The sequence below is a fragment of the Silurus meridionalis genome, chromosome 18, assembly GCF_014805685.1.
Source record: "Silurus meridionalis isolate SWU-2019-XX chromosome 18, ASM1480568v1, whole genome shotgun sequence".
Lineage (NCBI taxonomy): Eukaryota > Metazoa > Chordata > Actinopteri > Siluriformes > Siluridae > Silurus > Silurus meridionalis.
Window position 1 is genome coordinate 11,542,890 of NC_060901.1, and position 72,089 is coordinate 11,614,978.

General features: G+C 38.1%; 2 protein-coding genes and 1 long non-coding RNA gene across 3 annotated transcripts; all 3 read left to right on the forward strand.

The window, feature by feature from the left end:
• Positions 1-27,208: 27,208 nt before the first annotated feature.
• On the forward strand, positions 27,209-33,340 carry LOC124400788 (shaker-related potassium channel tsha2-like). The gene has a single exon (XM_046872550.1). The coding sequence runs from the start codon at positions 31,070-31,072 to the stop codon at positions 32,522-32,524; it is 1,455 nt and encodes a 484-aa protein (XP_046728506.1). The 5' UTR covers positions 27,209-31,069; the 3' UTR covers positions 32,525-33,340.
• A 704-nt stretch (positions 33,341-34,044) lies between these two features.
• Positions 34,045-48,490, forward strand: LOC124400791. The gene is made up of 2 exons (XR_006928437.1): positions 34,045-34,976; positions 43,386-48,490. It is a non-coding gene; the product is annotated as an uncharacterized LOC124400791 (long non-coding RNA).
• Positions 48,491-65,347: 16,857 nt separating this feature from the next.
• On the forward strand, positions 65,348-69,875 carry kcna1b (potassium voltage-gated channel, shaker-related subfamily, member 1b). Its single transcript, XM_046872549.1, has 2 exons — positions 65,348-65,935; positions 66,421-69,875. The coding sequence occupies exon 2, from the start codon at positions 66,619-66,621 to the stop codon at positions 68,107-68,109; it is 1,491 nt and encodes a 496-aa protein (XP_046728505.1). The 5' UTR covers positions 65,348-65,935; positions 66,421-66,618; the 3' UTR covers positions 68,110-69,875.
• The last annotated feature ends 2,214 nt before the right edge of the window (positions 69,876-72,089 follow it).

Below are 72,089 nucleotides of genomic sequence, written 5' to 3' on the forward strand. Positions count from 1 at the left end.
AGTTAAGATACAGGTCATATGTTATATAAATTGATATATAAAGATTTTTGATTGTATATTTGTGTAGAAAAGCTTTTTTTCTATATTGAGTTTTGCCTATCTATTTAGGCAGCAGGATCAGAGGAAATGCAAGGCAATAAACTTGTTTCCTTCTTTGCTCTGAGCACCCAGTGTGCAAAAGTAGGCTACTAAATGCAAACTACAAAATGAGCTAGTAAATTTGTTATCAAATGGGCATTATGTACACAAGGCAGATGTTATACAGCCACAGACTCAAAACGGAGATGTCTGTTTTGAATATGGCAAAAGGAGAGGAAACACACATATTCCTCTGGGCATTTGATATTCTGTCTTTGCTATTGCCTTTTTTAATAAGCCATGGTTTTGTTTTCTAATCAGACCAGTACGTAAATAAAATGAACAAAAGTGTCATTTTCTAAGAATGTGTTTCTCCTTGTAGCTATCCTGTAGTATAATTAGCTTGTCTTAATCTACAAGATTTACATAAGTGCATGTCTTAATGCATGGATACGGCAAGGAACATACTCTGCAATAAAAGAACTGCTATAGAAGTTAATAAGACAAAAATACACACACAAACACACACACACACACACACACACACACACACACACACACACACACATACACACACACACGTTACATGTAAAACAGATAAAAACAGTACATACAGATTGTCTGAATGGCTTTGCCAAAGTGGAAAACTTAGTAACCTGAACAATAATTTGACGACTTCCATAAATATTTACTTACTGAAAGCTTCACAATATCAACGATTACCGATTTTTACCCCATTTCCAATTAGACTTAGATTAACTGAAGGGTCTGCCATACAACTGTCACTGTGACTAGGTTGTTACTATAGAATCAATAATGTATTAAAATAAGTGCTGCAATATAAACTTGTGATTTGAATTACAGCCAAAACGGCTGTCAGAGCTGCTACTAATCAACCCTTTCTCCCAATCAGAAATAAAGTGGTTAAAAAAAAAATAAAAAAAATGAATATGTCTATTCTTCAAGTTATTTAGTGAGTCAGCTTTGTTGTATGTCCACAACAGTCACAGACATTACATCTTTTTCACATTACTACAAAATCTTCCACATATTTGATTTGGCACATGTTTTACGCTGGATGCCCTTTCTAACGCAACCCTCCATATTGAATAATATTCACATATTATTTCTGTTTCTCTTGAATAGCATAGTAAGCTACCCCAAAATTTTGGGGTAGCTTACTATGCTATTCAAGAGAAACAGAAATAATATGTGAATACAGTATATTGCCGTCCTGCTACTTTGCCTGCCAACTGTTATAGTTTAGTTAGTTATAGATTGCATTGATTGTCTTTTCTGTTAAAAATTGAACATGAAAAAAAAAAAAAAAACAATTTGGTACAAGCTGGTGTATATCTTATGAATTCAAATCAAAGGGGGCCTGTATATTTTATGGCAATTAACATCCATCAGCATAATTAAAACAGTAAAATCCATGAATCTGAGAAATGTAAATGGTGCCCAGTTTGCTAAAGCAAACAGTAGAGTTGCTGGGATTTGAACTCATGACCTTTTATCAGAAGTCGAACGTCTTAACCACTGAGTTACCTCTTCCCAGTTGCAGTAAGCAGTTGTTACAGCGTCATACAAAAAAACTATTTACATTAATGCCCTGCGCATATGATGTTTAGGATGAAAATGAGGAAATGTTTTAATAACAGACATCTAGACACCCATATAGACATTTCTGTTATTAAATAATTTAAAGCATTTATTTCAGACATCAAATGATACATAGAAATTGCAATTTCTCGTACACACCAAATAAACAAAATCAAAAGAAATAAAATGCAAAATAAAGCAAAAACTTGAAAAATGTAGTCCTTATGGCATTTTCTGGGAGAACTAAAATGATCATATTAGATATTTTACCCTCCTACAATGCAGTTGTCATCATATAAAGGGTGTAAAGGGTGGTCCAGCAAAGCTTACCAACTTATGTATATTAATAATCTAATATGCCAGATATTTATGAATGATGAGTCACAGTCCCATTAGGTCAGAACTCAGTAATCTTATCTTTTATCTCAAACAATAAATATTTCCGTTGCACTTGCCAGCATCTTAAATGGAAAATGTAAGTTTATTAACAAAACTAAACTTTTTTCAGTCTATATTGCATGTAATATTACACTGACTATCAGAGTCATGGCGAAAGTACAAGCTCGAAATCCTCTCATGCCACTGGCCATGTTTACTTTAGAGTATTTGTACAGTGTTAAGAAAACTGGTAGGTCAAGATTCGGAGGCATCAGCATTATTCCTTGAAAACATGAACATTCATTTTACCTATCAAAAAGAAGTTGTGTTGTGTGTTTGATGAAAGCAGCCTTGTTCGAGGCCGATGACAAAGGAACTGTACGGCTTGGCAATACACAGAAAGTGTCCCAGGCGTCAGCAAATCAGATGTTTTGTATTGTTATCCTAACAGAGGGAGATGCATGGAGAATGCTTGCACTGTACATAGCTATACTTAGAAAAGTGACTCTGTGTGCACCTGTTGCTGAGCTCTCCATGCATGCATTTCACTGCTTGTACTGTGACTGTAATCCTCACAAAGCAGCAGGCAGCTTTAGATTCTGCCACAGGGGATCAGATCATGTTCATGAAAGAATAAATGTTAGGTGTATACTGTGGTTTTTGACAATAATGAAATGAAACACTTTTTGGACAAAATGGAAATGAATGGAAAATCAATGCTGATTATAGGAAAAGAAATACCTCAAATATAGATCTATTGCTTCAAATGTAACAAATGACATTAATATAATTCATACAAAAGAGCAATTAAGGGTCCAGGGCCCTGCCCAAGGGCCCAGCAGTGTCATCACTGGCATCTGAACTAACATCCTTCTAATAAGAAAGCCATGTCTAAACTACTGAGCTGCCACTGCCCTACAACATAATTCTAAAAGTTTATTGTCTGTATTACAGAACAGTCTACATATATCCAAATTGTTAATTTTATATATTTAAAAATAAAAATAGCATACAATTTGTTAATAAAGTTTATGGATTTTATTGTACAAAAATGTGTTATCATATTTGGTTTTTTAGATGGGTGTCAAAAACGAATATAAGCGACCTCTGAGGAGCAAAACATATAATAACAATTTCACTGAAAAATACAAAACAAACTTCCTCTTGCCTTCTAGGAATAGTGACACTGTTCAGTCATAATAAACTAACAATAATAAAATTAATATAGGAAGAAATTATTGTAATTAGTTAAATCACAATTAGTTAATCCTGCTGTAATTAAGTAACAACCTTGTGATTAAAATGCTTTCTTAGAACAAGTTTTTCCCGCAGGATTTTTCCTTGTTGGAGTGAAATCTAAAATAAGAAGCTGTTTAAATGTGTTTTGTGGATTACACAAGAAAAATTTTTCTTTCTGAATTACCTGTCCATGAGAAGATAACCATTTAAGAATTACATTTTCGACTCTTTGCAAAGTCAAGACAGCCTATTAAAGCAATCCAGACAAGCCCATTTAACTGAATGACAGCAAGAGACAACACACTTCCGAAGCAGATTTAATTTCTCCCCAGTAATGAAAAAGAGACTCATGGTTAATTTGTCTTCTTCAGGACACAATTTTAGAGAACACTTTTGTTTTCTTTTTCTCACCAAGACAGGCTGTAGCTGACTCCAACAGTCACAGGTGGATAATCTAATATCTGCAAATGCTTGCTGGCAGCATTAGACAGTTCAAAAGAGAAGCTCATAGATTGTAGTTGCTGACTGTGTTGTTGATGTGAACACATGTTGGAAAATCACACTGACCCCCAATGCCGCCCCCCCCTCAGGTATTGCTTGGAAGGAAGCATACAGTATCTGTAGCAAGATTCCAATGGTGTTGCAATGGTGGAGCTATGTGAGAAGGGTGATTCCCATCTATCTTTAGATGGGAGACCGGGGGGAAATCTTATGAACGCATTTGACGTGACAAAATTCAGAGGGAAGCACATAGAGGTGAAAACACAATAATTCATTAACAAATTAATTTAATATAATCCACACAGTCTTTCCATTCTGTATTTAGGTACTTGTATTTACCAACACGTATACCAACAATATACCAACACTTATCCTACTATTTTATCCTACTCCTGAATCCTCCTTCTTAACAAAAGTGCTCACTTTACTCTATTTCTCACTTTCATTCTTGTGTTCCCATTCAGCTGATACTTTCATTGTGTCACTTTCCTCTGTGAAAGTAGGAGATCTTGAAATAGCGTGGGCAGACATCTGATAGGTGATTTTCACCCCGTAATAATTCATAGTTGAAACTGATTTAAGAAACGATAAATATAATAGAATAAGGCGGGGCATATTGTTGTAGTAGAATATTAACAAACAGGGTGATGTGATTTGTTTTTGTTTTTTTATTATTATTATTATTATTATTATTATTATTATTATATTTAATCATTATTATTCCATTTATATGACACCCTTTTACCAGCATTTGACATTTATTTTTTTGCCCATTTACAGTTATATTTATATGTTGTGGAATGCCAGAGAAGAAAAGCTCCTGTCATTGCTTACGTTATAGCAGCCATAAATGATTGTGATTGTTCAGTCAAACAGCACTCCCTCCCTTTTTTATTTAATTAAACAAAAAATACCAAAACTGTTTCCTATTGTTTGAACTATCAGTCACTTTACCATCTAAGCATTACAAAGACACTAAAGTTGAATTGTTTAACATGTTTAGGTATGTCTGCCATACAATCGAAAAACTGGCCTATGATACAATCGTCTTTGTCACATTAACTCCAAAACTTTAAGCCAGCATAACCAGATCAACCATAACAAAAGAAACAGCAGGTCACACTAGTAAGATTTGTTTTTTTAGGCAATTAAATCACATTTTTCTAGGCAACCAGACCAGTTAAACCAGCAGATGTCCAGAAAAACCTGCTTCTAATTCATATTTTTATTTTAGTATTTTAGTCAGCAGGATTTAAACTGCTTCTTGTAATATTTTGGATATTTGTCTTGTATATAAGAGATTAAACATGTTTCTTGTGCCTAGTTGAAAAAAGAATACAAGCTAAATTACTCTCATTTTGACACAATTGTAATAAAATACAATTTATGTTATGCAAGTACTCAAAACTAGCACTGGCAAGAATGTAGATAATAATTGCTGAATTTCTAAAACATCTTTATTTAAATCGTAACTGCGGTAGCACCAGGGTCTCCAGATTTTATCCCAAGCTCAAACTAGTGACCTTGAGAAGTATTCTTACCATGCGTGGCAGTGTTTCTTTTAGGTTAACTGGTTTCCTCCTATCTCTCGAATTCCTCTCAACTCACAAAGGTAAACTGACTATGCTACATTTCTTAAAGGTGCATGGCACATCCAGAACTGTGGAACAATCAGCATGATGCAGGATTGTTCCACAGTTCTGGATGTGCCATGATCCTGGTAAAAGATGAATTAACAAAATGGCCACAATCAGAGGAAGCTGTGCTGTGCTTCCTATGCAGTCCTGAAGCTGCTTATGCTCTAACCACATTCAGCACTTGATATAAACATCATTAAAAAAATTTAATTGAGACTTGATTTCAGAACTCTAAGAAGAACTCTAGCATGACTTGGCAACAAGTTTACTTAAACATCCTAAACGTTTCATAGACATTCACCAAAATGTCAATCTATTTGTATTTGTTAACACAACACTACTGTAACATTGAGCCAAAGCACAAATTACAAGGTCAAAACACAGATAACAGAACTTTATGCTCACACATCTGAATTTGATCCAGGTCATGCTGTAGGATTTAATCTAAAGATAGTGATCTTACAGTGCAAAAAAAAAAAAAAAAGCCCTCAACAAGAGCAAAGCGACTGCATCCAGCAATTAATGCAGTACAACACCCTAAACCTTTACCTTTACACACACTCAGCATCTCCAGCAGTCACATGCTGAGACCCATTTACACATATAGCCCAAGTTACTGCTTCATCTTCCACCTGAATGGATAAGTCATATTCTCCTACACAGTGGGCTATAATGTGCATAGTGCCATAAACCCGTCCTCTCATATAACTGCAGTTCTTCCAAGGCTAATAAACTCTTAAGGTTTATAGAACACTTCCAAAAGCACACCAAAGTTTGTTTTAGATTTGAGGTCTAAAAGCTTGAGGTACTGTAGACCAGGCTAGCAAACTGGATCCATCTCGCTCTCTCTCTCACCAAACTATTAGGATGTGCATTATGATGTGGACCGGTGTGATTTGATTTATGTACTTTTACACAAAAAAAAGTCTTCAGTGTAATAAAATTTATATCTAATTTAGTTGTTAGCTCTGATAAAATCCTATATGTATCCTATCCAGGACTTAGGTCTCTTAATGAGTTTGAGGTAACAGCTTTGACTTGCAAATGGCAGCTTTTGCATGAAGGTGAACGGGAAAAGATAGAGATGAAAAGGATAATAAAGAAGAGAAGAGAGAAAATAGCCTCTTCATAACATAGGCAGCAGAACACCTGTATGAGACTCTGGGTACAGCAGAGACTATTCATTATGTTATCTAGGGGGCCTTAGCCGGACGGTCGATATCCTGTAATCAAGATGGATATTTATAGATTTGTCAGCAAAAGTATCTGCCCAAAGGGACTCGTTCCTGAAGTCCTTGGTCTCTTCTTTTTATGGACACAAACAGGCAATGCGTATTCAAGTACACTTCCTCTTTTATCATATCACTGTAACAACTAATTTATATCCAGTCAATGTCCTTTTGTGTACTTGGGCAAGCATACAAACCAAGACTGTAAAGCAATGCAAAGCCCCTGACTATTTCAGGTTAATTATTGTTAATGATCAAGAATTTATGTCCTTCAGGAACAAAAAAACCTTTGTGAGGTAAGAAACAGGAAGGGAAACAAGGACTGCATTGCCCCAAGTCCCTTATTGATCATTCTTATCAGTCTCCATTGTAAAGGCAGAATTGAAATTGAAGCCTCTGTCTAAATCAAATAGAGCACTTAGAGATACTAAAAAAACTTTGCTTTTAACCATTAGCAATCATTCAACAACTAAACCTGATGAGGTAATGAACCAGGTTGCATATGTATCAAAATGGACGCGATTGAAACCACTCTGGCATGAAAAATATCGCCCCTAAAACTGCTTATTCGAGAAAATTTTGCATACTTTGTTGGTGAAAATAATGGGTAAATTCAGAAAAAACAATACAGAGTCTTATCTATCAGGAGGGAAACTGGCTTTCCATCTCATCAGTCATGTGATTCTGCATGCTCTGACAGTAGATTGCACTTCTGGTGAGCTGAATAGAGGCTAGGTGAATAATTTGTCATCCCTGCTGAAAAATCATGCTTTGTCTGGTGAGCTTTGTAATGGATGTCCTATCCAGGGTGTGTTCCCTACCTCACACTAGTGCATCTGGGATAGGCTGCAAATCCACCACCCTGAACAGGAGGAAGTGGTTAGTAGATAAATATATTGATTATTTAAATATTGCTTGTGCTCTCCATTTGACAGCTTGACTAGTTCTGCACTTCCAAATAATCCATACCTGCTAACCCAAAAATGAAGAGGATTAAACCAAAGGTTATGAATAGTGTACAAAATGAGTACTGCAACAACTTACCAATAAAATCTAAATATCCCATAATCTCCCACAGCTTTTCTGAATCAGGATTGATTCTTTTGAAGAAAAGGGTTCATGACTTTAGACAGAAGCATCAGCTGCTGCTTATGAGGTCAGTAGAAATTAGTACTTTGTCAGCAACATTGTGTCATGATAGTGATATCTGAAACCAAGCGCATGTAGCAGCTGGGAGTTCCTACTTGCTGAGATATATGACAGCACGGAGTTGCTGAAACAGTCCTTAATAAAGGCTAAAGACTTATTGCAATCATATTTATCTTCCTGTCTATATCACAGTGTCTGAGAGCCACATTTAAACATGATTCGATCTTCACTAAATCAAGCACAACAGTTTCGAGCCACACTTATACAGCAGAATTAGCTACTTCTGGCACTGCAGTAATGAAAATGACTTTTTGATCTTTCATTTGATTTAAACTCCTAGTGGTGCTGCTTTCTGTCTGCAGGTGCCTGGAGGTGCACATGACTGCAACAGGATAGTAATTTTAAGAAATGTTAAATCAATGAAAACAACAGATCATAAAAGCAACAATTAAATCATAACAACAACAACAACAACGACAGTAGATAATGGGCTATTAAATTCACAGCAAGACTTCACGCCAGCGCTCATATTTCTTATTGCTTTCATTTATGAGCTCAGCCAAGAATATCGCTTTTTGGCATGGTAATAACAAATGAAGTATTCTATTAGAAATAATTTCTTGAAAATTTTCTAAATTGGGCTGCATCAGCCTGTAACACAATTTCAGGAAAATCAGGGAATCACAAGGAATCAGTGGCAATCGTCAAAAATGCAATTATTCATCGCAACCACATAGACTAAAAACCTCCATGTCTATAATTCAGTGTAAGTATTAAATATGCTGCACTATATTTGAACTAAAATAACTATATCCCTTATAGCACCTATAGTGGAATGAGAAGAAAATTCTAACATTATCAACATGTCAGACAAGGACATTGGGACATTGCCATATAAAGAACTCCAAAATTGTTTGCCCTTACATGCCACCATACCCGGCACCTAAAGGCACACTCATATTTCAAATGTGTCCCTGCCCATAGCAAGAGAATACTTCAACATGGTATAAAATTGGTTTGCAAAGAAAGCTGTGTCTTATTTTGGCCTCAGCTTCTTGGGCGAGGCAGCTCCTGCTCCTCCAGAGTTCTAAAGTATCCAGTGTTTATTTTCTCAATGAGGGTTCTTTGGTGTGACTAAGTACATTCTGTTTGCCAATAATGTGTCATAAATAGGGAACCTGGAAGATGTCTTACAGGAAGACTGAACTCCTAGTTTGCACTTCTGTTTGCCACACTGGTTGATACAGTACAAAGTACTGAGCTGTTATAATTCGAGCTGTATAAAACTATAGAGTGAAAATACATGCATGATTAAAGTGTGACTGTAAATATACTTAAAGGCAACAATTTCTGATTGATGTGCATATTAATTTCACAATGAACACTGCTATTTTTTGTTTATTTTTGTTGTCTACAACTTTGACATATTGACATATTTGTTTATTTTCACTGTGGCTAATGGTTTCCCACATTGCATCCACAAGGCTATAGGACTCACGGCTACTTTGCTTCATCTCTACCTTCATCTTCAACAGAGTTTTTAGTCTGTCACGCTCACTCATCTGAAATAGGTAAGGTTCCCATAATCCAACTTTATTCAATTCTATATTTAATTCATCAACTCTATATTGCTTATCATCACTTATATGAAATAATTCAGCACAACTGCATCACATAATTTCATTCTATTCTTATATTATATAATGTTTCATAATATAATAACAAATGTTCCTGGAAACTGGTAAGAAAAGAAGCTCTTGCTTTTTGGGCTATAGGAGATAACCATGAAACTTTTTGCCAATTAAATGTCATTGTAACCATCCAAACTGAAATGCAACAAACAACAGATTGCTGACTTGAAAGTACTTATAGGAAGAATAAAGAATTACAGAAAATTACAGAAGCAGGCAAAAAGTTTGTACAAGAAATTCAAAGCATATCAGAAATATTTCCCTATAAGCATATAAGGCATTTTTTCTTTCAAATCACATTAAAATAAAACTGCATACCATTCAACTGAGTGCAAAAACACAAATTGGCTGGTGATTTGCACTTACTGTAAAGCGTTTTAAGCTTTACTGGCCTAATGTCAATTATAGTAGCTGCTGATGTTTTCCAGAAGTGTGCTGAGTTACAAGGCTAATTAAGTCTATAATTAAACAGATGTCGCAGATGTCTCAAGTTGGCAATGCTGAAGGCCAATGTAGAACTGGCAATTCAATTTCAAGCTCAAGGTTAATTCATCCCAAATGTTTGTATTTTCTGAACTTTTTCAATATAAATGATAACAGACGAGTGTTGGATAATGTACTATGTACTATGTAATGTACTATGAATAATGTACTATGTGTTTCTTTTTAAATGTAGCTAAATTATGAAAATCAATTAAAAATCCATTTTTAAACCTTTAACTTTTTCCATTGAGAACAACAACAAACACCTTCAAAGAACTTAAGGTTTCAATTTTCCAGAGCAAAGTCCAAAGCTTTGTTGATAAGATATTGCTTATAAGATTAGATAAGTGTTTTGTGTGTTTGTTTAATCGAATTATCATTATCATAATTACTATGAGTCAGTATGCCAACAGTATGTTTTTATACCAGGATGTAAAATGGCCTAGAGGCCTGAGGTGCAGTCAGTGTTCCATTCAACCCAAAGGTGTTAATTAGTGTTGATGTCAAAGCTCTGAAGAAGGCCACTCAAGAAGGCCTCACATACGGCTTGAAAAGTCAGGTGCCCCAATACTTTTGACCATACAGTGTACTTTTTACTTCTTACATTTTAATTTTGACCTTTAATGTATTCATTACAAATATTAAATTTTGTTTTTTCTGATTCATACAGAATTAAAATTGCCCACCACAAAAAAAACTGAAACATCAAGCTTCATATATTGCCATCAAAGCTAAATTGCATTTGGTGAAAAAACTAGTTTGATTTTATAATTTATAAATTAGCTATTTAAATATTTCAGATGTTTTATAACCCTAATGCCTCCTACTATTCATTCGAAAAGTATTGTTTAACATTAGCTAACCAGCATGCCAAATTCTAGCTTTGTCTTGGCAGAATTAGCAGAATATTTTCCTTATGATTGACTGCATAGCAAGCTAACTTACATACAGGCTCGGGCATGAGGAAATCATCAGCTCTTTGAATCATTTGAAAATATTTTCTTTTTGATTTTTGATACTTGTTAATAGTTTTACATAGTGTGTTCACTTGATATTTTAGACGTTTAACTTAGCTAAATATTGACCCTGCTCCATACTTTAACTTAATTACAGATTCTCTGTAGTTTTCCTTGTAAATGCTGTTATGAAAACTGACACAGGACACAATGAAAGAGCACTGAGCTGCCCTAGAGGGCCAGGTACTGTTTCCTACCGGCGCTGGCATGTAAACTCACTATCTGATCAGTTTTCAGAATTGTGTTTGCTACAGCTTAGCTGCCTACCTATACAGATTGTGCTTAAAAAATATTCATTCTGATTGGTAGGAAATTACTGTATAGAAATAAGTATTTGATTTACTGGTGGTTCAGTTGAATAATAGAGTGTCTTTCTATATAGACTTGAAAAGTATTTAATCACCTAATGCAGGTGTTCATTTTTCAAATTGTATGGGTAGAACTTATTACTCATAACAATAAGAATGTATTACTCTGTAATAAGATGTGGTGGTAGGAAATATGTCTTGTTTTGTGTGTATTTAATATATTATCCATACTGCTAAATAAAAAAAAAAAAACACCAAGAAACAATTATAAGTTTGGTTAAGCCAACATTTGTTTTTTCCGATCCATTAGTTCAGGTATCTGGCAAATTATTTAGCAATTTGAACTCATTGTTTTTTTTTTTTAAAGGTTTTCACTCAGTTATAGTTATGCAGAAAAGTGTTAGTTCTCCATGCCCCACCAAGTGAAGTGTTGTTTTATCCTTATACTGTATAACCATCTTACTGACATTCTGTTGAAGAGTGTCAAGAGTATTCAGAAGTAACAGGTACCATTGTATGTCTCAAAATACAATGAGAAACCAAGAATAACATGGATGCAGTTTTATTAAGCTCTAAGTTGAAAATGTATCTAAGGCAAATTAGACATTGATTCAATTATTTTATATGGCTCAAACAGATGCCAGATGCCAGCACACAAACATCTGATAGGCCGTCTGCTAATGAAAATGTAAATGATAATCTGAATCTTTTTTGTCTAATGCCAATCTACATAATATTCCATCAGGGAGGAATTCAGACAGTAGGTAAAAAAACGAAGCACTTGTCTATTTCAGCTTTATATCCTGAGCTCTGCTTTAACCCCGTGGTGATACCACAAACTAATGAGTGTGTTTTTATCTTGATTAGCCATCATGGTTTAAGTAGGCTGCAGAAAGTTATAAGTTCAGATAAAGGCTGGAAGGTCGGCCGTTTCTGAATTCAGAAGAAGGAAATAGAAGCAACAGCAGAGTTACCAAGGTTACAGGCAGCAGCCGATATGGTAGGTAAGCAAAGCTCAGGGGGAAAAACTGAATTAATTTCACTTTGGACTTCCATTTCAGCAAAGACAGAGGCGATGTGAGAGGGCCAGCCCTGTCATGCCTCATTGAATGCCATTTGGCTGATGGGCATGTCAGAGGAGTGCAAGGAGAAAATTGCACTCTTCTGATGGGCTGATCTTCTGAATGATCATATGCAATGGCACGACTGGAGCCCCTGAAACATCACAGTTTATTATATACAATAGATTCTCATTAGTGTTGCTTGAAAAGCATCACTATTATTTGGATATTTATTATTGCTTGTAGATTATTGCTTCAAGCTAAATGTCTTGACAGCCAGGTTACTGGAATAACAATCCGATCTCTGTGATGGGCCTGTCCTGTGCTTCTGCTCTGACAGATCAATCTGTGTCCTCACCTAATGATTTTGGAGAGGCAAAATGAATAAACACTATATTCCAGTTTTGTTTTGAGTAGTAAAGAAGAAAGCGCTGTGACTGTAAACTTCATTTTAATGGCAAATGTGATAACGGAAGATAGAGTATAAGAGAAGCATAAAGAAGACGTGGTTAACAGAATTCTCTCACACAAGATATCCAGATCACTAACTTAAAGACAATTATGTTCTTTTAAAAATAGTTAGAGAGGCTAATTTGTACAAAATCCAAAGTTGAGATTATGTTACACAGCATCTACAAGAATATTAAATGATTGTACTGCATCACTTCATCCGGTAAGTGATATTTTTATCTCAGACTTTTCAGCTGAATAAAAATCTGTAGTGTTCTGACTCACACACACAAAGACACTTACAATTTCCTTTGGTACGATCACATGGACAGTCATTGGCATGCTGTCTTACACACACACGCACACACAACGTGTGCTTTGTGAGCCGAGCAATAATGACTGCCTGCCTTGGCCAACCGGTGGATCTGTCTACACAGCACCTCCAGACGACAAGATGGAAATTGTAACCAAACATCATATGTGTCCATACTGTTGTGTAATTATCAACCCTGTGTTTTTTCTCTCGTTTTCTTGCTCATATCCTACACAACATTGCAGTCACATCAATAATAGGTACTTTCATTAATATTGCTAATGGAGACATATAAATAGCACAATGTTTCACTGCTATTGATTTTGTATTTAGAAAGAAACTAAATTAAATTCGCACTCACCAGCCATCATTTTGATCATAATCATTTAATAGCATGTTGTCTTTAGTATCTCAATGCAATTACACACATAATTACCAATTATCATGCCTCTTTTATTGCTGCCTCACAGCTTGAGGGTTCTAGGGTTGATTGTTTCACATTAACCCACTGCTCATGTGGCTTTTTCCAGGTTCTCTGGTTTCCTCCAAACTGCCAAACTATTTCGTTAGGTGGCTTGGCTATGTTAAATCATTCCTTAGTGAATGAGTGTGTGTGTTTCACTACATACCATACAGGGTAAATTTCTGCTTTGCACCCAGGGAAAGGCTCTGTATCCCTCATGACCCTGACTCAGAGCAGTTGCTATTGAAGAAGAAGTGATGGATTGTCAATACCTTTGAAACAAGATCTCAGTGCTGTACTTCCTCTTCTCTTTTCTTTATTACAACCAAGACTATATGCTTCAAAAGGTTTTAAGTAACACTGGATATAAGTAGTCTACATTTGCAAACACACAACATTATGATGTGATTGTAAATAACCGTCCTCTTTTTTTCCCAGCTCTCCCAGGATGGTTGTTTATGGTTGAGCTGTGATCAATGGACTATAATTAGACTTATGTAAAAGCAGTCACATGCTAAAAATATGAGAATCCCTTTCAGGACACTGTTTGCTTTAGCACTGACCAGTTCAGCCCAGAGGTCACCGTTCCCCATTGCTCACTCCTGCTGCTAGGCCGAGTTCACACAAATGTTCACACAGTGCTGTTCTGAAAATGACAGAAAACCTCCAGAGACAGTGTTGGCCACAGTGACTATTTTGAAGAAAGGAAAACGTGGATAGTACTATAAGAATGTGCATCTCTGAGTGTATTTATTTTACGTTCCAAGTACAGTACAATGCTGAGATCAAGTCAAGTCAAGTCAAGATTATTTCTATAGCGCTTTTCACAACAGACATTGTCTCAAAGCAGCTTTACAGAATTTAAAAGTTAAGGTGAAAGATGTGTATTTATCCCTGATGAGCAGCCATGGTGACTGTGGCAAGAAAAAACTTGCTTAGATGTTATGAGGAAGAAACATTGAGAGGAACCAGTCTCAAAAAGGGAACCCATCCTCATTTGGGTGATATCAAGAGTGATTATAAGTGATTATAAATCTTTCAACAATACAAAACACTGAAGAGTGAGAACTAACATGAGCCTACGAATGTGTGTTTATGTGTTTAAATGACCTTTCTACAGTCTTGTACAGTCATTTTTCAGACAGGGATTTGAGATCACTGATCTTACAGTATTTTACTTATTCATTAATATCCAGTACTGATTTTTGGCCTTATGTTGGAACTGGAATTTTTCCAGGAAACACTGAGAATCATTTGGGAATACCCACTGGATGGGATGCCAGTTTGTTTTACTCATATAAATACACGAACACAAAGAACACGAGCTGTCAGAGTGTGAACCACTTTATGAAGTTAGAATCAAGTGGTAACTCAGTTGTTATGGCATTGGGCTGCTGAGCAAAATATTTAAAAGTATAAAATCCAGAACAAACTTATTCTTGGATCTTAAACTGTTAACTTGAATACTTTCACAATGCATGTCACTTAAAATTGTCAGCCAAGTGAGTATATGTCAATGTCAACAATCCATAATATCTTTGAGGAACTGTCTTATACCTTATACTATACTTATACTTATAACCTACATCATTCATCTTAAGTAACTACTGTACTCTGACCAGAGGTTGTTGAGGATCCGAAGGCAGAACCAGCAATACTGTTTTCAAGGCAAAAGTATTTACCCTGGATGGCACAAGCCTCCTCACATTGGCGCAATTTAGCCAATCCTTTCTTCTACCTGCATGTTTTGCAAAACCCACACACCTGTGATGCCCTGTGTGAGAATAATAAATACACTATAATGTTTGTGGGCTCCTGACCATCACACCCACACATGTAGGTCAATGCAATGTCTAGGCAAACCTGGAAAAGCATGTCTTCATGCCAGAACAGATTTAAAGATTTAAGTTAAGGGGAAATGTGTGTTTCCCTCATTTGTTGTATCAAATGTTTGGGCATAGCCCTCATATACAGCAACCAGGCATAGCATTATGACATTATAATATTATGACTGGTGAAGTGAATAACACTGATTATCTTTTCATCATGGCTCCTGTTAGTGGGTGGTATATATTAGGTAGCTTGTGAACATTTTGTCCTCAAAGTTGATAAGAATTGTTAGAAGCAGAGAAAAGGGGCAAGTTTGACAATAGCTAAATTGTGGTGGGTAGATGACGGTGTCAGAGCATGTAGCTCTTGTGGGATGTTCCCGGTCTGCAGTGGTCATTATCTATAAAAAGTGGTTCGAGGAAGGAACAGTGGTAAACCGGCGACAGGGTCATGGGCAGCCAAGGCTCATTGATGCACATGAAGAGCTGGACCGAACGGGCCTGGTCGGTGTAATTACTCCACAAACCTTTGGAGATATACTCTACTGAAATTATAAAATACAAAACATAATGTGTTACTATTGTTGGCAAATGTATGCATTGCTTATGAATGCTAGCAGTCACTCTCTAAATTCTACCTAACACCTAGTACATTTAAAGCTTTTAAAGCTGCAATCATGCCTGGTTGTGAGCTGGCAAATTATTTCCTGGTGATTACTGTTGCAAACTTGGAATCTTGATCCTACAGCTAAAAGAAGAGCCATCAAAATTGAGTCTGGGTGCTTCATCACTGACTGAAAATTCCATATAGATAGATATGAGGTCATTTACCGGGAAGGTTGTTTTGGTCATGTGGAAAGGAAGACTTTGAAGTGTCTTGGCAGAAACACTAGCCTTAAGGTCTCAACATTTAAGACATATCTTGGAATCAAGATGGTTTCCAGTGACGATAAAACCACTGACTCCTAGTGGACAGTGCATGCTGTTCTCTATCTATCATGACAGCTCTATATTGTTATTATTAGTGTTTAAACTAACACACATACAGTGCAGCTGATTATATGTGTCAGACAACACTGTTTTGTAGTTAAAGTGATACAGTAGAATCATGTAATATTCTTGTAGATGCTGTGTTACATAATCTCGGCTTTGGCTTGTGTACAAATTAACCTTTCTAAATATTTTTAAATGAACACAAGAAAATTTTGTTTTGTTTTTCAGTAATTGATTTATAATCATGCTCATAATAAATCAATAAAGACATCATTATGATTCCTTTATGTCTGAAATGTAATAAACGAGTATATTTGTTTGTAGAATGTTGGATGTGGTTGTTCAGTGGTTACTGTTACTGATAAGGGTTCAAGCCCTGGAATCGCCAAGCTGCCACTTTTGAGCCCTTGAGGCCCTTAACCTTCTTTGCTCCAGGGACACTGTATCATGGCTGACCCCAGCTTCCTAACATTGCTGGGATGTGTGAAGAAAATTTACTGTGCTGTAATGTACATGTGACAAAACACACTTAAATCACATTCAGATGGTGTTGTGAGAAACATTACCAACAAATCAATGCCATGCATTTTTCCTGTTTCTGTTTGAAAGCTGTGAGCCTGCGAGTTACATTAGAAATGGAAAATCTGCTACTTACAGTGAACGTAAAACTAAAAGGTCATAAACATTCAATTTATCATTTCCAAAATCATTTCTTTTCATTTCACACAATTCTCAAATGCTGAGAGTAATTATGCTGTTTCTAAATCTGCATTGTGTTTCAAAGAACCTGAAACTAAAATGGGATGTGTGCAGATGTTGTGCATGCAGAAAGAAACAGACATGACTAGATACATTTACCTCTATATACTTTTCCAGTAAGTAAAAGTAAGATAAGTGTCAGTATCACTGCCAATAATAAGTCCATATAACTGGTTAACTTGTTTTTTTAAGAATAAATAGACATATCTTGGATATAAGCATCACGTTTCATCACTCCTACCAACATATTCCAAAAAAACGAGTGTATACTTAATGTAAAATCCATAAAAAAATGTTATTGTATGTGTTGTGACAGCTTTTCCTTTACTGTGTGACAATAAATGTTATATTTAACAACAAAAGGGTAAACTTTTCTCCAAGTTATGCCATCAGAACCTACTCAATTACTGTATGTTGTATTGAATCTGGTGATTGTTTTAAAATGAAGAATCTGACAAAGAGTGAAACAAATCAGCATTCATCCAGCATTTAAAGTGCACATTAGATGTGACAAATTAAAATTTTACAAGATTAAACTTTCACCTATTATTTACTCATCTGTAGCAAACCCCTCCACCTCTTCACTACATTTTATTTTCTCTTTCTTTCCACTATTTAAAGGAATCACAGTAAAGAAAATCCCATCTAACACCCCATTGCTTCAGATGCATTCCATTGTACCTACGTATAAATGTGTGCAACTTTAAACAGTCAAGTATGCGGGTTATGTACATAATACATCCTTTAACTGACAAGGAATGACTCCTCACTGCAAACAGATGATTCTTTAAAAGCTGACAGTCTGTACCTGTGTCCCACTTCAGTGTGCTTGGTAAGAACTACACCCACTGTTCACACAAAGATTTACAGTGTGTGTAGTGGAATAAAATTTGCATATAAATGTGCAAATCTTTCCCCAAACAACATTTATTGAATTAACTCCAAGACTTAACACTAACACTAGAGTATAATACTCTGGTGGCTCATATGGTACTGTATGTGTTTTATGAGCTGCACTAATAATAATGAATGTACATTGTTTGATTATTCCTGTTTCTGCATGAAGCAAGGAGTACATGTAATTAACGTGAGTGTGTGTGTGTGTGTGTGTGTGTGTGTGTGTGTGTGTGTGTGCGTGTGTGTGAAAGAGAGAGGGATCAAATTAGTAGTAGTTGTAGTAGTAGGAGAAGTAGTTGTAGTAGGAAAAGTAGTAGTAGTTGTAGTAGTAGTAGGAAAAGTGGTAGTAATACTAGTAGTAGTAGTTGCAGTAGGAGAAATAGTTGTTGTAGTAGTAGTAGTAGTATTAATTGTAGTAGGAGAAGTAGTAGTAGTAGTAGTAGTATTAGTAGCTGTAGTAGTAGTAGTAGCAGTAGTAGTGGTAGTAGTAGTGGTAGTAGTAGTAGTAGTAGTATTAGTAGTGGGGTTGTAGTAGTAATAGTAGTAATAATAGTAGTAGTAGTAGTAGTAGTGGTTGTTGTGGTGGAGTATTGGTTGTAGTAGTGGGAGTAGTGGTTGTGGTAGTGGGAGTAGTGGTTGTGGTAGTGGGAGTAGTGGTTGTGGTAGTGGGAGTAGTGGTTGTGGTAGTGGGAGTAGTGGTTGTGGTAGTGGGAGTAGTAGTAGTAGTAGTGGTGGTGGTAGTAGTGGTAGTAGTGGTGGTAGTGGTAGTAGTGGTAGTAGTAGTGGGAGGATGGTGGTAGTAGTGGTGGTAGTAGTGGTGGTAGTAGTGGCTGTAGTGGGAGGTGGTACTAGTAGTAGTAGTAGTAGTAGCTGTAGTAGGAGGTAGTTTTAGTAGTAGTAGTAGTAGTAGTAGTATTAGTAGTAGTAGCAGTAGCAGCAGTAGTAGTAGGAGGTGGTAGTAGTAGTAGCAGTAGTGGTAGCAGTAGTAGTGGTAGTAGCAGTAGTAGTGGTAGCAGTAGTAGCAGTAGTAGTGGTAGTGGTAGTAGTAGTAGTGGCTGTAGTAGGAGAAGTAGTAGTAGTAGTAGTAGTTGTTGTAGTAGTAGGAGAAGTAGTTGTTGTAGTAGTAGTAGTGGCTGTAGTAGGAGAGGTGGTAGTAATAGTAGTAGTAGTAGCAGTAGCAGCAGTAGTAGTAGTAGTAGTAGTAGTGGCTGTAGTAGGAGAAGTAGTTTGAGTAGTAGAAGAGTAGTAGTAGTAGTAGTGGTAGCAGTAGTGGTAGCAGTAGTAGTAGTGGGAGAGGTGGTAGTAGTAGCAGCAGTAGTAGTAGCAGTGGTAGCAGTAGTGGCTGTAGTGGAAGAGTCGTTTCAGTGGTGGAAGAGTAGTAGTAGTAGTAGTAGGAGGTGGTAGTAATAGTAGTAGTAGTGGGAGAGGTGGTAGTAATAGTAGTAGTAGTAGCAGTAGTAGTAGGAGAAGTAGTAGCAGTAGTGGTAGTAGCAGCAGCAGCAGTGGTAGCAGTAGCAGTAGTGGTAGTAGCAGCAGTAGTAGTAGGAGAGGTAGTTTTAGTAGTAGTAGTGGGAGGTGGTACTAGTAGTAGTAGTAGTGGGAGGTGGTACTAGTAGTAGTGGAGAGGTGGTAGTAGTAGTGGTAGTAGTGGTAGCAGTAGTAGTGGTAGTGGCTGTGGTGGAAGAGTCGTTTCAGTGGTGGAAGAGTAGTAGTAGTAGTAGTAGTGGTGGTAGTAGTGGTAGTAGTGGTAGTGGTAGTGGTAGTAGTAGTGGCTGTAGTGGGAGGTGGTACTAGTAGTAGTAGTGGTAGTGGTAGTAGTAGTAGTGGTTGTTGTGGTGGAGTATTGGTTGTAGTAGTAGTAGTAGTAGTAGTAGTATTAGTAGTAGTAGTGGTAGTAGTAGTAGTAGTAGCAGCAGTAGTAGTAGTAGTAGCAGTAGTAGTAGTGGTGGTGGTAGTAGTGGTAGTAGTAGCAGCAGTAGTAGTAGTGGTAGTAGCAGTAGCAGTAGCAGCAGTGGTAGTAGTAGTGGTGGTAGTGGTAGTAGTAGCAGTAGTAGCAGCAGTGGTAGTAGCAGTGGTAGTAGCAGTAGCAGTAGTGGTAGCAGTAGCAGTAGCAGTAGCAGTAGCAGCAGTGGTAGCAGCAGCAGCAGCAGCAGTGGTAGTAGTGGCTGTAGTAGGAGGTAGTTTTAGTAGTAGTAGTGGTAGCAGTAGCAGCAGCAGTAGTAGTGGTAGTAGCAGCAGCAGTAGCAGCAGTGCAGCAGCAGCAGTAGTAGCAGCAGCAGTAGTAGTGGTAGCAGTAGTAGCAGCAGTAGTAGTAGTGGTGGTAGTGGTAGTAGCAGCAGTAGTAGCAGTAGTAGTGGTAGTGGTAGTAGTGGTAGTAGTGGTAGCAGTAGTGGTAGTAGTAGCAGCAGTAGTAGTAGTATTAGTAGTAGTAGTGGTAGCAGTAGTAGCAGTAGCAGTAGTAGTGGTAGTAGCAGCAGTGGTAGTAGCAGTAGCAGTAGTGGTAGTAGCAGCAGTAGCAGTAGTGGCTGTAGTAGGAGAAGTAGTTTGAGTAGCAGAAGAAGTAGTAGTAGTAGTAGCAGGAGGTGGTACTAGTAGTAGTAGGAGAGGTGGTAGTAGTAGTGGTAGTAGTAGTAGTAGTAGTAGCTGTAGTGGAAGAGTCGTTTCAGTGGTGGAAGAGTAGTAGTAGTAGGAGGTGGTAGTAATAGTAGTAGTAGTAGGAGAGGTGGTAGTAGTGGCTGTAGTAGGAGGTAGTTTTAGTAGTACTAGTAGTAGTAGGAGAGGTGGTAGTAATAGTAGTAGTAGTAGTAGTAGTAGTAGTAGTAGTAGCTGTAGTAGGAGAGGTGGTAGTAGTAGTAGTAGTAGTAGTAGTAGTAGTAGTAGCTGTAGTAGGAGAAGTAGTTTGAGTAGTAGAAGAAGTAGTAGTAGTAGTAGTAGTGGGAGGTGGTACTAGTAGTAGTGGAGAGGTGGTAGTAGTGGTAGTAGTGGTGGTAGTGGTGGTGGTAGTAGTGGTAGTAGTAGTAGTAGTAGTAACCCAGCCATTAGGGGCACAAGCCAGTGCACTCTTAGTGCGGTCCCAAGCCGGGTAAATGGGGAGGGTTGCGTTAGGAAGGGCATCCAGCGTAAAACATGTGCCAAATCAAATATGCGGATCACAAAGGAGAATTTCATACCGGATCGGTCGAGGCCCGGGTTACCAACGACCGCCACAGGTATCGTTAGCCAACAGGGTACCGGTGGAAATTGGGCTACTGTTGGCCGAAGGAGGAGAAGGAGAGGAGGAAGGCGTCTACAGAGGCGGCAGGAAAAGGAGCAGTGCAGGAGAGTGGAGGTTCGGGTTGGTACTTTAAATGTTGGTACTATGATGGGTAAAGGGAGAGATAGCTGATATGATGGAGGAGAAAGGTAGATATGCTGTGTGTTCAGGAGACCAAGTGGAAAGGGAGTAAGGCCAGGAACACTGGAGGTGGATTTAAACTGTTTTATCATGGTGTGGATGGGAAGAGAAATGGTGTAGGGGTGATTCTGAAGGAAGAGTACAGTAAGAGTGTAGTGGAGGTGAAGAGAGTTTCTGATAGGGTGATGATCGTGAAGGTGGAAGTTGAAGGGATGATGATAAATGTCATCAGTGCCTATGCTCCACAAGTTGGCTGTGAGATGGAGGAAAAGGAAAGATTCTGGAGTGAATTAGATGAAGTGGTAAATGGTGTACCTAGGAAAGAACGATTGGTGATTGGGGCAGACTTTAATGGGCATGTAGGTGAAGGGAACAGAGGTGATGAGGAGGTGATGGGTAGGTATGGTTTTAAGGAGAGGAATGTGGAAGGGCAGATGGTGGTAGATTTTGCTAAAAGGATGGAAATGGCAGTGGTGAACACGTATTTTAAGAAGAAGGAGGATCATAGGGTGACGATAAGAGTGGAGGAAGGTGCACACAGGTGGACTATGTGCTATGCAGGAGATGCAACCTGAAGGAGATTGGAGACTGTAAGGTGTTGGCGGGGACAGTGTAGCTAGACAGCATCGGATGGTGGTCTGTAGGATGGTTTTGGAGGCGAAGAAGAAGAGGAGGAATGTAAGGATTGAAAGAAGAATAAGATGGTGGAAACTGAAGGAGGAAGAGTGTAGTGTGAGGTTCAGGGAAGAGGTCAGACAGAGGCTCGGTGGTGGTGAAGAGGTGCCGGATGATTGGGGAACTACTGCAGGAGTGATGAGGGAGGCAGCTAGAAAAGTACTTGGTGTGACATCTGGAAATAGAAAGCAAGACAAGGAGACATGGTGGTGGAATGAGGAAGTGCATTAGGGGAAAGAGGTTGGCAAAACAGAAGTGGGATCGACAGAGTGATGAGAAAAGTAGGCAGGAGTACAAGGAGATGCTGCAGCAGGTAAAAAGGGATGTGGCGAAAGCCAAGGAAAAGGCATATGAGGAGCTGTATAAGAGGTTGGACACTAAGGAAGGAGAAAAGGAGTTATACCGATTGGCCAGGCAGAGGGACCGAGCTGGGAAGGATGTACTGCAAGTTAGAGCAATAAAGGATGGAGAGGAAATGTGTTGACTAGTGAGGAGAGTGTGTTGAGAAGGTGGAGGGAGTATTTTGAGCAGCTGATGAATGAGGAAAATCACAGAGAGAGAAGGTTGGAGGATGTGGAGTTGGTGAAGCAGGATGTAGATAGGATTAGTAAGGAGGAAGTGAGAGCAGCGATTAAGAGGATGAAGAATGGAAAGTCGGTTGGACCAGATGACATACCGGTAGAGGCGTGAGATGTTTAGGAGAGATGGCAGTGGAGTTTTTAACCAGATTGTTTAACAGGATTCTGGAAGGGGAGAGGATGCCTGAGGAATGGAGAAGGAGTGTGCTGGTACCGATCTTTAAGCATAAGGGAGATGTGCAGACCTGCAGTAACTACAGGGGAATTAAGTTGATCAGTCACACCATGAAGTTATGGGAAAGAGTAGTGGAAGCCAGGCTGAGAGAAGAGGTGACCATCTGTGAGCAACAGTATGGTTTCATGCCGAGGAAGAGCACCACAGATGCCTTATTTGCTTTGAGGATGTTGATGGAGAAGTATAGAGAAGGACAGAAGGAATTGCATTGTGTATTTGTGGATTTAGAGAAAGCGACGACAGAGTGCCAAGAGAGGAGTTGTGGTATTGTATGAGGAAGTCAGGTGTGTCAGAGAAGCATGTAAGGGTGGTGCAGGACATGTATGAGGACAGTGTGACGGCAGTGAAGTGTGCAGTAGGTACGACAGACTGGTTCAGAGTGAAGGTTGGACTGCATCAAGGATCGGCCCTGAGCCCTTTCCTGTTTGCAGTGGTGATGGACAGGTTGACGGACGAGGTCAGACAGGAGTCTCCTGGACTATGATGTTTGCAGATGATATTGTGATTTGTGGTGAGAGTAGAGAGCAGGTTGAGAAGAGCCTGGAGAGGTGGAGATATGCGCTGGAGAGAAGGGGAATGAAAGTCAGTAGGAGTAAGACAGAGTACATGTGTGTGAATGAGAGGGAGGGCAGTGGAGTGATGCGGTTGCAGGGAGAAGAGGTGGAGAAGGTGGAGGAGTTCAGGTACCTGGGGTCAACAGTGCAAAGTAATGGAGAGTGTGTTAGAGAAGTAAAGAAAAGAGTGCAGGCAGGGTGGAGTGGGTGGAGAAGAGTGACAGGAGTGATTTGTGATAGTAGGGTATCTGCAAGAATGAAAGGGAAAGTTTATAGGACTGTGGTGAGACCTGCGATGTTGTATGGATTAGAGACAGTGGCATTGAGTAAAAGGCAGGAGGCAGAGCTGGAGGTAGCAGAGCTGAAGATGTTAAGGTTTTCGTTGGGAGTGACGAGGATGGACAAGATTAGAAATGAGTTTATTAGAGGGACAGCACATGTAGGATGTTTTGGTGACAAGGTGAGGGAGGCGAGATTGAGATGGTTTGGACATGTGCAGAGAAGGGACATGAATTATATTGGTAGAAGAATGCTGAAGATGGAGCCACCAGGTAGGAGGAAAAGAGGAAGGCCAAGGAGGAGGTTTATGGTTGTGGTGAGGGAAGACATGCAGGTAGTTGGTGTGAAAGAGGCAGATGTAGAGGACAGGGTGGTATGGAGACGGATGATCCGCTGTGGCGACCCCTAATGGGATCAGCCGAAAGAAGAAGAAGAAGAAGTAGTAGTAGTAGTAGTAGGAGAGGTAGTTTTAGTAGTAGAAGAAGTAGTAGTAGTAGTAGTAGTAGGAGGTAGTACTAGTAGTAGTAGGAGAGGTGGTAGTAGTAGTATTAGTAGTAGTAGCTGTAGTAGGAGAGGTAGTAGTAGTAGCAGGAGAGGTAGTAGTAGTAGTAGTTGTAATAGTAGTAGAAGATAAGAAACATGAAATAAACCTGTCATCAAAACTTGGTGTTGTTTCTTTATAATACTCCAAACATTTATCAGAGCTCAATAGAGCCAATAAATATGGGCTGTGGAGCCACCACAGTGATAACATAAAGTTTTAATTGCAGTTAAAGATAACAGTACCTCCTATTTCAGCTTGCATTATGCTCTATAATATGAATAACATTATGTTGTAGAGACGAATGAAGGGAATTTAGATTAGGTCAGAGATGGTAGACAACAAAATAGTAGAAAAAGACATCAGACATGAGTAATGCAGACATTGTAGTAATGTGGTTGGAGTGAGTGGTTTGTAAATTTTACTCAGCTAAGGTAGGCAAATATAGTGTGTAACTGCAGTTACATATTTCCAATAACAAACACTCATTAATTCACAGCCAAGTGGAATGACTAGCAGGAACACAATGCATAAAGTCAGGCAGATGCAGGTCAAGAGGTTTGGTTAAATTAACTTCAGAACGTGATCTCAATGACTTTGTCTATGCCGTGGTTGTGGGTACCAGACTGGTTGTTTTGAGTTTTAGAACCTGCAGATCCCTAAAACAATTGGTAATTTTAAATGCAACAAAAAGAAGTTTAGAAAATATTTTTGTGCCTTAATAAAGACTTTGTCTGGACTGGATCAACACTGACCTGCAAGGATTTTGTCATTATTCAATATTTAATGAGTGTTTCCAATGCACAAACTGGGATTAATTGTTATTAATTTATTCCCAACAGTTTATTCTCTTTATTTCTTTATATCTCTTTATTTATTTTGTTTCTCTTGGCTGCACTGCTTCCAGTACATGTAAAGATGTTAGAATTTTTTTTGTCCAATCAGATTTCAGCCTCTATGTGCTGCTATGTCAATCTAATCTGCCCAGGGCCTGCAAAGTCTGTTCTGCTGTTCCTTCTTTTCCATTGTCTCCTTAAGAATTAGCTCTGTTTTTTTAACCAATCAGATTTCGTATTTGCTAGCTAGCTAGCCCAGAATAGCGTCAGCATTTTTCCGTCCTCTGATTGGTTGGACAGGGGAAAACTGTTACAGCCAAGTTCGACAAGCAAACACATGCGTAGCACTCTGCACACATTAATACATCTGAGTTAGACTTTTTTAACCCTATGGAGTAAGAAAAATTTATTTGGTCGCAGACATACTTAAAAATCCATTTTGAAGAAAAGCTAGACATCGTGAGGAGGTCGGTCAACCCCGAAGCTAGCTAGATTGTCTCAGGCCAGGAAAGGGTTTGTTCACCACTTCCAGACCAGTGATTACGAGCGGTACCACTGGCTTACAGCCTCTGAGGAGCGGTGCAAATTATTAGTGTGAATCTCTGGTGAGTAGGTTGTATTTTATTTACATTTGTAATGTTTTTGTCATGTTACTAGACAAATATTGATTCTGAACTGCTCCATATGATGTAGGTGCACAGTTGCGGTTGTAGTGTAGAGGTTGGGAGTTGTCTTAACTGGGTTTCTTGCTTTAGTAAAATGCCACTCTCTCTGAAATGCCACTTGTTGTTATATTACGTGTTTGTATTGTATTGATGGTTTCTATAATTGCGACATGATAGTGGTGGTATTAGGAGGTGTATTAAGTCGGGAAAAGTTCCCACTGAAGGCCCAGGTACCAAATGCACCGCCCGCCACTGGTTTATGGTAGGGTTTTCCAGAAAGATTCTAACACTTATTTAAAACGTTTATAAAGCACAATTGTTGTGTTGCTTTTATAATTCAATAGAAATGAATCAACGATGGTTAATGAGGAAAAGCACTCTCTCCAGAAATGGTTTTATTATAAAGTGAGTAGGTGAACAACCTACAGTCAGTTGCATATTTGAGCAAGAAAAAGAATATCTTTAGCTTGTCTGTCCTAGATTGTGCCAATAAAAGTTAGAATTAGTGATACGGTCATTTTCAGGTTCTTGATTAAGCTGATTTTGCTTATTTGACATATATTCGATATATAATGTGCCCTTAATTCTTACATTCTTATCATATTTTGAGTTAAAGTTCATTTCCACAAGAGAGTGATGATGTACATGCATTTTCTCTCTCTTCCAAAAAAAAAATTCCGTCTGTGTTAGAAATATTTATATTTAATTTCTTTTCATTTTTTTTTCAGCTGCTGCTTGAGGTATTCCATGGGAAAAAGAAAGCTTTCTCGTCAAGCATGAGAAAAAAAAGCTATTTTTGGTGTTTACGTCATTCTTTTCTACTTGGCCTACAACTCTCTGGAAGAATCTCAAATTACTCTCTATTTAGTGCGCTTCATAAGGTATGAACAGTTTCTATACTGAATGTAATGGACTTCCACATGACATTTGGGACATGAACAGAGAACCAAGCAACATTCTAAATATGTTACAATATTTTTTCCTTATTTCCATTACTGAAAACTATCGGTTAAAAGTGTTAACTATTCTGTACATAATAGTACAACATAGACATAATAGTGTCAGCTTGCACATTATTTAGTGTGACATCTATCTACTGTAATACTTTGAGCTTACATTGATAGCTTGTTGAAGCTGTTGGCGTCTGCAAAACTTTAGTATTACATCCTTGTGGCATATTATTACCCTGAGTACGCCCCTAAATGTTAAATTTAACAATAAATACAAACACTGTTTACATTGATAGCTGTTGATTTAACACTGTCGTCACAATTTATTGACAATAGGTAAATACATTTAGTATCTACGTCAATTTTAAACAACAATAAACTAAAGCAAGTATTTAATATTATACATTATACATAAAAGTGTTCATTTCAACCAAGCAGAAGTCACACTGGCTCCATCTATTGAGGCTGAAATAGATCACTTGCCAATGTTTTAGAGCATGGCTACAAATTCAAAATGTGAATTAAAACCAAGATTTCGAAACAGGCATGGTGATCAGTAAACAGAGATTACTAGAAAAGTTCATTACTACTGAACAGAAACAAAAGGCTTGTCAAGACAGCTCGTTTTGGGGCTACAATACCTACACTGAAATCTGGTAGTGGGTCTGTGACAAGTTTCCCGGGGTCAGGTGGTGGGACACTGCTGTCCTTGCTTAGTTCAGGTGTCAACAATGCCCTAGTTTTTGCCAAAGTAAACATGAAAAGCTGCACCAATGGCCTCAGGTATGAGCAGGGTGTGTGAAGCTGCATCATAAGCCTTAGCCATGAGCAGGGTGTGGAAAGGTGTGCCATTGGCATCTGGCATTCAAAGGGTGTGGGAGGCCATGCCACCAGCCTCGAGCAAGAGCAGGGTGTGAGAGAGCACTGGGAAAAGCTTTAGTGGGTAGGCAGTCTTGTGAGCTTTTGGATAACAATCTGCTGGAGAGCTTGTCGGCCTCTGTAGGATGACTGGAAGGGCCTTGGCTGAGGGTTACCCCATCCTCTCCAGCTCTCCTCACCTTCAATTAGTAGTTCTTTCCACAAAAAACTTCCTAGGGGTCTAAAACCTGAGCCACTGTAAGATCCATTTCAAAAGGCTTATAAATCCACCTGTGGCTTAGGTGTGCTGATGCATATGCAGTTAAATGTTATATTAAAAAGCGGAAAAACAAATCCAAAATATGAATCAAATCCTGAAGCAGGGAATAGGTCAGGCAATCAGCAAACAGAGTTGACTATGCAGGGTTAGGACATGAAAAACAGAACACAAGTCAGGGTTGAAACCAGAGTATTGAACAGAAACAAAAGGTAGGTAAACAGGTAGGCAAATGCTGAACAATACTTTGCACTGAACAAAGAAACACAAGGGTTTAAATACACAAACTGTTTTAAAGGGGTACTTTGAAAACTGAGTGTAATCAGGAAACATGAGGAGGCCAACCAAGGACAAGACATGGGAGCAGGCAAGACATGAATCAACCTTACGTAGCAATGTAAAAACAAACCTGTGTCATTGAAGACAAACATTCCAAAGCACTGCAACCTGCAATGTGCACTGAACACCTCTGGATGCAACACTGCACAAGGGGCAATTATGTGCTGGCACAACATACTGTATATTGGAAAAAATTGGTATGTAATGTACTATATTTAATTTTACATTTGGGAATCAGAGATCATTTCCAATGCCAGTACCATAGGTATTATTTTGAGTTCAAATTCTTTATCAATGGAACCATTTATTGTACTGTGATCTATTTAATGGAATAAACTTTTAGCTGTACAAGCACAAAAAAAAAGGTCTGGCCTGGTTTGTAGACCAAGATGCACATTATTTAATATCCATCCATTTTCCTTCTTTACATGTCATAAAGGCAAATTATTTTGACCACTTTCTGGAACTATTACCCTGAATACATTTTTCTGAATCAGAAACAAAATGTCTATAGTTCCTGTACTTTCTTGTTGATTGTGATATGTATTAAATTGTGTAAACAGTAAAGATTTTTCCAAGTACACTTTGCTAACTTGTCATTAAGAACACTGTTTTCTTCTGACTGTTGTGAATAACATGTTTGTGCAATTACATGCCTATAAGCAACTGGAAACTGATATTCAAATACAGTTTTCTTTAAGACAATCAAACATTCAAAGTGAATAAATATTGACCCTGTCGGAGTTAATGGTTGCACCACAATGTGCATAAAATCACAGGTAAACAATTTAGGCCCACAAAAACTTAAACAAAATTAAAGGCTAAAATATAGCCACACACAAAACAAATCAGAAATCTAACAAATTCATGACATGAGATAAGCCATGTTTAGGCAAAAACTGTTATCAAATGTATACTTGCATGTCTATATGTATGCATTAATTTATTTGTGATACTGTGTAGGGACAACATTGAATGCTGTTCCATTTTTTAAGAATGTATCAGCTTCAAATAAGTGTCTGGGCAAAGCCTGAGTGAGCAGGGGCACTGGTAATGACAGTTGCACTGCCGGCTACTTTGTTAATAACGCTAACCACTTTCTACATGTAAATGTTCAAACCATCAGTGGTTCTTTAGATTTTCATTGAATTCTTCAGGCTGTGCCACGTGTGGAGGAAGGACCTTGGGGGAGTGGGTAGGTGGGCAGCAGGTTCCCAACATTAAATTCTTATCTGTTTAAAATTAACAATAACGTCTTATCTCCAAAAGATAATCTTTAAATTCAAATAGGTTCTGCTCCTGAAACCTTATTACTCTTAAAGCTTTATTTTGACTCAGGAATCCCAGGTTGGATGGGAGTGGAAACAATTGTTATTGCACTGCATTATATGCAGTAAAAGAAATGGTTATCTAAGAATAGCTACATGAACTAGTTAAGTAACATTAACTATGTATCCTGTTGTTACACAACAGAATAGAATTTCTTTATTTTCATTGTACACAGTATAATGACATTATGATCCACCAATCTCCTCATGATTAATGATTTTAAAAAACGATAAAAAGGAGACAAATGCATTAGAATAAGTACCATAAAAATGACACTGGTTCATATGTACAGTAATATTGAGCTCATGTTAACGAAATGGTGCCATGTATATTGTGTTGTTATTATTGATGTATTTTTGGCTAGAGAAATACTTTAAGAATGTTGAAATCTATGTTTGTAATGTATTAGAAAAGGTTGAACAATAGAAGGGACACTGACAGTTTGTGTTGGTTTGTGTTTGTGACATATTAAGCAAAACCAAGAACACCACCTTGCCAACCATAGATGGAAATTAGGGACCATCTATTTGGGTTTACTCTTTACTTTGTGGCACTACTGCTCTATGAAACCCGGGTACTATAAAATCAGTTACCTAGTATTTAATAAATATTGAGTATCGCAGAGCATGACACTTCAGACGCAACTGTACTTCTGATTTCTGCCATGAATTGCGCCCGACTTTTGGTCCATTTGGCGTTCCATAGTGCACACAGACACATGGACACGACATGGATTCTGAAGTGAGCGTGAAAAGTAACCAATACTTTCCCTCTTAAGCAGCTTGAGCAGAGTGTATAGGGTTCTTTATCCACAAACAAAAATGTCGACCCCAATTCGAAGCCTGACTAGAAAATCTCTGATGCGAATATAAACTTAGAGTAAGAGCTGATCAACAGGTAAAATGAACTCTCAGTGACAGGATTATTTGGAGGTCTGCAAAATGTCGTGCATTTCAAGAAGCGCGCACGTGCTGTATTTTCAGGCGGAAAAGTGGATTCTTTATGTAAAAAAAATCGTGTCATGTTTTTAATGTATGAAGGTCGAGCGCATTTCTTGAATTGGCTTTGTGCTCGCCCCTCTGGTTCGGCGCGAGCGTCTGCGCACGTCAGTCTGGGGAGGGCAATGAGATGCTGCTTATTAATGCTGCGCGCGCGACAAGCAGGCTGCCAGGAGCAGAGCCGAGCAGACCGCCAGCGCGCGGAGGCAACGGCGGACAAAAGACCGCGCGCGCGCGTCTAACGGCGCGCGGGTGGGGAGGGTCAGATAAAATGCGCGAGAAAAAAACAGTGACGGCGTGAAAAAGGAAGTCGGAGATTTAAAAACAAAAAAACAAAAACCAAAATACACACACACACACACACAGAAACACATCAAGGACTCGTTGGGGTTCTACTGAGGCGACACGACGCGGATCTAAAGCGCGCGGACACGGCGAGGCCGTAGAAGAAGGCACCCTTGTTTGGGCTCTGGGGGGGGCGAAAGATGACTGTGGTGCCCGGGGAGAACCTGGACGAGACGGTGGCCTTGGCCGCTCTCTGTCACGATGCTTACGAGCCGGAGAGGTCGGACCAGGAGTGCTGCGAGCGAGTGGTCATCAACATATCAGGCCTGCGCTTCGAGACGCAGCTCAAGACTCTTGCCCAGTTCCCAAGCACTCTGCTCGGAGACCCGAGAAAGCGGATGCGCTTCTTCGACCCACTCAGGAATGAATACTTCTTCGACCGCAACCGGCCGAGCTTTGATGCCATCCTGTATTACTACCAGTCAGGCGGGAGACTTCGGAGACCCGTCAACGTGCCCGTGGACATCTTCATGGAGGAGATCAAGTTTTACGAGCTCGGCGAAGACGTGATCGAGAATTTCAAAGAGGATGAGGGCTTCATCAAAGAGGAGGAGCGCCCGTTACCGGAGAACGAGTTCCAGCGTCAAGTCTGGCTCTTGTTCGAGTATCCGGAGAGCTCCGGTCCCGCCAGAGGGATCGCGATCGTCTCCGTGCTCGTGATCTTGATCTCCATCGTCATCTTTTGCCTGGAGACGTTGCCCGAGTTCAGGGAGGACAACAGATCGTACGACGAGCAAATTCCGATTAACGGTACAGTGAGCGAGAACAAAGCGAATCCGTTCACCGACCCGTTTTTTATCGTGGAGACGCTGTGCATCATCTGGTTCTCCTTCGAACTGGTCGTGCGTTTTTTGGCGTGTCCGAGCAAGGCGGCTTTCTTCAAAAACATCATGAACACTATCGACGTGGTGGCGATCATGCCGTACTTCATCACGCTCGGTCTCGAGCTCGCTGAGCACCAGGGCAACGGGCAGCAGGCCATGTCGCTGGCTATCCTGCGCGTCATCCGGCTCGTGCGCGTTTTCCGCATCTTCAAGCTCTCGCGCCACTCCAAGGGCCTTCAGATCTTGGGCAAGACGCTACAGGCGAGCATGCGCGAGCTCGGCCTTTTGATCTTTTTCCTCTTCATTGGGGTCATCCTCTTCTCAAGCGCAGTCTACTTTGCTGAGACGGACGACCCCGAGTCGGGCTTTAGCAGCATCCCGGACGCTTTCTGGTGGGCCGTGGTCTCCATGACCACTGTAGGTTATGGAGACATGTGCCCCGTGACCATTGGAGGCAAGATCGTGGGCTCGCTGTGCGCCATCGCCGGTGTGCTCACCATCGCGCTTCCTGTTCCTGTGATCGTGTCCAACTTTAACTACTTCTACCACCGGGAGACCGAGCACGAGGAGCAGCTTCAGTACACGCACGTCACTTGTGGTCAACAGCAGCAGCAGCAGCAGCAGCAGCCCGGATACGGAGAGTTCGGCAGGAGCGAGAGCAAACCTTCCCTCTCCAAATCGGACTTTATGGACTCGGAAGACGCGGAGTCAATCAAGTACACAAACTGCAGTCCCCATAAAGCCTACACGGGGAAACTCACAGATGTATGAGTGCAAAACGCAAAAAAAACTAAAAAGTGACCCGCAAAAACACAGGCGCATTTCTGTGAGCACAATTTCCTCATCCTGCGCTCCGGCTTGGTGAAGATCTGGGTATCGAGCTTGTTGATTATCAGGCGTCCACATGCGCACTATGTGGAGTCATTTTTCATTTTAAGACTCGTTTGCAGCGGATTAATAAGAGGAAGACGCGAAAATGGGATACTTTCATACAGTACTTTTGCTTTCTTTCTTTTTCAATATTGTCTTCCATGTTTGCGATCATCGATATTGATAAAAAAACAACAACAACAACAACATAAGGAAGGTACTGCATCTCTAGCCTCAAAATAGAATGATATAGGCAAAGAAAACAACTCTAGGCAAAATAACCAAGCCCGACCTCTCGGAATAGCACTTTAACTCATGTACTCTTAGTAATAAATAATTTATTAGGCTATCAGCTTCGGTGGATGTGGGGTTTTAAAGTTTACATATGATTTTTACCAATTCCGAAGCGCAAAGGACCAATATATCTAAATCATATTATATTTTTTATTATAGATTTATTCTAAGCCTGGTGACTGCGACTGCAAGGTCACTCGGTGTTGCTCCCTCATGTTTTGGTAATGCTCCTCATTTTTTCCATGGCTGTAAAGGTCGGCTGTCATGATCAGTAGGCACTTTTCGACGAGCACTTTCTCTATATTCAATGGTCATCCTAATCACAATTTGTACCCCATTTTTAAACCGGTTTCATACCCGTTTACACTTTATTTATCCTGGAGTTAAATTTAATGGCATCTTATTGCTTATCATCCAAATATATATATATATATATATATATATATATATATATATATATATATATATATATATATATATATAGGTGTAGCTATATATATATATATATATATATATATATATATATATATATATATATATATATATAGGTGTGTAGCTAAGCCAAAAAATAGTATTTATTGAACATATAGTTCCAACAACAACAACAACAACAAAAACAATATATATATATTAGTATCAGGATCAGTAGAATCCAGGTGTTTGGTAGAGAAGGTGGTAAAATGTGCAGCTTTTTTTTTTTCATCAAAACCTCGAGTTTATGTGAGCACGTTTTTAAACCTAGACTGCCATCTATTGGACAAAACAGAGAACGGCAGGGTCTTAGACGCTCCTGAGACGGAAGTTTCTATAGCAACCTTCCAGACTGAACATCTCCTGACATCAGTAAATGGCTACGTCCAAAACGGTGTACTACTGTACTTAATAGTAGGCTCCATATAGCAGCAGTCCCCGACCACATTAGACAGTTTTCCCACGTGGTCAATGGGGGTCCTGGGTAGGGTCCTTATATTGTCACGCGCAATAACGTGCACATTATATTACTGTTATACATATTATATTAAATAATTATTAATTTATATATATATATATATATATATATATATATATATATATATATATATATATATATATAAATAGATAGATATAGATAGATAGATATAGATAGATATAGATATAGATAGATATAGATATAGATATAGATAGATATAATGTAGCTCACCATAATGCAGAACCGTTGGAGATTAATTTATTAAAAAAAAAGAACTGCGACTCAAACAAGTGCAGGAAATTGGCACAGGAGGAAATGGTCTTTATTATTATTATTATTATTCTTATTCTTCTTCTTCTTATTATTATTAATAGTAGTAGTAGTAGTAGCATATTTTAATAACACCCTGCACCATGCATTTATATGCAGAGAAAAAAATGTAAAATAAAAAAAAGTATTATTTTTGTGCGGCCCGATGGTTGGGGACCTCTGCTATATGGTGTCCAGGTTAGTGCTCTGTTTTTATTTTTTATTTATTTATTTTTTTTAGACAGATAGATTTGTAAAGAAACTGAGACAATATTATTATTTTTTGTTATTTATTTAAAAAAAATGCTGCTTTACATAACGCCGGCCAAGTAACGTAGCCTAAATGTACACTGAGATGAGATTGACTAGGCCTCTTCGGCAGCTTTATACGCCCAAAATAACTTTGCAAAATATGTCTAAAGTGAATCAGCGCAACATTGATGCTAAATCCTGGATTCACGTGGCTGTTTCTCGAGGATCTCAATTTAAAAATACATATACATTCATCACCCGAAGAGTCCATCCACTGGGGGGAAAAAGAAATGAAACCAATGTTGTGTGCACTGCAGCTGATCTGGAGACAGTGTCACGTTAACAAACGGAGGACAACAACAACAACAACAACAACAGCTATCAGCATGACTGGCACATGCGTCTGTCTGCGAGGAGCAGAAGCCTGCAATCTGATTGGCTGGAATAGGAGTTTCGGCGACCAATCAGTGATCTGCAAAGGATGATTATGGAACCTCTTGAATCTGATGAACTTCTCTGCGGAAGTTGTGGAGCAAATTCCTGCAAACGGTGAGCTGGATTGAAATTTTGCACAATGTGTGTGTGTGTGTGTGTGTGTGTGTGTGTGTGTGTAAGTGTGTTTCCAGCTAACTATCTGACTTTATTATATTTGCCAAAAATAAACAAACACTTTAATTATGCTTAATTAATTAATGAATAATCGTTAAGTAAAAAGCAATTATTTATACCTCCAGATATTTATAAACCATTAAACCATTGTTATTATAAACCAATAAAATAATTCTTGATGTGAACACTAGATGGCAGCCTTTGCTAAGGTATACTACCAAGAATATGCCCTTCATGCACAAGTACAATTCTCCTTGCACGTCACATCTGATTTATTTCATAATAGGCTGATGATCTGGATCAGGTTGGTAGGACTTGGAAAAACTTGAAACTGGACAGATTGGTGGATCAGCACGACCTGAGCTGAGAGTCCAACCTTATGAGTCATAACTAAAGTTGAGTGAAATTTAGTGTGTGATATTACGTGGATATTTATGGAGAAATGTAGCAAATGTAAATCGGCTTTTTACTTGCCACAGATTAGCTCACACACTTTTGAAGATCCCAGCAATGCTAGAAAGCTGGAGTCAACTATGATACAGTGCTCCTGGAGCACAGTGGTTTAAGGGCATTACTCAAGGGCCCAAGATTGCCAACTTGGCAATACTGGAGCTTGAACCCCCAACATTCTGAGCAGTAACCCAGTGATTGCACTGAGCTACCACTTTTTTTTTTTTAAATGTCATCGTTTATGTGTGCATTTATGATAAATACAGCAAATAATCATCATCATCATCATATTTAAAATATAAGTAATACAATAAACTGAAGCAATTCACACATGAAATTTAAGTGCCATACTGAGTTGGTTACATGCTATTCCTAACAACTTGAATAGGATTATTTGAGATGTTAAAGCATTATGCTGTTACAGGATTTCTTTATTATCTACGCAACAACTTTCTTACCTGTGACTTTATTGTTTCATAATCATTCCCAGCGCCACTGCTGCACATTGCAGTGTAAAATAACACCACTAGAGGGAGCTTTAATTAAACCTTAATCTTTAATTCATCCACTAGGGAAAATTACAGTTGCACACTGCCACAGATCAAGAATATGAAATCAGATTAATAAAAGATCATCTCTGTGGGCTGTAAGTGGTCAAAATGTGCCTTTTGTCTAAGATAAGAGTACAGTACAAAAAACCCTTCCCTGCAGCTTATTCACCTATGATGCATACATAACCAGCAGCTTTATTTATATGTGTAAATTTATATACTCTGTTAACACATTTCTGTTCAGTTTATCCAACAATTAGCTAGCTAACTAAATCAATTGGGCTTATTTTCATATAGGTCACGTTTTATCCCAAAACACAATAATGCATACTACATTTTCTATGTATATTCTTAATTCAGAGTTTGATCTTTCACAAACAGACCCCCTTTATTACCCCAAAAACACAAATATCTCTACACCCTACACTAAATAGTTAAAAAAGCAGCATTCCATTCCATCTGGTAGTGTAGAAGACATAAATGATGCTTTATTTGTCATCACCGACTAATCAGACTTGGAATACTTTTGGTTACAAAATAATACAAAACACAATGTTGGATGTAGAGAGTAAAGGTTTTAATTGTGTCTCACAGGACAAGCGGTAGCAGCTCTATCAGTGCTATGATTACCTCTAACCACCTTCTTGATTACGCTCCTAATTTACATGAGGACTTCTGATTAACTGTTTGAACAAGTAAAATTAAGAATAAAACACTTGGGGGTGTGCTGAGGAAAAGAATCCCAGAGAGGCTAGTGTAATACCAAGTAAAGTGTCCAATTTAAGGTGTATTATGTTCCTACAACAACATATACAATATTTTTGAGTTAATTTGTTTAATTAAGGACACATTGTGCATCTTATAGTTTCCTTTAGCATCGAACCATGACTATGTAATATGTTTGTCCACTTACTTTAACAGCAGCTATAAACAGTTGTTCCCTCACCAACCTGTTTTATTCTATCTTGAGGTGAATAAGAAGAAAATGCAGCTTACTGATCTTGCACAGTAACCAAAGAGTTTTCTGTCACTGGCAGTTATAACAAGCAATAAATTATATTACATCTATAAAGCAGTGGAATATTATAAATCTGAATGGACTGCTTTAAATTGAGTGACACTAATTCTGGTTTAATAGTTATATTCTTTGTTTTTCATTAAATACTTTAAATCAAATTACAGGTCTGGTTTATTTTTTCATGGCACACACTTGTGCAAGGTTTTCCATTATTACAAATGCATTTCAGTGTTGCACTCCAGAACTGGTTATCTTATAGCTTATACTAGATTTGTCTCCTCTGCTGGCCTGACTATAAAAGTGCACTGAAAGCATTTTAACACAGTGTTATGAAACACAAAACCCTAAAGAGCTAAGCTAGCATAGCATGCTAAGTAGAACATATCAGATTTGCTACCTAACCATCTGTGTTTTAGAAAACTGGCCTACAATTTCAACCCACTTTGTTGAATGACAGTTACTATTTGACAATTTAACTTATAATAATATTTGACAGTTGAATTTACAAAATACTGTATGTTGTGTACCACACAAAAACAGCTTGTTCTTTAGTGGTAAGCTTGATGCCATACAGGTTATGCTAATAGACATGATTATTAGGTTTATTAGGTTCTGTAGCTACTAGGAATTGAGGATGACAACAAAGAATGAAAAAACTGATCACAGCTAAACTTTTGGATTAAGTGTACACCAACCAGGCAGAACATTATAACATTATGACTGGTGACATTAATAACATTGATTATCTCTTCATCATGGCTGGATCTAGAGAAAGCATACGACAGGGTGTAGAAAGAGGACAATGTGACAGCTGTGAAGTGTGCATTAGGAACGACAGACTGGTTCAAGGTGGAGGTTGGACTCTATGCCCATTCCTGTTTGCAGTGGTGATGGACAGGTTCATAGATGAGGTCAGACAGGAGTCTCCATGGACTATGATGTTTGCGGATGATATTGTAATTTGTTGTTGAGAAGAAGGAGCAGGTTGAGAAGAGCCTGGAGAGGTGAAGGAGAGAAGGGGAATGAAAGTCGGTAGGAGTAAGACAGAGTACATGTGTGTGAATGAGAGGGAGGTTAGTGTAGTGGTGTGGTTGCAGGGGGAAGAGGTGGTAAAGGTGGATGAGTTTAGGTACCTGGGGTCAACAGTGCAAAGTAATGTAGAGTGTGTTAGAGAAGTAAAGAAAAGAGTGCAGGCAGGGTGGAGTGGGTGGAGAAAAGTGGCAGGAGTAATTTGTGATAGAATGTCTTGCAGAGTGTCTGCAAGAGTGAAAAGGAAAGTTTATAGGACTGTGGTGAGACCTTCTATTTTGTATGGTTTAGAGACTGCGGCATTGACTAAACGACAGGAGGTGGAGCTGGAGGTAGCAAAGCTGAAGATGCTGAGATTTTCATTAGGAGTGACAAGGATGGACAGGATTAGAAATTCATTTTTAAGAGGGACAGCGCATGTAGGACGTTTTGGAGACAAGGTGAGGGAGGCGCAATTGAGATGGTTTGGACATGTGCAGAGGAGGGACATGGGGTATATCGGTAGGAGAATGCTGAGGATGGAGCCACCAGGCAGGAGGAAAAGAGGAAGACCAAAAAGGAGGTTTATGAATGAGGTGAAGTAAGACATGCAGATAGTTGGTTTAAAAGAGGCAGATGTAGAGGACAGAGTGGCATAGAGACGGTTGATCCACTGTGGCAACCCCTAACGGGAGCAGCCGAAAGAAGAAGAATCTCTTCATCATGGCACCTGTTTTTGAGTGGGATTTATTAGGCAGCAAGTGGGAAATGGGGGCTCTGTGTTCCTGGTCTGCAGTAGTCAGTATCTATCAAAAGTGGTCCATGGAAGGAACAGTGGTGAACCGGGGGCAGGCTCATAACGTCCACGATATTATGCAGGTGTACATAATGTTATGCCTGCTCAGTGTACATAACATTTTAAGAATATTTGTACTATGTTATAGGCTATAGGGAACTTTAGCAATTGTGTTAGGGCTGCTGTGTAAAATATGTATCAGACATTGGCAAATTCTGTAACTATAAGGATTTGTTGTGATACATGTGCTAGGACAGTGTTACATCCTGAATCATACAACCAGCATCAACTCAAATTTTTTAATGCGTAAAAGAACAAAAATTATTTTTAAGGTTTCGAAACACTAGACTAAACATAAAGCTTGACACCTGAGCCAATGTTACTTCGAAATGACATAGATCATGGCCTATTTCTTTTCCTAAAACTTACATGAATAGGAAAACATATAAAGATTAATTATCTTATTATATTATTTTCCATTTCATTATTCAGTCAGTTTTAGTAGCTATAATATGATAAATGTCCAAAAGCCTAAATCACAGATGTGGAAACTTCAGGCCTGCATAGCAGCGAGGCCATCCTTGATATATTGTACCGTTCAAATTCTATATGGTGGGAATAATGACAAGAGATTTAGTAATAAATCATAACAAGGTTAACCATAGCCAGTGTAATGGGATGGGTTTCACTTATCAGATTCACACTGGGTACAATTCTCTAAAAGGCACTATGCGAGAGAGCCTAGGCGGAAATTGTATAATTTAATAGAGGGCATATGTTTTGGTCTGTCGGCACTTTAGTATAGGAAAGTCAGTAAAGCATAGAGAACTTATACAAGACAGACCTTTAAAAATATACATTTCTACATTTATATACTGTATGTCCTGTAGATGTTTTTTTATATATGTTATCAGTGGCCTTTATAAACATAGAAAACTAACATGCTATTGGTAATAAAAACATATTTAAATAAGATAGTAAGTAACATATGACCTTCAAATTCAGTAACCTTTAAGAAAATTAAAAACAAATAATAATAATAATAATAATAATAATAATAATAATAATATGATAATAAACCATTTGATGCAATAAAAAAAGTGATCAATATAATACTCTCAGATTATTAATATTATTGCTAAAAGAGTACAAAGTGAACCCAATCGAACAAATTAGACAAAAACATTATATTTGGTGATTTATTTATTGAGAAAAAAATGATCCAATTTTGCATTTCTGTGAGTGACAAAAACTATTACTAGTAATATTCTGGAATAAATTATACAGTGCCTGCTAATATGTGCTTTATCATTTTCGGTTTTTACAGAAAAAAAATTAAGCATTTTTATGTCAATAAGTAAACAATAAACAGTAAATAGAATACATTTCCAAAATGGAAGGTTATTGGAATGTAAGTGGTGGAAACACAGGGAATTATAGAGGATGAATTATTATTATTATTTTAGTTCCAAATGTGTCACACAAACGATGTCTCACCTCTTAACACCCCCTGTCCATCAGAAACATTTCCACACATGCCAGAAGTGTTCTGTTTGTTTCCGCTGTTGTAGTGACGAATTGGCAAGCACTCCAGCTGCACAGCGGTGAACTCCTTTGTGGCATTTGTGGCTTTGTATTGTGTTACAACACGTGGCTGGTTGCATAGCACACACTGGTGTCCTTCTGGCACATATTATGCATCTTCAGGTTTCCACTATGGTAAGAAAAATCACTATATATATATATATATATATATATATATATATATATATATATATATATATATATATATATATAACAATTGTTGCTCCTATCTTAGTCATCTGAAAGACTGCCTCAGCATGGTATCACACTTTTAATGGTCAGGATTAGATTAGTGTAAAATAAAAATAAAGAAAAATTAAATTAATAAAACTGTATAGAATAGAATTCACATAAATAATAATAAAAAACAATGCTGGTCTGTAAAAGGACCCAAGCAAATAAACACACTGCCTGGCCAAAAAAGTCACACACTCTAGTATTTTGTTGGACTGTCTATTGTGTCAATTACAACATGCATTCACCATGACATCATTTCGATAAGCTTATGCAAAATGTATTTCAGTTCTGAGTTTTGTCTGTTTATTTTTTGCCAAGATCTGCTATTGATGATATTAGACTGCTGACATCATAAAGTTTCTTAATGGGATTAAGGTCTAGACAATGTGGGCATCATGGGTGCATCAGTCCTATCCAATGTGGGCATCATGGGTGCATCAGGCTTATCCTCTTCTTTTCCTACCCTGATGTGCCCATCAATATGGAACAGGATAAATCTGAACTCATCACTCAAACATGACCGTTTTCCATTGCAAATATTTATGCTTCCTAGCAAATAAAGCCTTTTTTTCAAAGTTGCCTCATTTGTTTGAAGTGTTTTTAAGTAAGGATACCCAGAATTTTAGTACCAATCACTTGAGTTGTCTTGCATTGTGCAAACATCAACCATAAAGTAAACAAAGTACCAAACATTTGAGTGATCTTTAATCACAAACAATTAAGATTTCTTTTTTTTTTTTTTTTTTTTTTTTTTAACCACATTTCATCCTTGGAGTTTATGGTTTACCACTGTCCTTCCAGGTTGTAATAATGTGGACCTAACTCAGTTCTAGTAGTTTCAGCAATTTTGTTTCCTTTGCTTGATGCAGGCCAATAATTTGACCCTTTAGACCACAGAATTTGTTTGCTGACTGGGTTGTTTAAAAAAAAGAGAAGCTCCTCGGTGTATCAGTTAGAGATAAATAACGTATTGCCAGCTGGACCATATTAATCAATGCAGTAGAAATCTAATGGAAGCTCTCACCTAAGTCAGGGACTAATGATGGGTGAGGAGGTCTCAGGTTCAGTCAGTTTTTTAGTTCATCCCAAAAGTGGAACTGAGGTCATGGCTCTGTGCAGGACATTTGAGGGGTCATAGGGGTCATCTCTTGCTCTTGCCCTTTGCCAGAGCAGTGGGAACATTTTGTTGCTAGCTCAATTGCTGGTACATGCTGACAGTTGCATTGTGGGAACTCTGTGCCCCATCCCGTTTGGGACAAAACAGAAAAAGACTTACTTTATGCAGATATTAATTTCCTGTTAATAATACACACAAAGCTATGCTTACACATGTTACATTCATGTAATGCTGATCTTATAATCTACATCTAAATAATAAATTAACCATCAAGAGGTTTCACTTTATATAATCACACTACTCGACTTTCAGTACTTTAGCTATAAACAGCATGTTGATTACATGGGCCAGGTTATTATTTCCTACAATTACAATGTTGTTATATTGTATGGTGAAGTACTGAAGGTGCATGTTTACATCACATAATATTACAAATAATCCATTACTCATAGGCGTGCACAAGTCAGCCATGACAAAAGGTAGACCTGATAATTGTAACATAAGTGGTAGACCAGTGGTTAACCGCTTAATTACTCAACTTGTTATTTATTTGTTAATCCTAAAGCATTTTATTCATTAAAACGATCAATTATTCAGTAGCAACAGTGACACCAGAAGGAGTGGAGAGGTATGTAGTTACATGACAAATGTGTGAAACAGTGAGAACAGCTTAGACTGGTAAATCATTCACTCATGTCTACCTCTTCCTGAGTTCTTGATGGTTAGCTGTAGTGTTAAATGTCATACTTGCATATTTTATTCATTACCCTTAAAAGTGTGTTTTGACTTAATTATAAGGAAATTCCGGGTTCATAAGTGTATTAACCTGTTTAAATCATGATGGGACATGATATAATCAGAAAACAGTAAAAATGTTGGTGCTATAGGGCAATAGCATGAAAAAAGTAGTAGTTTATTTTATTTGAATGAAAACAATTTACCAACAATTAAATATTTTTCATTAAAAAAAATGGTATTTTTATAGTATTAATGTTAATAATATTGTTGTGGAACAATCATAAAACAAAGTTCGAAGTTCGAAGTTAGTGGATCACTTATGTTAACATAAGTGTAACATCTGTAAACATTCTCTCAGCAGTTTCTCTATTATCCCTCAATAATAATCTTACACAATTACAGCTATACAGTACATCTGACTGTTACTAGGCTCTGACAGTATAGAATCCTGTGTATGTATAGACCAATCGAAATAAAGGATTTAATATATGGTAGAATATTTGGTAGGAATAGGATGATACCCTGGTGTACGCATGTACAGTGGCTTGTATGGGGTGTTTTTATATAACTGGAATACTTGGTTCGTTCTGAATTTTGTTCTTAGCATTTTCCATACACTTTTCAAGGACAGCTGAAAAGAAATATAAATTTCTTCCGTCCAGAATAATCTAGTTAAACATAAATAAAATTGTATGATAACCACTGTATACAAATGAAGGACTGTGGGATTTACTTAACTTGATATTTTAAGAGCTCTGCATAACACTCTTGGAGTGGTTGGTTAACATTATAACAGGTACAGTAACAGTCACGGTTATAACTATAATTTTTTTTTCTTTTTTTCCACCAGGAGCAAAAAAATCAACCTTTTCAAGATTAAAAAAACAGCAAGGAAAGTAAGTGGAATCAGAACTGCCTCGCCAATGTTTGGAACGGAAGATCACCTAGACCAGGCACACATCAACAATACGTCACATAAATGGAGTGTGAGTATGGTCAGATTCAACTGAGAACCAAAAACTATTTCCTTGCAGGAGTTGAGAGCACTTCTTATGATCTACAATAAAGGAATAACTTTTACCCATGGAGTCTAAGTGAATTTCAAGATGATGAAAAACTGACACAGTCTAAAGACAGCAAGTGGCTTATGCACTGATATGAACTAATTTAAAGGAGAATTTACTTGAATAACAGATCATAGTCATGTACGCTTTATGAAACATGAAACACTGTGTTCCTGATGTGTTTTAGACTATAAGAGCAGGTATGTGTGTGTGTGTGTGTGTGTGTGTGTGTGTGTGTGTGTGTGTGTGTGTGTGTGTGAGTGTATTTGAATGTTCTCACAGGTAAACATCATGAATACGGCACATACCAACGTTGCATATCATCTGCTATACCAAAACATAGAATTGCATGCTTGAAAACTGTGCATGCAATCAGACAAAAACACCGAAACAGCTTCAAATCTATTTATTAAAGAATATGGGAGCAATTTCAACATTAATCAAACATAGTTCTGTTGATTGACGGCCTTGGGTAATGTTGTAAAATCTATTTTTTAATCTTTTGCATTTTTTTATAGAAACCAAATTGTTTAGACTGGTGACACTTTTTTTAAAAGCTGTCTGCTGATTTTGCAGAATGATTTTCTTCCTTATTAAATGATTTAGCCTTCAAAGAGTGGATGAACGTTCAGAATATTCACACCATATGAACAGCCTCGGTCCCCAACAATGTTGGCACAGGGCAAAAGCTAAGCGACATGCTTTTGATTTCACATTATTCCTTTTTATAATGATGTATACATATTGTTTGAAATAACCTTCAGATCAAAATGCTGTATCACCTGTCATGTAAAGCATCTACCTCAATGTTATGATCTATATTTCTGCCAAAAGCTTTGCCCTGGGAAAGCAGCATCAGTCATGCGACTGGGCCATCATTAAAGCAATGTGTTGTTTACTCTGCCGTGCAGTCAGAAGCAGTTATGTATCATGTTCAAAATAGCATGACTCACTTGTCCTCATTCTCCATTCTAGATGGCTGTTGTGTCTATGCATTGCTGGTTGTTGTGTCTATACAAGTTCTTATTCATTTGCAGTGCTACCTGGTGTCCTTTTTGGTACAGTTATGCAAAGTCTTCAATATAGTATCTGACCCTGATTGACAGGTAACTGTGTAGTCCAGAGTGTAGTCCATATCAATCAATACATTACACAGCATCCAGTTGTTAAATCCTGTTTTTGGGTGTAGTGTCTGTCAAGCTGCATAAATATTGCACTGTATTGTTCGCTTTTAAGTCCACTGTCTAAATATAAAAGAGAAATCTGCAATTATAATATGCAACATCAAAAAACACAACTTCAGTAGTCTATGGAAGAACAGATACACTATTTAAAATTCACTCTTCTTTCTACTTGCATGCTCTGCAGTAAGGATAGTTGCTTAGACCAACTTGTTAGTGAAGTGCGACAGTAGCCTTAACAGATTATTAAGAGAAATACGTATTACTTTGTTAAAAAATTACCTTATTCACAATAAACATTAGCGCATGGCAAATAAGAATCAATTTGATGGTATAAAATAAAGTAGTAGTAGAAAAACCCTTGTTTTTTAGTTATTATACACTTTGAGGTCTTCCTAGAGAAAGCTAAATGCTTTTGTTTTGTTTCCTGTAAATGCCAACCCCCCCAACCCCCAACCCCCACCCAACACCATCACCACTGCAATTAATCTGAGTGTTTGTGTCTTGCTTTTTTTCTGCTGAGTGAATATGGACAGTGAAGTCTGAGATGGGGATTGTTGGCTTACTGATGGATGCATACATTTTAAAAGCAGTTTTTATGCACAAGAATGAGTATTCAAGGAACATGTGAACGTATGTCTGTGCAAAGTACCTCAACATATAATGCACATATACTCACCTCATCAGGAACGGCTTGGTACCTTTTGTTGGGTTTTGGTGAGGGACGACGCTGATAACAAAACAGCCTTAAACTGAATTAATGAAGAGCTTATTACACGTTACTTTCATGCTATACGTACTGTAGGCTACTGAATTTTTTGAGTTGTTGAGTTGAGTTCTATTCAAAATGTGACTAAACTTGAAAACGAAACAAATTTTCAACTAGAGAACAGAAAAACATAGACTGGTGTACAATTATATTTGGCCTGGTTTTTGATCGTGGATTTACTGAAAACATATTTATATATTTGACATCAGTGCTATGATTTAGTTTGATGCAATTATGACACTTTCTACTTGCTGAAAAATTCATTTCTGATATAGCCGGTGTGGTTCCTGTCACAGTAACTTTCATAAAATTTTCGTTTGTTGTGTCCCTTTACCCATTTATAAACATAATGTTTATATATTGAATATAGGGAAGTGTTACTACATTTGCCATTGGAACATTATACTGCATATTACCGTGGCTCCCGTTTTGACAAAAAAAAAAAAAAAAAGGCAGTGAGAATGCTGGCCCACAATTGTAATACATCTACAAACATAGAGTACAAATATTAAATAACATAAAAAACAAGTTATTTAGTATTACGGCAGAATTATCATTGTATAGGGTGCAACACTAGGTTTAGCTGCTAGATATTTTTGGGCTTTGCCCCTTCAGTTCCTTTAAAGTTCCTTTCCTACTGCACCTCACCCATAACATGCCAGCATGAATATGATTGCTCACAATTAGCAAACTAGAACATGAATACCATAAATCACTTCTTTTCTGATTCAATACCAAGCATTTGTTTGCAAAATGTTTTTGGAAATATGGCTATTTAACTGCTTTGGCAAATACCTGTTCTGCTTCATTGCATTACGCTCATTATATTTATTGCATGCACAGTGCCAGGTGTAAAGATGTTTCACAGTTCTAGGAACAAAATGTGAATTATCTACCCCACAAAATGGCATTAGCTAACTGCGATGGAGCATGGCTTTCATCAGCTACAGACTGACCCACTTACAAAAAACTAGACAGGTGTTATTATTACTTCTACCAAGGGTTTTAATATCATTGCTGAACTTAGAGAAGTTTTTTTTTCCTGGGGTACATGCTGTCTTTCACTTTTGCACAGCTCATCATTCAAAGATGCTCATAGGACTGCAAGCCTTTCAGCATCAGTACAGTCGAGAGAGGGAGAGGCAAGAGAGTTGGAGGCAAATTTAAGGAACTTTGATTTCGAACTTTGGTCGCACAGCTAGAACCATCTTATCACACGTCTTTTATTGAAGACACTCAGTTCAAATGGCACATAGGTTTTGTTTTTACACTCTGAACGTTTTTTCTTTCTTTCAGTGTTTAAAAGTTGTACAATTACACAACATTAGTCACATGGCTTAATAGGGATGTGCAATGCTAAACAGCTATAGATATGTCATGCTAATAATCATTGTACATCATGTAGGCAGAGATTTAGTCATATATTCCATATTTGAGAGTATTCTGCACTCTGTGTATTTTTCATGCTCTGTATATGCCATCTTGAAATGCAAGTGGTGGATTCAGGGCATGTCATGCAACACTGATGTCTAATTTATTCCCATATTTGTTTTTACATCCATATTTTCTGAATCTGTTCTGAAGAATGAGGTGGAGGATAAAGAGTTATGCAGTTAAATCTTTAGACTATATTTATAGTTAGCTATGTGCAGGTTCCTAGTTATGTATGGTGAGCAATAATGCATGATATAATCATAAGCATATCATTAAAAAAAACATTGTTTAACAAAAAAAAAAAAACGGTTGAGCTGCACACATGCTGTTTGGTTGTATTTGCATACATACCCTTAAATGGTGCCTTACATACAGCATATCATGTCATATTGTTATTGAGATCTCATTACAGAATGCATTATACATAGCATACACAGATGCAGTGTAGGTGTTATGTCCTTTAGATGATGTAGATCCTGTAAATTGAAAGGTGGACGGTAGATGCTTTGACACATTACGTTGACTTCACAGTATGATTACAAAATAAAATAGGATATCGCATGTACCGAATGTCAAAATTATTTTAGGATGCTGTTCTCGGAGGCATGTTACATGCTGTCATATTTCATCGAGACCTTACAATGCCTTATCATGGAAAGTCAGAAGGACCAAATTGATGTCAAACCATTACAAGGAGGTTTGTAGAGGACAATTTCCAATTTGCTTCAAGCTTAAAATCAAGAGTATAGAGTATAGAAAATCAGGCAAGACCACACACCACATGCAGTCAGTTTATAATCCGGTCTGACTCTCTTAAAGCTCATTAAAATACTTCCCACTCTAATACAGTGTGTTTTTGTTTTTCAGGAGATAAGTCAGAGTTAGTTACAAAGCAGTACAATGTAAGCAATAGCATCATCCATCTAAGCAACTTCATTACTTTTCTTTTTAAGAATGTGCTGTCAGGATGTAGAGCATTACTTAAACACTGGTGCATTTCTGAAATTACGCATTGCATCTCTCGAAATCGTTGCAGAATCTATATCGACTAGTCTTCAGTCCTCCGTGTCTCTGTGTTCATGTGTAGATTACGCACATGTGCATGTGCTAATGCAGGTACTGACCTACAGTAAAGCCTTGTCCATTTACAACATGTTAACACTGTGCAGTCTTTTTTATCATACATGATGTATAAGCTTTGAGAAGCTCCATGAGCAGTCACTATGTCTTGTCCTGCTTCTGTACTGTACCATTACCTATCATTCTTGACGTGTGAAAATACAAGAGACCTTAAAATTCTAATTGCCGTTTTGTAGTGTCTTCTGTCTTGTGTAGGTCAGATGAGTGCGTGATGAATTCAATGTGTGGTTAAATATGTACAATGTGTGAAGTACAGGAAATTAGCAAATATTGATAGAGAGTACATTCTAGGGTTAAAATAATGTATATATGTACGATCTGTAAATGTACATGGCATATGTACGCAATAAAATCAATTTGAATAAAAGTGGTGTCTTGTAATTGTTCTCAGCTATGAACATGCTGCTTTGTGGAGTATGCTTAACTGATATTTGGCTTAAATATGATCGTCTGCTAGAGAGTATGTATGTGTGTGTGATTTATGTTGCCCTGAGAAGGACCATCTTGCTCCCCAGTGACCACAGAATATTCTCCGGATCCATCACCATCTTGACCAGGATGAAAAAAGTGTATAAAAAGAACTGTAGGAAGTATTGAATAGTAATGATAGTTTTACATGAAAAGTGTAACATCTTGCTCAAAAATATGAATACTTTTACTTTTACATTTACATTTGAGTTTTGAGACTACAAGGATATACTAAATACAGTATACAATATACTAAAATGTAGATTTGGTTGTATCTATTAAACTATTATTACTCCATGATCATTATTACAATTATAAATTAGTGTTTTGTTTTTTAGTTGATTTTGCTGATGGCCTTGACAGAACTGATTTACACTGAAAAAAAAGGGATACATAGAACTGAAAAAATAAATAAATAAATAAATAAATAAAAATCAAACACAATGACTATGTAAACATAATGAGAGGGTCACAGGGCAGGTCTGTACATTTATGCCCACTGCACCCAAACACATACAGGCACCACATAGATTACATTGCTTATAATCAGCAAGGAAATTGAGCAAAGGAATCAATGAAATAAGAGTTGGCCAGCTGCCCTGCAGTTTCCCGACAGTAGAGTCATGTTTAGGGGAAATGGGGAGTAAGAAGTGGATAAAGAGAGAGAGAGAGAGAGAGAGAGAGAGAGAGAGAGAGAAAGCAAGAGAAAGCAAGAGAGAACAAGTCGTTACTTTTTAAAGTGCCCCTGTCTTCATTCAAAAATAATGATTTCACTAAAAGAAACAAGCTGTTTAAGCCATGTAGATGTGAATGTTGCTGACTGTGTAAAAAAATTGCAAAATAAGACAACCTGGCCTAAGACTATATAATCTCTGTTTAGTGTGTGTGTGTGTGTGTGTGTGTGTGTGTGTGTGTGTGTGTGTGTGTGTGTGTGTGTGTGTGTGTGTTTGTGTTACACTGGTTTTTGCATTACATACTGTATATGTAGCAGCATTGGAATACCCTGGTAAACTTTAGATATTGTATATGCTGTATACAATAGTTGAATACTACAGGCTTCCATTAAATGTGCACAGCTATAATTTTAAAGTCTGAATATTGTAAAAAGTCAGATGAAATAGACAGACAAATAAACAAACAAATAAATAAATGCAATCGCCTGTAAATGAAAATTCCTGTATATACTGTACATTTTCCTTTTTCTAACCAATTTGTGTGTGTGTGGGTGGGTGGGGGATTTTCAGAATCAAATCATTTCCATTACCTGAGGTAAAAGAAAGTCAGAAGAAAATCTTTGATTTATTTATTTAGTCAGTTCTGCTGGCTACATTTCTGCATGTCATAAAGTCTAATGTATGTACAAGTTGCATATTACACAGCATAAATGTGGGTTTTCTCTACTGCTGTAGTAAGGAAAATGATTAATAAGTAAGTTAGACAAATATAAAGAATTCATTAAAAGCACAAAGCTATTATAGCATGTCCCGCACGAAGGCCTTTAGGGAATCCCCTTCCAGGCCTTTACTACTATTTTTAGAAGAGACATTTTCACACAAGAGGATTAGCAAATCTATTTTTCGTAACAGACACTCTGTAACCTGGAGGCATGGAGTCACTAAGGCATGAGTTCATATGTGCATGAAATATGAAAGGCATACATGGCACAATGTTGGAAGTATAAAAAGGTTAATAAAAGAAAATGGACAGTGTGCTTTTAATTTAGATTTTTTTAAGATGATGCTTAGCTGGATCTGGTGAATTAAAAGCCTTTATATGCACCTGATAATACAAAATGATAGTAAATAACTCTCAGAAATGTCACTATCTGAATTATTTTGCAAATATGTGCATACATGAGAATAGGCTTTTTTGTATTGACAATGAAATCTAGTTTCAATATAATTTATGTAATTCATAGTTTAATCTGTGTATTAAAATAAACATTGCATTACTAAGTCATCTTGATAAAGCTTTGCACACTTATTTTTTCTCAACCACATTAAATAGAGAGCCTATTTTTAGCCTAAGAGTTAAAAACATGTTGTCACATACAGTATGTAATGATCATTTCTATTCACAAATACCCAGAAACAATATTGCACAGCAAAAAACACAGGCTTTTGGTCTTTACCTAAATTCCTCCTGTCAGCAGTCTCTTTTATTCAAACTCATTTCACTCAAGTGAAATGAAACCATTTTGATCAATTATTAAAGAGGTTTGAGACAATGCATTCCACAGTATAGATGGGTCTGATCGAGGCACAGTGAAACACAACCCTACTGAAATGTTAATGCAATCAAAAATGTATCCCCTCCCCTGCCATTCAGCAAGAAGTCATCACATCTCTAGCCTCTATTACGACACGTGACATTAGCTCATCACTCCACAAGAGCTTCAGGGGAATGACAGAAGACATAAGCCCAGTTGACAAGCATACACACATGCCAAAAGCCCAGACAGACACACACACACACACACACACACACACACACACACACACACACACACACACACACATGCCTGTGGCATTGGTGCATCACATTGCTCATTTTGAGATGTGCTGATGATGGTGAAAAATTTTGAAACAGCTGTAAGGGACAAATCAAGGGCCAGTTTCTACAAACACTGAATTGCAATGAAATGGTACATATTTTTACAATAGTCATATTTGGAATAAAAAACATAGAGCAGAGCATCAATAAAAAAAGCAATGCTATGAAAATGTCTAAACAATCAGTAATTATGAGCAAAAAGACTAATACATGTTTTAATGAAGTTAATTTGGTGAAGCTACCGCATGTTCTCACATACTAGCTATGGCCAAATAAGTACCTTAGTTTAATGTTTGGATTTTATGACTTTTGCTATTTAACTGCTACAGATTAGATTTGGAGCCAAATAATCCTGTTGACATAAAAAGTCTGGCTCAACAATGAACACAGCCATCTTATTAGGAACAGCCACTATAGTGAAATGTGTGAGTGCTGATTGGATTACAGATATTACCTTGATGGCTAGTAATTAGGCTCCTGTGATCGCAGAACTACTATAAAGACATGAAGACAATACGTTTTAAGACCTATACACATGTATATGGATAGACTATAGTTCCCTTTCAGGAACTTGAGCTGCGTCGAAACGCATTGGGAATGCCCCGCGCTGTCCATGCTCTGAGTCACGTGTGAAATCCGGCCAATAGGCAAGTCGTGACGTTATCTGCGGGCGACGTCGCGTAAACCAGAAAGCTACTAAATGTCTGAGCGATAGTGGCAACATTAGCTTCTGTAAATGCTTTGTGTGTGAATTTGTGCCATGAACTTTAAATGCAAGCAGAATTCCGACTGTGTGTTCCTTCTTGCCCGCTTCTTTCCCGGAAGGGGAGGGGGGTACACAGGCGATGTGTTGTTTGCTTAGCTTAGGAGCATGCTTAGTCGGCTCCTAAGCTAAGCCGACTAAGGCGTAGCCGTGCGGCTATGCTCTCCCTCACGGCTATGCTCTCCCTCATGGCTCAGGTTTTCGGATGCTAGCAAGCCCACGGACTCCTCACAGTCTGTGCTGTTCGAGGAGCTCCTGGAGGTAGTGACATGGGCCGTCACTAAGCTAGAGATAGCTTGGCCCGATGAGAAGCAGAAGCAATGCTTTCCCAGCAAGCTGGATGAGCGTTTTCTGCGTCCCGCGCCACAGCCTCCGCCGTGGGGCCTACCATTTTTTTCCCAACCTACACATCGAGGCGCTGCGACCTAACCCTCAGGGTCACAAAAGTATGGCACAGGCCCTAGGTCAGTCCTTGTCAGCTCTAGTAGCCACAGAAAAGCTTTTGTGGGTCACCCTGTAAGCGGAGATTCCTGACAGGGACAGAACTTTCCTTCTGAACACTGTAGGTAAGGGTGATCGCCGACAGGTTCAGGAGAACAAGGCGGCGTTTCAGTGGTACTTCCCCTTTAGCCTCGAGAAACTGGTTCCCTTGAGTAATTTCCTGGCAGCTTGGGAAGAGCTGCCAGACGTATCTTGGTGTGTCCTGCATACAAGAGAGAGGAACTATTTGATTCAATTTGAGTCCTCTCCTCCCCAGTTTAACGGGTTGTGTCCCACCCTGGTGGGACCCAAGCAGGCTCTGGTCTTGAAACAAGAAGTACGCACAGTCCTGAGGAAAGGGGCCATTGAATTGGTTCCTCCCTCAGTCAGAGAGTCAGGCTAATACAGCCAGTACTTCGTTGTTCCAAAGAGGACGTGTCACAGATCAAGTCCGAGGACTGGTTTGTCACAAAAGATCTAAGGGACGCCTATTTCCACATAGCCATCCTTTCTGCTCACAGGAGGTTCCTGAGGGTTGCTTTTAGGGGCGAAGCTTGCCAATATCGATCCTCCCCTTTGTCTTAGCACTCTTACCCCGAACCTTCACAAAGTCCATGAATGCGGCTCTAGGCCCGCTACAGCTTTAGGGCATCTGCATTCTAAACTATATCGACGAATGGTTGATATTACCTCGATCAGAGGTTCAGGCGGTCCGGCATCGAGATGTCATTCTCATCACAAGAAGGAGGTGGGGTTAAGACTAAATGCAGGGAAGAGTGTGCTTTCTCTGTTGCAGAGAACCACCTTCTTGGGCGTAGTGTGCATTCTCACAGCAGTCGGGAGAGTAAGAGAAGGCCCACCACTCACTGTGAAGCAGTTCCAGATGCTGCTGGGTTTTATGGCAGCAGCGTCCAACATGATTCCACTTGGCCTCCTCCATATGAGACCCCTTCAGTGTCTCAAGTCCCCTGTCCTGGGAGCACCTTGTCCTTTTGGGAATTGGGGCTTCACCCCACGGTGGTGGAGCATATATGGCAGAGATAATACAAATCCCAGGTAGATCTGTTTGCGACTCGTAAGACCTCGCACTGTCCCATTTGGTTCTTTCTCCCCACCAGGAAGTTAAGTTTCTAGCAGCTGGTCTCTCTACTGAGGTAGTTGAGACTATCCTCCATTACTTAGCTCCCTCCACGAGGAGATCGTATGCTGCTAGATGGCAGCTGTTTTCGACATAGTGTGAGCACCACCAGTTAGACCCAGTCAACTGCCTGGTTGTGTAAGTTCTGGAGTACTTGTAGAAAGTTTGCCACAGGATTGGTCCCGTCCACCCTAAAGGTTTACATGTCTGCTATCGTGGCTTATTGTATCCTGCCTGCGGGGCAGTCGCTAGGGAAACACCCTCTCGTGACACGTTTCCTACACGGCACCCAGAGGCTAAGGCTGGGGATACGACCCAAAGTGCCTGTGTGGGATTTGGCCATCTTGTTGGCAGCTCTATCTAAGCCCCCCTTCGAGCCTTTGGCCGAGGTGGCCCTTAGGTACCTGTCGGTAAAGACCGCCTTTCTTTTGGCGATATCCTCCCTTAAGGATCGGGGACCTACAGGCTTTGTCTGTGGCCCCATCTCTCCTGGAGTTTACTCCTGGCATGGCCAGTGCTTTTCTCTACCCTAAAACTGTGTATGTGCCTAGGGTGCCTACGGCTTCCTCACGACCTGTCGTTTTGCAGGCATTCTGCCCTTCATCTTTCCTAGCTCCAGACCAGAAAACGCTAAATCGACTGTGTCCAGTGCTAGCACTGGATACATACCTCCACATGACGAGTCTGTGGAGAAAGTCGGAGCAACTGTTTGTCTGCTATGGCCTTCACAGAAAAGGTTTTCCTGCCAATAAGCAGACTCTCAGCAGATGGATAGTGGATGCTATTGCTTCTGGTTATGAGTCCTCTGGTCTTCCCACTCCTTTCGGAGTCAAGGCTCATTCAACCCAGAGTATGGTGGCCTCTTCGGCCTGGTCCGTGAGAGTTCCCCTACAGGACATAGGAAACGCTGCGGGCTGGTCCACACCTTTGACCTACGTCAGGTTTTATGACCTTGATGTCAGAGCCACTCCTGGCAGGGACTGTTCAGTATGGTGTGATTGCACATTCGTTCCCAAAGTGTTTCGACACAGCTCAGGTTCCTGAAAGGGAACGTATGTAAACCCTAGTTCCCTAAGGGAAGGAGATGCATAAAACAGGCCATACTCCGTGCATCCCTGCAGTGCTTCCCATCTATTTTAAATAGAAATCCTCAGCACACACAAAAATGCTAAATATAAATTGAAAATGCTCACCATCAAATTGCAGACTACAAAGAAACAACCTGCTAAGCAACCATGATGCCCAGAGTCTTAATACATTTATAGCACATGTGCAAGTTCATCAGTGACACAATTAATTTTTATTTATTTTATTTTTTATGGAGGGGTCATGTTTAAAATTACATCTTGGAGGATGTTCTCAACAGCTATATTTTTCTGTAACATTAAATGCCAGTTTTTTTGGCGATTAAAAAGTTTTTTTTAATATTAGTCAGGGACAGGGCTTTAATCTTTTAACATGTCAAGCTATGATCACAGCACTTACCCCTCCACTATGCATCCAAGTATCAATTCTATCACAGCGAGCACAGCAGGACCTGCTAGAGGGCCTAACTAATGCTGCTGTGCTTACACCTGCCTGAACTACATTACCGAAACAAATACTATTCCAGCTGTTGTGAAAATCACATGGGTATCATGCCACAATGACAGATTTATACATCAAATGTGAAATCCTTGTAACTATTACTAGAAAAGATTAAATATACACTGTATAAACAAAAATACTGGGACATCTGACTTTTCTTCTCCAAACCACAAAGCTGGAGGCAAACAATTATGTAGTATGTCTTTGGAGGTGGTAGCAATAAATTTTCCCTTCAATTCAACTAGGACACCCAAACCTGTTATAACATGAAAATGTGCACAAAGTCAGCTCCATAAAGACATAGTTTACATTTGTTGGAGTGGAAAATCTTCAGTGGCCTACTTTAGAGCTCTGACCTCAACCCAGCTGAACACCTTTGGGATGAATTCAAACCTGACTGCACACCAGGCCTCCTTACCCTACATCATTACCTGACTTTAGTAATGTCCTTGTAACATTATACATTATAAATAGCACACTACAAAACATCTTCCAAGAATAGTGAAGGTTATTATAACAGCAATGGAGGCTGAATACACAATAGGATATTAAAAAATCTATGATAATTCTATACACTGTAATATACTGAAATAGCTCATTCATTTATTTCCAGGTAATACACTCAACAAAAAAATAAACTATCTTGAGTTTTAGGAATACCAATTAAGTAAAAAGCATTTAAAGCCATTACAAAAATAAAACATGGAAATATATCATTTGAGCTAAACTGACATACTCCCATAAACTTACTGTATTTTTCGGACTATAAGCCGCTACTTTTTTCCCACGTTTTGAACCCCGCGGCTTAAACAACGAAGCGGCTTATTTATGGATTTTTCCTGGGTTTTTCCTGGTTTCACAAACTTCAAGCCAAAAAACTGAGTGACATAACATTAGACCAATTAAATTTCCGAACGAAAAACGAAAAAACGCACTTCACCTGTGTTCTGAGCTGCACGGCTTCGGGAGAAAAAACTTCCACCGGTGGTGCACGACAATGACAAAAGATAAACTCCCCAGAGAAATACAGTGGTACCTTGACCTACATCAAATCAGTTTTCCATATTGAAAATACTTAAAATGGCATTAATCCGTTCCAAACCTTTAAAATGACACCCCGTTTTTATGTTTCATGTTATTAAATTGGAAAATACATTTCTAAATAACAAATCTAGTATAAAAACATAATAGAAAGAGTATGTAAAGATATAATTAGGTTTTATTCAGTGTATTTTCCTTGGAGATGAGACGACTTGAGCTAACGAAAACGCCGGTGGGGTGTGTGTGTGTGTGTGGAGGGGGGGTAGAGGCGATAAGCGGAGGCGGAGGGAAAACTCGTTTTTTACTATTACTCCTGTACACTACGTATCCCTAAACTTAAAAATTTTTACTTTTTCTTCTTTGATTATCGTAATTTTCGTCACAATCTTCGCTTTCTGGCTTCGCTTTGCCGTCTAGCAGCAGCGTCTCGAGCTCGTACCTCAATTTTTTGCTCGCGTAACAAAGCAAAAAAATCAACCCCTAACCACTCGTACCTTGGAAAACTCGTACATTAATGCACTCGTAGGTCAAGGTACCACTGTAGTTGTGAAAGAAGGGAGGAAGACAGTGAACAATGACTTACTTGGTCGGCTACCTTTTAGATACAAGCCGTTGTAGTGCGTTGAGTCAGGGTGAAGGGATAGCTTGGTAACTCCAGTTGCAAGAGAAATCATATGAGCACAGACAGGTTTCCAAAACTCATGCTTTTTTATTTTTCTTGGCAACAGCGTTATAGAAATGAGCATCAGAAAATTATAAGGACATAATCCTCAGTCTTGAACACACGCAGTAATACCGGAAGAATGCAGTGGCATGCAAAATACCGCTATGCTCCTAATAGAAGCGCAACATATTGCATTTAGTGTCTTTCGTTAAAGCCTGTGTAAAGTTCTTTAGTTTCAGTGTAGACAGGCTTATAGACAGGTGCGGCTTATTTATGTTAAAAATAAAAATCTTTGTCAAATTCAGTGGGTGCGGCTTATAGTCCGGAAATTACGGTACTTCAGCCCCGGTTTTTCATTTACATTTCTATTTAATTTGTTAAAGCGAGGGTCTCTGTGAAATGCCACTTGCAAATGAACCTATTTTATCTTTTGGAGCCTGGTTTTAAGTATTAATGGCACTGCATAACAGCATAACTAAGGCAGAGAGTAAATATTGTAAATCTAGACATGGTTCTGGAGCCAAACATTAGTTTAGTTAGCATTAGTTTAGGTTTAGGTTTAGGTATTAGGTTTTATTATTATTATTATTTATTATTATTATTATATTTATTATTATTATTATTATTATTATTATTATTATTATTATTATTATTATTATTATTTTTCACCTGAATGTGAATACATTATTTAAAATAAGTAGAATATGTACTTAATATATAGTATACAGCAAATACAGAGAAGGATACTATTCAGGTTGTTTACAGTGCTTGCCACACAGGTTCACATGGCATCTGGTTGATTACATCTAGATGATTAGTGAGAGTAGAAGTGTGTATTGGGACTAGGCTCCCACAGGACATAACTAAAAAGCCATGCTAGTTAGACATTTTGCTGTCTTGCAGGCAAGCCGCTAGAAATAAATCTTGTGATGAATGAAAGACCACGTTCATCAATGTGAGCAATGTATTTACATCACCATCATCACACTTTTGTATCAGTCATCATTCGTAACTGCATGGTTAGGTTGCAGTTTAAATTAGGCTACAAGTGTAACTAAACCTAGCAGAATTGTAACCAACAGCAGCAACAATAAAAAGAAGAGGAATTCATTTCAAACCTAGATACAGACCTACATATCAGGATTATGACATAGACACAAATAATACATCCCTTCATCATATGTATACACTATATGTCTCATTTGTGATACCATATTCTTTAATTATATAAAATATTTTGTTAATTCTAACACCACTGATATTAGAAGTGATGGCTTTTGAATGTCTGCTATAGATAGCTGTCTAAGTGAACAGTACAAGCAGAAAGTAATGATGCACTCATTCATATTCAGTCATCCATTCAATTACAAACAATTACTCAATGCAGCCATGTGGTTCCAAGCCATTTTCAAGGCATTTCTGCACCACCAGCCATGCCAACACACACACACACACACACACACACACACACACACACACACACACACACACACACACACACAGTCATTTTCTCCTACATGCTCCTACACCCCCACTCTCCCTCTTTTTCATACGACACCACCACACTCCCCATTTGTCGGATTCCCTCCCCCTACATCTGTCAGTTCTTCTCTCTCTTCCATTGGCTGTGCTAGAGCATGAGAGCTAAGAATAGCTCCCCAGAGTCTGGCCTCAACAGCCCCTGGGGCACAAGTGCTCATCTTGAAGGGCGTTGTGTGAATACGTCTCTTCTCCCATTCTCATACTATTGGCTTTATAAATGGAACACAGGTATTATATAAGCGCTTTGTGAATGAGACTTTGGGGGATGGAGGTAAAGGAGCCTGCATTCATACAATAACTGCAGTTGATTTCACACATTGGATCCCCCTCAGTGGTGATGGTGATGGTGCCACTGTACATATTTTTTTTTGTGTGTATATACCATAAATACCAAAAAACACCCTCAACCATTACACTCTTTACTACTTAGAACAAAAACACAGCATAATATTTTAGCCAAAGGCATGAATGAAATAGGAAGAACTGTTTCTCAAATGTGGAACACCGTTCCCCTTTAAATGTATGTGAAGGCTGTCGCAGAAACCCTCTACTACACTGCTGTTGCTAGGCAAAACCAGAGATCAGGAGTTTCACACCAGCAGGTTTACTGCATGTAATACAGCTAAATGTGAGGTACACTGTAAGAGTCACAGGGTGTGTACAATCGCCACAAAATGTATGTGGAAAATGTATTTATCTATTCAGAAGATGAAGGATCACTAGTGTAATAATCAGATATTTTACTGATTTCTCACAAGTAAATAAAAATATGGCTGTAAAAGCTCCATTTTTTTAACTGCATATTATTGCATGGCTATATGTTGGTCAGTTAAATGGTGATTTGAATGAAGCCATTTCTGTGAAACAATAGGAAACAATAGAGTAAGCATCAACCAATTCATCACTGTTCGTGTAAACAAGTCCTTCTGCTGGTTTGTCTATGCATTTGGTAATTTATATTTCTGTTAGATAATGACACATGACGTAAGATAAAATACATATTGTCCATAGTTTTTGATTGCTTAAATATATCCTTGCGACTTAATCAGTTCTACTTTGAAAAGTGCTAGTGTCATTTGGTTCTATGCTAAAAAATCTTCAATTTGAATGAAAAATATTAAGTTGGAACCTATACTGTGTATAAAAACCATACTATAATAAGAATACCTGTGTGCAGCAACACAGGGAAAATGAACTGTATGTCAAAACTGGCTTCTCTATTTTTCTTTCAGTGGCTAAATTTATGTGAGAACAATTATATATTTTATACTTACTCACCACACCTAATACCTCTAGGTACACTAGACAGGTACCACCATTTATTCATTCATCCGTTATCACTTTATCCTGTTCAGGGTCACAGTGGATTTGGAGTTTATCCTAGGAATACTGGGCACTAGGCCTGAATGCAACCTGGTTCTGTGTGTGTGTGTGTGTGTGTTTGTGTGTGTGTGTGTGTGTGTGTGTGTGTGTGTGTGTGTGAGTCAGTCCACAATTACACTCATTCTCACCTAGGGCCAATTTAGAAAGCCAACCCACTGCTGCAATGTTGTAGCAGATGGGAAGAAACTGGAGTGCCAGAGAAAACCCTTCTGCTCACAGGGGAAATTTGCAAGATAGCAACTAGAGTACAAAATACCAGTTATACCATTATACCACCAATTACCAGTATTTTGATAAACCAGTTTATTAATACACATCAACACACAAGTGGTCACAATTACAATATAATCTAGGTGTCTCAATAAGTTCTTTTTTCTCTCTCTCTCTTCTGCATCTACCCATTTTCATACACAGACCAGGCATAACATTATGACATTGTAACATTATGACTGGTGAAGTGAATAACACTGATTATTTCTTCATCATTGTATCTGTTAGGGGGTGGGATATATTAGGCAGCAAGTGTCCATTTTGTCCTTCAAAGATAAGGGAAAAATTGGCAAGCGTAAAGATTTGAGCGAGTTTGACTAAGGCAAATTGTGATGGCTAGATGACTGGGTAAAAGCATCTCCAAAACTGTAGCGATTGTGGGATGTTTCCTTGTCTGCAGTCTGTCAGTATCTATCAAAAGTGGTCCAAGGAAGGAACAGTGGCAAACAGGCGACAGGGTCATAGGCCCGTGTGGTCCGATCCAACAGACGAGCTCCTGTAGCTCAAAATGCTGAAGAAGTTGATGCTGTTAATGTTTGAGGGGTCAGAACTTTTTTGGCAGCATAAGGGGGACCACCACAATATTAAGCAAGTGATCATAATGTTATGCCTGATGTGTGGTCATAAAGCTATACCTGATCAGTGTATATTTACCACTTTACACCTTGCAGCGTGAAATCAGCCCGATGATTTTGAAGCCATCTTCAGACCTTAAATACTGGACATTAAAAGATGGACTGCAAATAATAAATGGTCATGATTCTGGAGAGAAAAAGACTTTGGGTTTATTGGGCAATACTTAAAAAAGCTAAATTGAAATATAATATCAAAAAGTATGCATTTTTTTCTTGGAACTCTATGTAAGAGTACAAATATTTGTATAATTCCACCTTGATCAGATTGCACAAATGATGGTTCGTGACTCAAAAAAATAAAGATATGAGTAAAATATCAGTAAGTCTCTGCAAAACCACTTAATTACACAGAAATAAATGTGCATATCTTATTACTTGAAAATCAGTGAGTATGACCAAAACAGGTCAGATAAGAAGCACATGATTTGAGGTCAGTGATCTGTAAATATTCATGAGAAGCTGCAAAAGGACTTGCAATAAGCACCACAAAGAAGTGTCAGCCTGTTCTGATCCACCAGTACTTTTACGCTTTAAGTATTCTAAAGGATGACACAAGCCACTAGATTAGATTCACAAAGACAAGCAAGATTAAAGACAAGCCCAGATCAATATAATGCCATTAGCATAGAACTGGGAGTAAAGTACATTTGTTATGTGCTGGTTGTATCATGTATTTTTGGGAGGTGCAAAAAAAAAAGGCAAAATGCAGAGCACTTCTATGCACTCTTCCACTTCCTATCTGTGTAGTGAGCCATATGGGATTGGGGTTCCTCTTGAAAGCAACTGTCAGGGTTTTCCTTTAAACAGCAGAATAGCAGGATAATGCTCTGTCACCGACTCAAGAAGCAAAACCTGAATTGCAAAATTGGGGGTAAATCATTATAAATATACAATATCACACATTTACTTCACACATTCCATGCAGTTTATTGCTCTGTCTCTTGTAATAAAGTACTATGAACTCTTCTAAAAATGTAACAGTACTCTTCAACACATCATGCTATAGACATTTGTAGGCACTTGACTGGAATGGTCAGTGACCTATAAAAGAATAAAATGATTTAGAAACATTTCACCACATTGTGCACCACTGAGTTAAAGGTTGCTGAGACACTGCTGCCTGCCAAGAACTGCAGATGAGTTGACATTCTCCTCACACTACTGACATTCTCTTCACACTATTGACTTCAAAACACTGGACACAGCTACTACTCTACACAGTGTAAATGTTGTCTGTGGCACATGCAAAAAAATAAATGAATATTAAATGTAAACCAGCAGAAGATTAATTATTATTTAACAGCATTCAAGCCTAACATTTTTATCATGTCACCCCATTAACGTTAGCTCTGGTTCAACGTGTAGGTGTCTGGTTAAAAGGAAAATCTGCTGCCAATAATACTGTTATTATTTCTCATCCATCTGTAAAACAACACCTCTGTTGTGTGCAGTGGTCAAGCTTTCAAGGTTCATCATATTATTATCAGATATGAGAACAAATCAAAATGTAGTTTAAATCATGTGACAATCACCTGCATGGTTTTGCATTATGAGTAGCAGAAATAATGGCATATATGTGTTAAAGCTGTCACTCTTATTGTAGGTATGCCCTTCGATTCTGCATGCACAGCACCAGGCGGTGCTTTTACTCTTTCCCTCCCACTCTATCTCTTTCCATTTCCCTCCGCCTCCTCCCTCTCTCTTTTAGTGCATGCTAGCTCCTGGTTACCATGGAGAAATGTGTGGAACATGCTGTATATTTTGAACCCTCTCTCTCTCTTTTGCTAACTGCAGGATGTCCCTACATTGCAGTGCTGGCAAACTGGGGCAAAAAGCTACAATCAGTCCGAGGTATGACCAGGGTGTGAGCTCGCAGCCCTTGCTCACTTTAAAGAGGTGACATGGTGGGCGTCAGTGTTAATGGATACATACTAAAAGAATGAGTGTGATGAGAGCTGCGAGCGCCGCAGGAGCACTGTGTATTATAACCAGTAGTTTAAAAAAAATTTAATATTCAGGGGATCTCTATGCAAAACAGATTTTCCCATGCTAGATTGGCAATACAGCTGTGAAACAGGTTGAGCCATTGTTCAAAAGATATCACCAAAAAAGGGAAGATTAGCTGAGTAATTCAGCTAGATGACAGTTTAATGAACATATTGCTGTAAACCAACCATGTCGCACACTTCAGTCATGTTGGGGTTCACCTCTCATTTCATGTGTGCCAAGTTCATTGATTAAATGATGGATTTGTTCTGCAAATAGACATAAATTTTGTTAGAAAGACTTTATACTGTAACCCAATCCACTGATAATCACTTATACTTCCACACAGCTGTGCAGCACATAATGCCTGGTGCATGAACATATCAGTGAGCATGCAAATATACTGGTTATTAACCAAATAAGAAAAATCACAAAGCTGATAGTTTGCATAATAATTTAAGCCATGTGGCTTTGGCATGCATAGTCTTAGATAGACCTAGATGATGGGCTTATTCTCTGAGCCTGACTTCTCCAACCATTTCTTCTGCACAAAAAAATTCCATGTATTGGCTCATCCATAGGGGAGCCATTATATCAACTATTCAACAAATGTTATTCTTCATACAGCTATTATTAAAAACTTTATACACCCCTTAAAGTGAAATTCTAATGACCAATTATGATTTTTCATGAAGTTATTAGAAAGATATAAGCTTACTGCCAAATTTAGTTTCATTGTTATTATCACATAAATAAAATGGGCAATATAAATACAATACAAAGAGTGCTAACATAAGTTCTCTGGGGAAAGATTCCCACTGCCCCATGCAGCAGACAACCAGTTAATAGCAGATCAGGCTGGTTCTGAATACTTTTTGCTGTCAATATCATGTTTTCTTGCAACTAAAATCATAATAATATGTTAAATTAAATCAAAATATGTTTTTGTATAAAGACAGAGTGCTGACACTGTGATGTACAGAACCATTTGTACTGCAAGCAATGCTGAAAGGACTGACAGAGGAAAAGGGGTAACGAAGTAGATAACAGGTGGGATAAAGGATTTACAGGGAAAGAAAATCTCTAAAATGAGCTGTTTGACTGTATGTTGATATATTGTCTGTTCTTAAATGCTGATTACCTAAGTTTGTTATTCTTTCAGCTTGCTCTGTCAAAATCTATAATCAAAAGTAACTAAATATTAGAACCCACTGTCATAAACAAACCTTATTGTAGGTAGTATATGTTTTCTCCAAATGGGGAGAATTGGCTGGGATTTACCCATTTTTTAACAATTGTAGTCCTTTTTAAATAATCAAGACCCAGCCAATCAGGCATGATTCAATATATAGTCTTTATACACTTTACACACAGGATCGTCTTAAGTGCTCTTGACTGAGTTGAATCAACAGTGTCAGTTATGAGGTTAATATAAACTTTTAGGTTAATAGATTTATAAGAATAAGGATGGAAATCCCTATTCATGATCAAATGCATGCCACTGTCCAAGGTGCTGAAAACCGATATTTTTCTGCCGAACTGTCATTGTCGTGCAAGTATGACTTACTAGATATTTTTGAATGTTGGTCCCAGGCGGGGTCAGCACCAATGGCCTGGAATAATGGCACCACTAATAAAAATGCATCTGGTCTTTGAGTAAACCAATTCTAAGATGTCTTCTACCCGGCAAATGAAAGAGAATAATGTCTTTTCTGTAAAAAAGAAAAAAAAAAATTGCAGTAAGGAGTAAGGGAAAGCACATGTAATAGTGCGTTGCTCTAAAAGCTTATTAAAAATTAACAAGCGTGGTCCGTAACTTTTATATATGTTCCTTAAATCATTCAATATGTACACTACATTCGCATTACACTGTAATAGATAGCTAATAAAGGTAACAATTATTTTACACACCAGTGACACGGAAACATACAGGTTAATGCACATGCATTTTCTGATGTATAATGTTATTGATTACTCAAAGCAGAGCCAATGATCTCCTATAACTCTCAAGGGAGTGTAAGGTAGTACATTATGTTGATCAGTCTACAATCTAGAACAGGGGTGTTCAATCTTTTTTTCACAAAACATAAGCAACACCAGTTGATTTTAGTTTAATAATCCAGATTGAACAAGTGAACTGGAAAGTGGAAGTGTGGCTTCTGCTTGGTTGGAATGAAGTCTTGCAGCCAGACTGGTGCATTGTGAGTAAACCCGAAGGCTCCTGCTCTAAAAACATAATTCACTGTAGAAGGTGAAATCTTAAACTGAAGCTCTATGTTTATAAGTAGATTCGAATGATAAAAATCAATACAGTAGCAAACATTTCTATATATTATTTATGTACACATTATCATTCATCGGATTGTTTTTTTTCAATTCATGTCATTTTTCTATGCATGCCATTTTTTGTATGCCACAGCCAAACGCGTAATGCAAAAAACCTGCTGGAAAACTTTTCTTTTTTTTTTTTTATCACATTCGTCGAATACAAAATTCATTTTGAACATGCGTTTACGCGTGGAGATTGATGCACATTTACTGTAAAACACCAACTGGCCTTTAAAGCGGAGGAGGGAAGCCATCGCTTGCTCAAGTATTTGTGGGTTTGTGGCGTGGAAAGCACTTGTGTTAGTACAGTGTGTCTGCATTGCGTCGGAACCCCTCTCTCTCTCTCTCTCTCTCTCTCTCTTTCTCACCACGCTGCGTGTGTGTATGAAAACCTGCAATGTGCTTTAACATCACCATGGACTTCTTTTCGCTTGCAAATCTTCCTTCCTCCCACCCTCCCTTTCTCCTTCAGCCGGGCGGCGTATGTGTGCCACAGAGTGTGTTTGCGAGATGAAAAAAGTGTGTCTCTGCGTGTGGGTCTGCATCTCAGGACGTCCGTGTCTTGTTGATTTGCACCAAAGCGGATAAAAGCTGGTGAAGCTGCTCCTCGCTGGAGAAGATGCGCTCCGCAAACGGACGTCGGTTTCCATTGCACGCGTCTTCATCTTGCACCCATCCGGTTCCTTCGGCATGAGTTCAACACCCCGTGTAAAAGATTTCACCTGCCTGTTATGCAAATTCGGATTGCGTCTGATTCGGGACTCGGGAAGCACCTCTGGACAAAAGCATCCGATTAATATTTTAAGAAAGCGCACAGCGCAGCGCGCACTGCTGTAACGCGATATTCATATTGAAAAAAGGGGGGACAGTGCAAAGTTGTAGCACCAGTAGCGCGCGCACACACACGCGCGCGCGCACACACATTCTGATGGAGTGACCCGGTACCGAACAAGCCCTTATGAACTTCACCAAAGGTAAGCATGAAAACACAGTTCTACGCTATTTGGTATTTATAAGGAACACACTGCAGTGATCAGCACGTCATACAGTATAACCTGCTTGCAAAAATGTCAAGTGTTGCATTAACACACCTACAGGATTTATATAAGCACTGCAACACTGTATACGCTTGATAGTCTATAAACTCAACACTGGAGATTTTGCTTTGTAACATAAAAATCTATGTAATATTTTAGTAATACATTAGGAATTAAAAACAGAAGGTGGGTTTCAACCTTAAACTTAAATGATGATAAATAAATACTGAAGTATAAATGCTGCTCCTCCTGAATGTGAATGCTCCAAGAAATTATTTTATCCAGCATTTAATGTTTTAGACAGGTAGGAACAATTTGCTGACCAGGCAAACTGACTGCAGGCTTTTTCTGCTGTGATATCTTCTGATATCTAATTACCATCCTTTCTCCCCATCTGTCTGTCTCGTTTTTCTCCGGTTAAGTGGTGCGTGAAAGAAGATGATGCAGTGGTCTACTGGAACTGGGAGCAGTAGTAAAAAGGAACCGTATGATCTTGCACTTCTAATGGGGCTTGTGTCATAAACAGCGTGAACAGTGGAGATCGAAAACCATACATGAGCTGGATGTATTCTCATCTAGCTTCAATATTTTTTCTGGTGCTGTGAGTCTAAAGCTGCAAAATGACTGTGGTGGCAGGAGATAACATGGATGAGACCTCAACCCTGCCAGAGCATCCACATGATCCATACCCCCATGACCATGAGGACCATGAGTGCTGCGAGCGTGTTGTTATCAACATCTCAGGCCTGCGCTTCGAGACTCAACTCAAAACACTTGCCCAATTTCCAGACACGCTGCTGGGCAATCCCAAAAAACGGATGCGCTACTTTGACCCTTTAAGGAATGAATACTTTTTTGACAGGAACCGACCAAGTTTTGATGCCATTCTCTACTACTACCAGTCAGGTGGGCGTTTGAGAAGACCTGTCAATGTCCCTTTAGACATGTTCTCTGAAGAGATCAAATTTTACGAGCTTGGAGTTGAGGCCATGGAAAAATTTCGGGAGGATGAGGGCTTTATTCGGGAAGAGGAGCGCCCCCTGCCAGAAAATGAATTTCAGAGACAAGTATGGCTTCTATTCGAACATCCAGAGAGCTCAGGCCCTGCGCGTGGCATTGCAATTGTGTCAGTAATGGTCATTCTGATTTCCATAGTCATATTTTGTCTAGAGACCTTGCCAGAACTCAAAGAGGATCCACGTGGGCGTATGCAAACTGTTGGGAACACTACTACCTACTACAAGCCAAACATTTTCAAAGACCCCTTCTTTATTGTGGAAACCCTCTGCATTATTTGGTTCTCTTTTGAACTGATAGTCCGTTTTTTCGCTTGCCCAAGCAAGGCAGCCTACTTTAAAAACATGATGAACACGATTGATGTAGTGGCAATCATCCCCTATTTTATCACACTTGGCACAGAGCTTGCTGAAGATGAAGAGGGCAAGGAAGTAAAAGCAGGAGGAGGTGAACAGGCCACATCTCTGGCTATCCTCAGGGTTATTCGTCTTGTCCGGGTGTTCAGGATCTTTAAACTGTCAAGGCACTCTAAAGGCCTGCAGATTTTGGGGCAGACACTAAAAGCCAGCATGAGAGAGCTGGGCCTCTTGATCTTTTTCCTTTTCATTGGTGTGATCTTGTTCTCCAGCGCAGTGTATTTTGCAGAGGCTGAGGAGAAGGAGTCTTTCTTCACCAGTATTCCGGATGCATTTTGGTGGGCCGTCGTCTCAATGACCACCGTAGGCTATGGTGATATGTACCCTGTAACCATCGGAGGCAAGATCGTGGGTTCTCTTTGTGCTATTGCTGGTGTGCTTACCATTGCACTTCCTGTCCCAGTGATTGTGTCCAACTTTAACTATTTTTACCACAGAGAAACAGAAGGGGAGGAGCAGGCACAGCTCCTCAATGTGAGTAATCCCAACATTGCGTCCGACTCCAACTCTAGTCGACGCAGCTCCTCTATCATAAGTAAGTCGGAATACGTGGAGACAGATGATGACATGAATAACAGCATTGACAATTTTAGGGAGGCAAACCTGAGAACTGGAAACTGCACTCACATCTCAAACCAGAACTGTGTGAATAAGGGCAAGCTTCTGACAGATGTGTAATTCTTGCTCCACTTTTAGTTTGAAGAAACACTAATGATGTATTATAAATATGGGAGTGATTTATACAAGCCTAGTTCAATGCATTTTTGCATTGCATTGGCTTTATCAAGACAAGGAATACATTCATATGCCACTGACTTTCAAAATGTTTGCTGAGAAAAAAGATATTGCAGATAAAAAGGAGATAAAAAAATAAAAAAGTCCAAATGGGAACTTTGTCACCACCTGTCAACAGTGTGATTACCAGGAAAACAAGACATGGATTAGTATAAAAACATTGTCCTCAGCATCTGGAATTACGTTCCTAGAGCATTATGCAGATTCTGATGTGCTGTCTCATTTTTAGGCATAGGTGCTGTTGATCTCGAGGTTCTCTGAACAGCAATGCACCTCTTTATTAATGGAAAATCATGGCTTCTAGCCAATGCTGATATTTCTCCATCAATGCTAAAACTCTAACTGCTATAAGATCCAATTCCATGTGAAAAAGAACATAGCTTTTGGAAGTGTTTAAGCATGTTGAAATATTATTTGGTTACTGATCATGGCATGCACAAATCATTACCTCAATATTTTTTCTATTCATTTACATATTGCCCTCAAATTTCAGACTTTGGTTTTGCAAAATGCAGTGTGCATTATGTTTAGTTCCTGGTATGAATTGAGAAATGAATGTTATAATCGTAAGGTTGGAGTGAAGCTTCAAAGCCTCCTCAACTCAGGTACTATGTATCTTGGTAATTAATGCATGACACCATTATTAACAGATCATAATGGATCTTTTTTATGTACTAGTAGATTAATACAGGGATCCAAAATAATTTCAAGAATAGACAATACAGATGTACATTGTAATGGCATTTATCAGCAATGTTGTTACATTCCCGACAGTATCACATCTGCAGTTAATGGGACATGGAGGTGAAACCCTACAAAATGTAGAACTGGCAATGGAAATTGTTTTAAGGTACACTAATTAGGTTTTTTGTAGGATTTATTGGTATCTGATGGCCAGCGAGTTCAATGTTTTGCATATGGGCTGATTCATTAGGCTCTATTTACCCGCTAGTGCAGCTCTTCAAAACTCAAAACATTGCATCCATGCTTGTTTTACCAACTTAACAAGAATGGAACCAACAGTAAACTTCTGAAAAGCCACTGCACAACTCATTACTACCCTTTACTGTTTGCAACATGTTTATGATTTTACAACATATTAACCATTTAGTCAACTTTACAAGTAAACTATTTAGTGTATCTGCTTGGACATCTTCGCTGTTTGAAGATATACATATATTACTCTGTATATGTTGCATATAGTGCCTTTAACCCCCTCACTGACAGAACTTTAAAAAAGTGCCTCCATGTACAATAACATCAAGTTTTACTGTGCAACTCCTTTTAACTGTATGATGCAATGTCAAGGACCAATCTGATTTTAATTTGTACTATAATAATCAGAATATGCACAGCAAAACAAAGTTTGGTGTTTGTGTGCATGACATTTCAGAACGAACAAGGTCACTGAAGATTGCTGCGGTGTGCAGAAAGTGATAATTTGATGACTGCTAAAGAAACTTTAGAAGTTGTAAAATGGAAATAAGAACAGATAGACCTCAGAAAACAGGTGGGATATATTTGTTTTTGACCTATCAAACATTGTACATAAATCCCAGTTGATAAATTAATCTGAGAAACAGTCAATGAGTTAGAAATATATATTTTTCTTTTGCATCTGTCTGTTCATTTATCTTTGTATTTGTTTATTTAATTTATTATGATTATATATATATATATATATATATATATATATATATATATATATATATATATATATATATATATATATAAAATCACATAAGAAGCCTTTTTTTTTTATATGTTTTGTGTGTTTGTCTACCTCGATGTGGTCATGTATGGACTGAAATCCCAGAAGCTTAACATTCTACTAGGACACCACTGCCTTTTTTTAAACATCTATTAAACTTTTATCCACTAGTTTATTCCATAACAGTGTAAAGATTTGTGACACTGTTCAAATAATCAAAATATAATCTGAGACACCATATTTATTACATTTTGCAAGCAATGGTGTTATTTTTAGCTGAATTTTTAACTCTGCCAGGAAATCAACCTAAAGCAACCTACTGCTCAAAGTACATACTGTAGTACATTTAACCATCGGAACAACTGTTAATTGAAGGAAACAGGAACAAATGCTTTGTAAACAGGACAAATAATGCTACACTGGAGATTATTCTGTATGATACGTTATTGACATATGGACTGCATGTCTATTAATAAAAGCTGCTTAGGAAAAACAGTTTGCAAATCTACTCAGAGGAAAGAGCCAAGCTAGAAAGGAGTTAGGTTGTTACTGTTGGAAAAAAAGCTGCAGCACTTTGTCGCCTGTAAGTATATAAATAGATCTTATAAATGAAGGGAAACAATGTAGCAGCAGTATGCTTTCATTCCAGGAGATCACAACGTGTTTAATAAGCGAAGTACTGTTCCTATATATTTCTATATAATAATGCAGTGAACAAACTTAATGAGATAACGAGGCCAAAGCTAGAGGAAGGAATGGACTGTTTAAAAAGCCATTACAGACAAACAAAAGGACCAATCATAGTCAGATTTTAACTCTTCAGTTTGGATGAAGAGCATGAAGATTTAACTGCCCTCATATATTTAAGCATTTGATTATGATTCAAAATACTGCATTGTTCTAAATATAATAATAGATATACACCGAAATTGCATACCAAAACTGAGCTTTATACTATGTATCACAAAAGAATAGTGGAAAGCATGACTTGTACATTTAGCATTTCAAGGACTAGTTCTCAATTCTGTAATTACACAGCAAAAAAAGAAAATGCATGGGCCAAAATTTAAGTAGTAAAGCAGAATCAAGAAAAGTTTCATAATATATTATTTTTTCCATAATGTGGTATAGATTGAAATATTTTTTTTTTAAATATAGACCAATATTTAAATATATTCAAAAGTTGTCTTCATTTTTTCATTGCAAAAACTGTTTGTTTTTTGAACTCCATACCCAACTGGATTTTATGTTATTTTATTTTTTCCTTTGCATCAGCTTTAACAATAATTATGTAAGCTTTAACGTGAAGGTATTAATGGATATCTTTACTCAACATGATAGTTAATGACAAAAGATGTTCATACATTCTGTTGCCTTTACTTAAAAAATATAAATGTCTATTCATTTTCAGAAATTTTCTTGCACACTTCATTTTGATTTTCTTGCACAGAAGTCATCTGACCCTTACTCTGAATTGCTAAAAGCCATGTGAAACAGAGTACCACAAAGTGGTATTTGGTCTAAAAGTATTAAAATGTATTGAATTGCTGGGCTGAAATTCATCATTCAACGTTTAATATTCAACCCATGTCTTTATTATGTTTAAAAATGGTTAATGTGGTGAGCTTTTGTGTTCATTTTACTACTTAATTATAGTCTGCATGAAAAAAAAGAACTGCATGATCCAAATAATTGAAATGAAAATCAAGCTGACTCAACACCCACTTTTTTCAATTTAATGCCAAATTATCATTATTATTATTATTATTATTATTATTATTATTATTATTATCATCATCATCATCATCATCATCATCATCATCACATATTTGTAAGTACATACATACATTTTTTACCATACAAAGTTATGTGTTCAATCACACACACACACACACACACACACACACACACACACACACACACACACACACACACACACACACACACACGCACACACACACATGCACACAAACACACACATTCTGTTTATCATATGATGCTGGTGAAAGCATAGTCTATGGTCTATGCAAGGATGTTCCTTCCATGTCCATCCTATTGCACATCTATATACAATAAATATAAATGCTATCAATATAATCTCGATTGTATTTCTTTCTTAAAATTTATTCTGGGAAGAATCATACATTTCTAT

Coding starts and splice junctions, on each gene's coding strand:
- LOC124400788 (XM_046872550.1), top strand. CDS start 31,070: ATGACTGTGGTGCCCGGGGAGAACCTGGACGAGACGGTGGCCTTGGCC.
- kcna1b (XM_046872549.1), top strand. CDS start 66,619: ATGACTGTGGTGGCAGGAGATAACATGGATGAGACCTCAACCCTGCCA.